At 40.1% G+C, this 72,089-nt stretch overlaps 3 protein-coding genes and 2 long non-coding RNA genes across 6 annotated transcripts; 3 read left to right on the top strand and 2 right to left on the bottom strand.

Moving 5' to 3' along the window:
• Positions 1-15,990: 15,990 nt before the first annotated feature.
• LOC126616537 (uncharacterized) lies at positions 15,991-17,235 on the top strand. 2 transcript variants are annotated; one of them, XR_007621192.1, is made up of 4 exons: positions 15,991-16,273; positions 16,428-16,489; positions 16,664-16,748; positions 16,893-17,235. It is a non-coding gene; the product is annotated as an uncharacterized LOC126616537 (long non-coding RNA). The 2 variants fall into 2 exon arrangements; XR_007621193.1 differs by having other exon boundaries at positions 16,664-16,822.
• Positions 17,236-21,292: 4,057 nt separating this feature from the next.
• LOC126617127 (uncharacterized) lies at positions 21,293-22,839 on the bottom strand. The gene is made up of 4 exons (XM_050285180.1): positions 22,676-22,839; positions 21,914-22,123; positions 21,490-21,800; positions 21,293-21,426 (listed from the first exon to the last, which is right to left on the bottom strand). Exons 1-4 carry the CDS (start codon positions 22,837-22,839, stop codon positions 21,293-21,295), a joined length of 819 nt encoding a protein of 272 aa, XP_050141137.1.
• A 5,752-nt stretch (positions 22,840-28,591) lies between these two features.
• LOC126617126 (uncharacterized) lies at positions 28,592-29,074 on the top strand. The gene is made up of 3 exons (XM_050285179.1): positions 28,592-28,709; positions 28,752-28,877; positions 28,941-29,074. The coding sequence occupies exons 1-3, from the start codon at positions 28,592-28,594 to the stop codon at positions 29,072-29,074; spliced, it is 378 nt and encodes a 125-aa protein (XP_050141136.1).
• A 3,587-nt stretch (positions 29,075-32,661) lies between these two features.
• On the top strand, positions 32,662-35,585 carry LOC126616536 (uncharacterized). The gene is made up of 2 exons (XM_050284603.1): positions 32,662-33,725; positions 33,802-35,585. The coding sequence occupies exons 1-2, from the start codon at positions 33,368-33,370 to the stop codon at positions 34,137-34,139; spliced, it is 696 nt and encodes a 231-aa protein (XP_050140560.1). The 5' UTR covers positions 32,662-33,367; the 3' UTR covers positions 34,140-35,585.
• Positions 35,586-64,874: 29,289 nt separating this feature from the next.
• Positions 64,875-66,107, bottom strand: LOC126616430 (uncharacterized). The gene is made up of 4 exons (XR_007621154.1): positions 65,864-66,107; positions 65,614-65,676; positions 65,346-65,438; positions 64,875-65,208 (listed from the first exon to the last, which is right to left on the bottom strand). It is a non-coding gene; the product is annotated as an uncharacterized LOC126616430 (long non-coding RNA).
• Positions 66,108-72,089: the final 5,982 nt, after the last annotated feature.

The following is a 72,089-nucleotide window of genomic DNA, read 5'->3' as shown; positions in this document are numbered from 1 at the left end:
GATCCCTTCATGCATAGCAAAACATTCATAAGTATCACTCATATCAATCAACATAAACATTATACATTCCAACACATTCATACATAAACATCATACATTCCAACACATTCATATATAAACATCATACATTCCAACACATCCATATATAAGCCAACTGTGCTATGTCTTCGACACTTGTTACAATGTGCCTCGACGCCTTGCCCTTATTTTCACCAACCAGGTGATGAAATGTACAACCCGTACTCTCATTCATGCCACTAACCAGGTGATGAAATGTACAACCCATACTCTAATATCATTTGGCAACTTGCCACTCATGCCACCAACCAGGTGAAGAAGGAACTCATCTTCATACCATCAACCAGGTGATAAAATGTACAACCCGTACCCTCCTTCATGCCACAAACCAGGAAATGAAATGTACAACCCGTACTCTAATATCATTTAGCAACTTGCCACTCATACCACCAACCAGGTGAAAAAGGAACTCATCTTCGTGCCACCAACCAGGTGATGAAATGATGAAATGTATAACCCGTACTCCCTTTCATGCCACCAACCAGGTGATAAAATGTACAACCCGTACTCTAATATCATTTGGCAACTTGCCACTCATGCCACCAACCAGGTAAAGAAAGAACTCATATTCATGCCACAAACCAGGTGATGAAATGTACAACCTGTACTCTCCTTCATGCCACCAACCAGGTGATGAAATGTAGAACCCGTACTCTAATATCATTTGGCAACTTGCCATTCATGCCACCAACCAGGTGAAGAAGGAACTCATCATCGTGCCACTAACCAGGTGATGAAATGTGATGAAAGGTGATGAAGGAACTCACCTTCGTACCACCAACCAAGTGATGAAAGCAACTCACCATTCATTCCACTTACCATAAGACGAGTGGTACAACTTGTACATGTGAACTCCTAGCATTCACAAATAATCAAAAACCCTCAAGCTTGACAACTCAACTAGGGGAGCACTTATGCCCAAAAAGAGTTATAGTCACCAACAAAATTTTATTGTAAGCCAACAACAACTTCAGTACACGGCATACGAAGATCAAGCTATTCAGCCATCTTGCATCTGCTTCAGACATTTCCCCTCTATAACAATGCAAACACTATAACTCGTAGAAAGCTTCACACTCTTGATTAAGACAGTGTGAAGCAAAACCAATTTATGGTGCCAACAAGAGCTTCATCAAAGTAGTTCAACCACAATTCTCAAAAGCTTCACACACTTTTGATCAAGACAATGTGAAACAAAACCAATTTATAGTGCCAACAAGAGCTTCATCAATCTTAAAAGCTTCACACACTCTTAATCAAGACAGTGTGAAGCAAAACCAATTTATGGTGCCAACAAGAGCTTCATCAATGGAGGGCAACCACAATTCTCAAAAGCTTCACACACTCTTGATCAAGACAGTGTGAAGCAAAACCAATTTATGGTGCCAATAAGAGCTTCATCAAAGTAGTTCAACCACAATTCTCAAAAGCTTCACACACTCTTGATCAAGACAGTGTGAAGCAAAACCAATTTATAGTGCCAATAAGAGCTTCATCAATCTTAAAAGTTTCATACACTCTTAATCAAGACAGTGTGAAGCAAAACCAATTTATGGTGCCAACAAGAGCTTCATCAATGGAGGGCAACCACAATTCTCAAAAGCTTCACACACTCTTGATCAAGACAGTGTGAAGCAAAACTAATTTATAGTGCCAACAAGAGCTTCATCAATGGAGGGCAACCACAATTCTCAAAAGCTTCACACACTCTTGATCAAGACAGTCTGAAGCAAAACCAATTTATGGTGCCAATAAGAGCTTCATCAAAGGAGTTCAACCACAATTCTCAAAAGCTTCACACACTCTTGATCAAGACATTGTGAAGCAAAACCAATTTATAGTGCCAATAAGAGCTTCATCGATGGAGGGCAACCACAATTCTCAACAGCTTCACACACTTTTGATCAAGATAGTGTGAAGCAAAACCAATTTATGGTGCCAACAAAAGCTTAATCAAATGAGTTCAACCACAATTCTCAAAAGCTTCAACTCCAAAGCTTAACCAACAAAAGCTTCATCAATGGAGGACAACTACAAATTCTCAAAAGCTTCACACTATCTTGATCAAGATAGTGTGAAGCAAAATCAATTCCTGGTACCCAACAAAAGCTTCAACTCCAAAGCCTCACCTACAAAGCTTCAACTCCAAAGCTTTACCTACAAAAGCTTCACCCACAATAGCTTCACACAAAAGCTTCACCCATAAAAACTTCACCCACCACAAAAGCTTCACCCACAATAGCTTCACCCATAAAAGCTTCACCTACAAAAGCTTCACCGACAATAGCTTCACCCCCCACAATAGCTTCACCTACAAAAGCTTCACCCATAAAAGCTTCATCAACAAAAGCTTCACCCACAAAAGTTTCACCCACCACAAAAGCTTCACCTACATAAAGCTTTAACTCCAAAGCTTCAACTCTAGAGCTTCACCTACAAAAGCTTCACCCACAATAGCTTCACCCATAAAAGCTTCACCCATAAAAGACAAATGCTTCACCCATAAAAGCTTCCCCACCACAAAAGCTTCACCCACAAAAGCTTCACCAACAAAAGTTTCACCCACCACAAAAGCTTCAACACCAAAGCTTCACCTACAAAGTTTAAAATATATATATATATATATATATTTTTTTTTTTTAAATTTTGAATTTTCGAATTTTCAAATTTTTGAATTTTCGAATTTCCGAGAAAAAAAAAATATTGGGCCATGAACCATGCATCAACGTTATACCATATATTGGGCCTCAACTGGGCCTTATGAAAAATACTTGGGGGACTCTAGCCCATCATTCATGTATTGATGAGCGAGCCCTTATTCTATAAAAAAGACTCATTCACCACCATTAGAGAACATCAACTCTAGCCCATATTTATGTATTGAAGAGCGAGCCCTTATTCTATAAAAGGGATTCCCTCACCATCATTAGAGAGCATCAACTCTAGCACATTATTCATGTATTGAGGAGCGAGCCCTTATTCTATAAAAGGGACTCTCTCACCATCATTAGAGAGCATCGCCGCCTACTGAGCAACCACCTCGCCGCGAGCATCAACTCTAGCCCATCATTTATGTATTGAGGAGTGAGCCCTTATTCTATAAAAGGAACTCCCCCACCTTCAAACGCCACAAGCCGAGCTAACCAAGGCAACATAAGTCACAAGCCGATCAGCCTCGCAACATGTGCTACATTTAGTTGAGCCTCATTTCACATTGAGTGCTGCCTCATCTCGAGTATTCAGCTCTAGACGACATCTGGTTACTTCGGCCCACACATGGACTGAATTTTAAGTCTCCAGCCAAAAGACTCTCTTGACTGAAGACTTGGAAGACTACTGTTTATACCATACTTAGGGCATTCGTGTTTAGATCTCGTATAAATACTTGGGGGACTTAAATGTAATTATGTAATAAAAGAAGGGGCAAATATGTAATAAGTGAGGAGCTCTTATTCTATAAAAGGACTCCTCATCCTTACAATTAAGGGAGACCATTTCTTAAGCCTTCTCACCCCTCTCACATCCCCTCTCATATTCAAAGGTTCTCTCCCTCACATCTCAGATAAATACAATATCAGTGTGGACGTAAGCCAAACCTTGGGGTTAACCACGATACGTCTTGTGTTATTTACTTTCTTGCAGGTTCATGGTCGGATTTACGTTGTTCCAAGACCTCCGGTTTTGTTCATCAACATTTGGCGCCGTCTGTGGGAAACGATATGAAAAGTTGTGTCGGTTCTCTTTCATTTTTTCACCTCCACCGTGAATCTACAGAAATCCAAGAACCAAACATCTGCACAGTCACTGCAAAACCTATGTCTTCCGCTTCAGCTCCCGGTCACGGCAGCATCAATGGAAACACAGTTACACTTACCACTAACAATGGATCATCTCGCCTCCTTCCTTCTCCTTATTTCTCTCCTATTCTCCGCCCTCACTTGTTGCATGTTAATTAACTATTACAAATCTTGGCACATAAGAGAATGTACTGCAAATCAACATTGATATAATTAAGGAAGTATTATTGAGGGACGAGTCGGTGCACGTACGAACCAGATACAAATCAAATATATAGTTACAAAGAATTCATAATCTTTTGAAATTAAGATTAAATTATTGAGCAGGGCAAGCAACATAGGTCGCAGAGGCAGCAGCAAAACATAGCAAATCAACTCCTCCACGCCGAGCACTTCTCCAGCTTCAAAGCCATGTTCGGGAAGACCTACATGACTCAGGTGGAGCACGATTACAGGTTCGGCATCTTCAAGGCCAACCTCTGCAGAGCTAAGCGACACCAGTGCTCGACCCCTCTGTAGTCCACGGTGTCACCAAGATCTCACTCTCAAGGAGTTTCACAGGAACTTTCTCGGACTCAAGCATCATTTTCGGCTTCCGACCGACGCGAACAATGCTTCGATTCTTCCCACCAATGATCTTCCAAAGGACTTTGATTAGCGCGACAAAGGTGTTGTCACTCCGATGAAAGATGCACGGATACACGGATGTGGGTACAAACAACGACGGCAAGGCGGCGGAGGTGAACATAGAGTCGGGGGAGTTGTTGTACCCAGGTCTGAGTAAAGGCGAGAACCAACTCCGATGGGGATTCATCCGCAAGGTGTACGGAATCTTGGCCTCCCAGATAGTTTTAACCACTATGATCTCCTTCGTCACCGTCCTCTACGCTCCGATCAACGATTTCCTCAAGGGTAGCCTTGGAATTCTCATTTTCTTCGCCATCCTACCCCTGTTGCTTCCCCGCTATCTCACAGCCCCTGAGAATAATAGAGAAACTGTTTTTTTTGGAAAGTGCCAAGTGGAAAAGCAACGAAGAAGATAAGTTTTCTTCAAATTCATATCCTGTTACTGGAAACCACATCATCACATTATCACATGCATCCTGTGATATTTTATTCCTATCTTTAATAATTCCAACCCAAAACTATATTGTATATAAATAAAGGGGGGACATGGTATCGTGGTTCTGGTACAAAGTAAGACAAATCTTAAAGTTTGCTACAGCAAGAAAAACCTGTGCTTTCTCAAAGCAGGGATACTGCCCTGCAGAATGCCCATCCTCTTCACTGATAGACAAAAAGGTTTATACTTTGGGTCTCTGCTCACAGTTTCACTACTAGAGCAATGATAGACGAACAGAATAATAAAAGCAGAAAGCATGGCTACCCACTACTCGATCAGTCTCGGAGATAATTGCAGAAAGCTAAGAAAAGAAGAAAAGTAAAAGATCGTCCTATTATTATGATTCCTTCTGTCTGCCAGATGAAGAGACAGAGAGAGTGCAGCAGAAAAACACAAGCAAAAGCAAGGAATAAACACCCACCCTACCAAAGTGATGTGGTTTACTTTCCTTATTTTTGAATGATGTAATTTATCTTTCTTATCTCTCGGAGACATCTGTATAAACCCCATCAGAGGGTAATAATACCAAAAAAAAAAAAAAAAAGGGCAAAGCCCAAAGTAAATGGGCTGGAATGTTGTGTGGAGGGCGAATGCCCATAAACCCAAAATAGCACCAACCAGGTGATCAAAAGTACGTCCAGTGCTACCAAAATTATTCGGCAACCTGTCGCTATTACCACCAACAGGTGATCAAAAGTACGCCCAGTACTTCAAAATTATTCGGCAACCTGCCGCTATCACCACCAACTAGGTGACCAAAAGTATGCCCAGTACTTCAAATTATACATGAGCATTACTCATGCCAATCATACATAAACATTCATGAGCATTACTCTTATACATACATTCATGAGCTTTACTCATATCAATCATACATAAACATTCATGAGCATCACTCATGTCAACATCCACGAGCATCACTCATATCAATCAACATAAACATTCATGAGCATCATTAATGTCAATCAGCTTCAAAGACTTCATTTACAAAAGCTTTAGCTTCAAAAGCTTCATTTATAGAGTTATAGCTTCAAAAGCTTCATTTACAAAAGCTCAAGCTTCAAAAGCTTCATTTACAAAGCTTCATTTACAAAAGCTCAAGTTTCAAAAGCTTCATTTACAGAGCTCTAGCTTCAAAAGCTTCATTTACAAAGCTCTAGCTTCAAAAGCTTCATTTACAGAGCTCCAGCTTCAAAGCTTCACTTGCAAAGCTTTACCTACAAAGCTTCAGTGCAGGGTATACAAATACCGTCTCCGAACAACTGCCACTTCGGCCTATACATGGATTCAATTTGAAGTCTCTAGCCAACAGACTCCATTGATCGAAGACTTGGGGGACTACATTATGTACCATATATTGGGCTTCAACTGGGCCTCATGAAAAATACTTGGGGAACTCTAGCCCATCATTTATGTATTGAGGAGCCATCCCTTATTCTATAAAAGGGACTCCCTTACCACCATTAGAGAACATCAACTCTAGCCCATATTTATGTATTAAGGAGCGACCCCTTATTCTATAAAAGAGACTCCCTCACCATCATTCGAGAGCATCAACTCTAACACATTATTCATGTATTGAAGAGCGAGCCCTTATTCTATAAAAGGGACTCTCTCACTATCATTAGAGAGCATTGCCGTCTACTGAGCAACCGTCTCGCCGCAAACATCAACTCTAGCCCATCATTTATGTATTGAGGAGCGAGCCATTATTCTATAAAAGGAACTCCCTCACCTTCAAACGCCACAAGCCAAGCTAACCAATGCAACATAAGCCACAAGCCGAGCAGCCTTGCAACATGTGCTACATCTAGTTGAGCCTCATTTCACATTGAGCGCCGCCTCATCTTGAGTATTCAGCTCTAGACGACATCTAGTTACTTCGGCTCACACATGGACTGAATTTCAAGTCTCCAGCCAAAAGACTCTCTTGACTGAAGACTTGGGGGACTACTGTTTATACCATACTTAGGGCCTCCGTATTTAGATCTTGTATAAATACTCGGGGGGACTTAAATGTAATTATGTAATAAAGGAATGGGCAAATATGTAATAAGTGAGGAGCCCTTATTCTATAAAAGGATTCCTCACCCTCACAATTAGGGGAGGCCATTTCTTAAGCCTTCTCATCCCTCTCACATCCCTTCTCATATTCAGAGGTTCTCCCCCTCACCTCTCAGATAAATACAACATCAGTGTGGACGTAGCCCAAACCTTGGGGTGAACCACGATACGTCTTGTGTTATTTACTTTCTTGTAGGTTCACGGTCGGATTTACGTTGTTCCAAGACCTCCATTTTTGTGCATCAACAGTATTATCATATAATGGTGGAACAAGTGAATAACTACGTGCTTTCACGTTACAAAATAAATAGTGATTGTTATCCATCTGTAGTATTTAAGAATGACATGCTCCCATATTACAAAATAAATTTTTAAACATGTGTTAAAATTTAGTAAACTTCACAAGTGAAGGAGTATTTAGAGTTTCGCACATTGAAAATGAAAGCCTTGCAGTGCTTAAAAAATCGTTACTTACCCTACTGATAACTAAATGATTTTATGTTAGAACTCATTGAAATACACATTTCAATTGTGCAAAAACTTTTTGTCGATTTGGATCAACATCATCTAATGCCTTGTTCCCATTTTTTTTCAGGTTAAAAACTCCGGTTTGTTGCTGCGCTTCACAACTCTTCTATTAATTTGTCAATCGTTGGGCATATTATCGGAAGCTTTGTTGTAATTGCTTTTGGCTGTATCTCTCTATTTTGTTGGCAATGAATCCATCAATCTTTTCTCAAAAAAAAAAAAAAAAGGGAGGGAAAAAACCTCACATTTTTTGGTACACAGAAGAAGGGGTTAATTTCAGTTTATTATTCTGAAATTTATTAGTTTTTAACATTTCATAAAAGGTTTTTTTCATTCGGTCTAATACCTAAAGTCATAATTATGAGACACTTTCATACATCTCTTGATTTTTCCGTTATAATCTCCGTTAACTAATGACGTGACGCCCATGTAGACAATGACTGTGTGTCACATGTCGCTTTGGCGCCACATGGACATTAAGAAATTATAAATTAAAAACTAGGGTAAATCTCAATTTATACTACTTTGAAGTTTTTTGGTTTTCTACATTTTATACATTAAGTTTTTTTCATCCCAATTTGGTACCTAAAGTGATAATTGTTAGACAGTTTTATATCTGTGAAGTTCCTGTTAAAACAGCAGTTCAATGAGTGGACACCACGTGTCCACCTAAGGCTCACGTGGAAATTAAAAAATAAAATACAAATGAAGGGATTTAAAACACCGAGTTCCCAACGAGTTTAAAACTCAGCCTGGGCAGACTCGGCCTGACCCGCCCCTGACACGTTGGCGCAAGGATCAACGCCGGGTGTCGAATTCGAAACAACGGCTCTCGGAGAGCCGCCTCCGAATCAAAGGTAACTTGTCAGCGACGGGGACATGGTGTAGTCCATGAGGCAATACGAGAAATTGTTCCCAAATAGGCGACCCAGTTGCTAGGAAAATGAGATGGGTCCTCTTATTAGGTTTGCGGTTGGAGCAGTTGAGCTAGACGAGATCGCTGTCGGTATCGGGGACGAGAAAGAAGCGATGTGGGAGGGGTGCCAATGCGGAGATCGACGAAGTATTGTCCGAAATTTCCTGTCATCTTAGTTTAAAGTAGAATATCGCTTGTAAAGAAATTCACCTGTCATCTTCTTCTTGTTCACCATCTTCTTCAAGGGCTTCTAGAGATGGTGGTGGTGTGGCATCTTCAAGAACTTCCTGGGGAGTCTGACCTTGGAACTTATCAAACTTGGCAGGAATTCTTGAAGAAGAAGAAGACTTGGTGAGTGAAATTGCAGTGCAACCATTGAACATAGAGTGAGAAGAAGATAAGGACAAATGTGTGGTGGAGGTTGTGTTGGATACTGAACAAGAAGAAGAAGAAGACAGGGAGCAGAAGTGAAACAAGCAGATCGGGGATGTGAAGGAAGCCATCATCGACCTCGGCCACCGACACCACCATTACTTGTACAAAAGTTGTAGTGATTTTATTTTTTATTAGATAAATATTATTTTTTGAGTGATTTATACACTTTAGAAATAATTATAAAATGCACTACGAATATTTGAGAAATGTAGCAACATTCTCACTTATTTTTTTTCATTTCAACTCTCTCATTTCTTTTAATATCATGTGAACTTGCTTAAGTACGTAGAGTTTAACTATTGCGGTAGTGACGTGGATCTTCATTTTAGCTTTATGGAATTGATGTAGGGGTTTCTTGAGGAACTTATCACTATTGGGGTATTTGTCTTGTTTAAGCTATGTGAATATGGTATTCATATTACTAATATTGATAATGTTGATTATATGCATCTGTCATTGCATATTGGAGCGGATGGACTTTATTGGAATATTTGAGTGGTTATGGAAATGGAATTTTATTTTGTGTGGTTGAGTTCGTCTCTCGTAGGGATCATCAAATGTGGCAAAAGTGAAATTATAGGAATGGTATAAAGTAGTGGAGACTGGCGACCGAGAGGAGAATAAGATGACAAACAAAATGGGAAATTTGGGATGATTGAGTTATGGGGGTTAGTTTAAATAATAGAGCATTCAGACCACCGCTGAAGTGGTAAAATGCATGTTATGGGACATGCAGGTCCGCGTGTTTTATTATAAATTAACGGGCTGAGTAATTGAAGTTAAGCTGCATTCATGGAATATAATGTGTTTGATAACATGTTAAAATTGATTACGTGTTGCATGACACTTGATTTAGCCTTGACAATTATCCTTGATAAGAGTTATGTTCCTACTGAGCTGTGGTTTTGTTCACACTATTTTAGACCTTGCATGCTTGGTACAAGATTAACATAGGGTAGAAGAGTTGAAGTTGTGTTAGACGAGGGATTTTAAGAGTTTTTATTATTTTTGTAAAGGCTTTTGGAGCTATTTGTATAAGAGAAGTTAGTTTTTCGTTTTTTTTTTAATTTTTTTTACTCGTGCGAGTTTTTCGTTTTTTTTTAATTTTTTTTTACTCACGCACCGGGCGTGGGGCTATTTTTTCAGGTTAAAAACTCCAGATTGTTCATGACTCTCCTATCAATTTGTTAATCGTTGGGCATTATCGAAGATTCAAAATGCACCACTTAAATTTGAGAAATGCTAACAACTTTCTCACTTATTTTTTTACTTCAACTCTCTCATTTATTTTAATGTGACGTGTGCTCTATTAGCACCCAAAGCTTTAACTTTAATTATATTAAAAATTCTACAATTTTTCTTCCTCTGTTAGTATTATTAAAAATTTAGTTTTTCAATAAAATAATAATAAGCTTTTTAGTTTGCGTGCTAGTAGAATATACTTGACATAAGTAGAAGTGAAAATGTTGAATAAGAAGGAAAGTGAGAAGGTTGCTAACATTCACCTGAAGTTCTGGAAATAATTTCTGTAAAGGGATATGGTCTTCAATCTTTATGTATAAAAAGAGTTAAAAATATCAACCATTCAAACTACTAAGAGCAAGTCCACCGGAGTGGTTTTTGCCCAGCACCCTGTCCAAATAACAAGCTAAGGATTAGGGAATTCACTCCAGCCCGTCGGGCTGCCTGGCACACAGCCCATGCCAGTCAACAGACCAGCCTATTTTTGACAGACCCAAGAGTCGGCCTATTTGGCTGGCGCGTGGACTGCATGCGCGTTTGGCAGCGAGTAGGAGACAAGCCGGCAGGCGCTGTCAGCCCATTTATGCTGTAGCAACATGGTTCGCTTAGAGCCGTTCGATTTCCAACCGCTAGTTTTTCTAGACCGTTGGATTTCCAACGGTAACAAAAATTTAAATTTTACTTTTAAACTGGACCGTTCTATCACAGATCAATGGTCCACGTTTTATCCCAAAAAAAAATGGTCTAACGGTCAGATTTATGACCATTGGCCACGTGGCAGATCCTGGGCTCTTGGATTTGAATATTTTTCAAATCCAACAGTCCAGATTAATTAACTACATTAAAATTAATTAAAAAATATAAAAAAAATAGAGAATTTTTTTTTAAATATAGTAAAATTTTAAAAAAGTTATCTTTTTTTTCTATAAATACCTAACCCTCATCTTCCACCTTACACCATATTTCAATATTTTCTACACTTTCTATACTATCTACATTTCAATATTTTCTACACTTTAAGAGAAAAAAATGTCTTCATGGAAGCTCATTGAAGATGTCATGTGGCGTGACGAGATTGGTTAAAAATCCTATCCGAAATTAAAACTATTTTATTTTTTATTCTTTTAGAAAAAATTTAAAAATATTTTAAATGGGCTGGGTGCCAGTGCATTTTGTAGGGGTGAAGATCGTTTGTACCAATGCATTTTTTTAGGGGCGGAGATGCATTGGCCTATTATTGTTTATTGGAGTCTGTTACTGTTCACTGAAGTGGATAAATGGGCTGGGTGCTGACACAAAGTCCTTAGGGGTGGACTTGCTCTAATGCGTATAATTTTGTTTATACCATACTTAGGGTCTCTGTATTTAGATCTCGTACAAATACTCGGGGGACTTAAATGTAATTATGTAATAAAGGAAGGGGCAAATATGTAATAAGTGAGGAGCCCTTATTCTATAAAAGGACTCTTCACCCTTACAATGGGGAGAGACCAATTCCTAGGCCCTCTCACCCTTAGAAGCAATCTCTCACAATCCTCTCAGAAATACAATAATCAGTGTGGACGTAGCCCAAACATTGGAGTGAATCACGATACATCTTGTGTTATTTACATTTCTTGCAGATTCACGGTCGAATTTATGTTATTCCAAAACCTCCGGTTTTGTGCATCAACATTTGGCGCCGTCTGTGGGAAATGACACGAAAAACTATGTCGGTTTTCTTTCATTTTTTCACCTCCGCCGTGAATCTGCAGAAACCAAGAATCTAAAACTTTTCCAGAAAACCCATGGAGCCACCTCCTCTCTCACTCAGTCTCTCTCTGCAATTGTAACAACCACCACCACAACCACTGCATTCAATTCTATTGTCAGTTTGTCAAATTGTCACAGTGACGGTATTGTCATGTCGCTCCACTCCGAATTTGCTGCAGCTGTTATTATTAAGCACGCACGTGCGACTTCAAATCTCCTGCGATTATCTTTATATGATAAGATAGATAGTAGAGCAGAAACTTGAAGCTTGAGGGAAGAGGCGGCGATTTTCAACTTGAAGCTTGAGCAGAAACTTGCAGCTGTCATTATCCCTCAACCGTCGACTGGAAATGAGGACCTTGCTCAGCCAACACCTCCCGTGTCGTCTTCTTGCTCGCAGGCACTTCACTTCGATGCACACCAGCTACTATGGCTTTCAGGCCCCTAAACCTGATCCTTTCTCTTCCTTGTCTCTGAGAAGTGTCTGCGTCGTTGGCCTGTTCTTACGGCGCCGTTTAGAGTGCGTCGGTAGCTCCACTTCCTCTTTTGCCTCCGGCGGTGGAAATAGTGGCTTTGGCTAAGAGAGTAGCGGCAGAGGCGGAGATGGACAAGGCGGGGAAGATTAGGTTCCAGGCGGACAACAACTCAGAGATCTCGAAGGGGTTCTGCTCGTGCCTGATTTGGATGCTTGACGGTGCAAAGGCGGGTGAGTTTTTGGCAGTGGAGACTCGGGATTTGCAGGACGTGAATGTGGGGGTTGTACGAAAAGGTGAATTCGAGAGTAAACACGTGGCACAACGTGCTGCTAGTGATGCAGAGGAAGACTCAAGCTTTGGTTACGGAGCGAAAGCAGGAGATACGGGGAATAATGAGTAATGAGATTCTCGTGGTGGCCTCATTCTACAAGTTCGCTGATTTTCCTGACCATAATTGCCTGCGGCAACCATTAAAGCAGCTCTGCGAAGAACTGCCTTGTGTACTTCCTTGGTGCCAGAGACCAGAAATAAAGCTCACTGTTCTGCACTCGCATAGGAACATAGATGATCTGGGTTAGATGTACGAGTTGTCCAGTGAGCTGAGTCTCTACCTCCGAGTCAACTTGGTAGAGTATGATTATTCGGGTTACGGACAGTCTCTGCTACCAGCTTTCGTGGCCCATCATCTCAAGATGGGGGAAAGCAAAAGCAGAAGAAAAAACAAAAGCAGAAAACAAAAGCAGAAAGCAAAAGAGAAAACAAAAGTAAGGAATAAACACCCCACCAGAATGATGTGATTTACTTTGCTTGTTTTTGTATGATGTGATTTATTTTTCTTATCTTTCGGAGACATCTGTATAAACCTCATCAGAGGGTAATAATAAAAAAAAAGGGCAAAGCCCAAAATAAATGGGCTGCAATGTTGTGTGGAGGGCAAATGCCTATAAGCCCAAAATAGCACCAACCAGGTGACCAAAAGTACGTCCAGTACTACAAAAATTATTCGGCACCTTGCCGCTATTATCACCAACCAGGTGACCAAAAGTACGCCCAGTACTACAAAAAATTATTCGGCAGTCCGCCACTATTATCGCCAACCAGGTGATCAAAAGTACGCCCAGTACTCCAAATTATTCAGCAGCCCTCCGCTATTATTGCTAACCAGGTGATCAAAAGTATGCCCAGTACTCCAAAATTATTCGGCAGCCTGCCGCTATTATCACCAACCAGGTGATCAAAAGTACGCACAGTACTTTAAATTATACATGAGCATTACACATGTCAATCATACATAAACATTCATGAGTACTCATGTCAATCATACATAAACATTCATGAGCATCACTCATGTCAACATTCGTGAGCATCACTCATGTCAACATCCATGAACATCACTCATGTCAATCAGCTTCAAAAGCTTCATTTACAAAATCTCTAGCTTCAAAAGCTTCATTTACACAGCTCCAGCTTCCAAAGCTTCATTTACAAAAGCTCTAGCTTCAAAAGCTTCATCTGCAGAGCTCCAGCTTCAAAACTTCACTTGCAAAGCTTCACTTACAAAGCTTCAGTGCAGGGTATACAAATACCGCCTCCGAACAACCGCCACTGCGGCCCACACATGGATTCAATCTAAAGTCTCCAGCCAACAAACTCTATTGATCGAAGACTTGGGAGACTACATGATGTACCATATATTGGGCCTCAACTGGGCCTAATGAAAAATACAAAATACTTGGGGGACTTAGCCCATCACTTATGCATTGAGGAACGAGCCCTTATTTTATAAAAGGGACTCCCTCACTTTCATTAGAGAGCACTCATGAAAAATACTTGGGGGACTCTAGCCCATCATTTTTGTATTGAAGAGCGATCCTTTATTCTATAAAAAGGGACTCCTTCACCATCATTAGAGAGCATCAACTTTAGCCCATCATTCATGTATTGAGGAGCGAACCCTTATTCTATAAAAGGAACTCCCTCACCTTCAACGTCACAAGCCGAGCCAACCAAGGCAACGTAAGCTACAAGCCGAGCAGCCTCGCAACATGTGCTACTTCTAGTTGAGCATCATGTCAGATTGGGCACCGCCTCATATCGAGCATCAGTTCAAGACAACATCTAGTTACTTCGGACCACACATGGACTGAATTTCAAGTCTCCAGCCAAAAGACTCTCTTGACTGAAGACTTGGGGGACTACTATTTATACCATACTTAGGGTCTCCGTATTTAGATCTCGTACAAATAATCGGGGGACTTAAATGTAATTATGTAATAAAGGAAGGGGAAAATATGTAATAAGTGAGGATCCCTTATTCTATAAAAGGACTCCTCACCCTCACAATGGGGAGATGCCAATTCCTAGGCCCTGTCACTCTCAGAAGCTCTCTCTCACAATCCTCTCAGAAATACAATAATCAGTGTGGACGTAACCTAAACATTAGGGTGAACCACGATACATCTTGTGTTATTTACATTTCTTGCAGATTCACGGTCGGATTTACGTTGTTCCAAGACCTCCGGTTTTGTACATTAACTAATTTCATAGGCTTTCGTTAATTGTTTATGTAGCATGCGTGGAGCTTATGTTTTGTATTTGAGGATACTAATGTGAGAAAATTAGAACGTTTATCGCCTTATTGGAAAGTAGAACTACACTTCAAAGTGTATATGCAATTGAGTAATACTACGTAAGAGTAAATTGGGCAATGGTCCCTTAACTTTAACTCAATTAGACAATGGTCCCTCAATTAAAAATCCATTACCATTGGTTCTTTAACTCATTAAAACGTGCAGTTACGGTCCCTCAACTAAAAATCCATCACCATTGGTCCATCAACTTTTATCAAATTTGAGAAATGGTTCTTAACTAAAAATTCATTACCATTGATCTCTCAACTTTAATCCAACTCGAGAAATGGTCCCTCAAATTTAACCCAATTGTAGCAATGGACCTTCCAACATAACTTATATTGACAAAATTATGGCGAAGTGGACGAAAAGGATTATAGCTACACGTTTTGATGAGTTGAAGGCCCCAATTATAGCAATGGTCCTTCCAATATAACTTATTTTGACAAAATTTTAACGAAGTTGACGAAAAGAACCATAGCTACACATTTTGATAAGTTGAGGAACCAATGGTAATGGATTTTTAGTTGAGAGACCATTGCTCAAATTTGATTAAAGTTGAGAGACCATTACTACAATTTACTCTACTATGTAAACCAATTTTTTAGACTAAATTTACAAATAATATAACGTGTCACCATTAAAAAATAAGTATATTAATCAACACTTAAGTAATAACATAATCATCAATAATCACTTCAAAAATATAATTTAAAAGTTGATCTTCCTAATATTATTTTTGCAATTGGTTCTACTGGTAAACGACGTGAATGTTGCATCATATTGAACGGACGACGTGAAAGTAAGCGTCGTTTTGCCTTCTCACCGACTGGGGACTATTGGCCCATTTCGAAGTGGTCCACCGATAAAATTCTTTATAGCCGTTAGAAAGAAAGAGCTTCCTTTCCATTTAAACCGACGGCTCAGTTTCACTCAATTCAAACTTGAATCCAATCAAAACACTACCCTCACAAATCCCCCCGGTCCTATAAACAAACGGTCTCTTTCTCTCTCTCTAGCTCTCTGAGATCTTCTTCGCCTAAAATTCACAACCCTCTCTCTCTCTAGAACTCGCATTCTTGCTGTGATTGTCCTCTCTCTCTATCTCTCTTCAATTATTTCTTGTTTTTTAATTTAATTTCTTGTTTTTGATTCAATTATTTCTTGTCAAACGATCCAAATATTCCCCCAAAATTGCAAAGACTTCAAGCCCTCTTCGACATCTGAAGCAGGTTCTTGTTTTCGTTTTATTTTATTCAATTTGCCCACTTTTTAATTTTTTGAATTACAAGAAAATGTTGAATTCGAGGTTCGGATTCGATTATTACTGCTTCTTATAGTTTTAATTTTGTTTTCTGATTTGATTTCATCCCTCTTTTTCTGCAGAGTTAAAAATTAAAACCCTAGGGCGATTACAACCCAGTTGGACAGTGACGTGAGCGACAAAGGTCGGTAATTTCTGCAATTCTTGGTTTTTTAATCTTTAATTTTCTAAAAGAAATTGGGAAACTTTTCAACTAAACTGTTACATTGTGAATTTCAATTGAGTAGTTGAGTTGTAAGAAAACAGAAATTTTTTGGGGGTCGTTGAAGTCATGCTCTTACTATATCATTGTTTTCAGAATGTACTCCAGATTTGCTACCAAACTCGTCGAGTGAGATTCTGATTTGATTGGTGAGAGTAGCGCGTCGAACGGACTCAACAAGGTTCTCCATGTCAGATAGTTCTTCCAGTTTTCCAGAAGATCACTGATTTGACTACCAAGTGATTGGAAGCATTTGTATATTCTTTCTGTTTTGAATCTTTCGACAAATTCACCAAGAGTTTTTGGTTTTGTTCTCATGCTCTAGGATTTGAAGAGAGAGCATACTGCCTTGTCTGATCAAGTCAAGCTCACTACGAATTCCTTTCCGGGACCTGCAGTTCTAAACACACCTTTCAGCTGCTAAGTGAGCCTTTTGTTTTAATCACTCACAATTATTTTCTAACTTTCCTTCTCTCTTTGATTGTAATTTGTTGTTTCTGGATATCCAAATCCATAAGCGTCATCGGAATTGCCCTGGTATGCTTTCTGAAAACTCACTTTATAACTGCTGTTTACTGTGACTGTGCTTAGAAACATGCATAGGAGTTAACTGCTTGTCTAATTTGACTGTCCTCTGAGTTAAATTCGATTGATTTGAACTGCTTAAATTTTCTGCAATATGATAGTCTTAGAACTGCTGTGGTTGATGTCAATGAATGAATCTGCTGCTGGTTGCAGGATCCAGTTTTTTCTTTATTTGCCTTGCACGTCTTAGAGGAAATAAGGCCGCCTTGTATGTCTTGATTGCAACCTGCAAAAGCCCAAAGTTTTTAATCAATAATCTGTTTTTATCAACTCAGTTTTTCATAATATAAGTTTCTCCAAGCAAAAATTTACTTTGAAAAGATAAGAATTTTATCCAACAAAACAAATGCTTTTTCACATTAAAAACAGACTTAGGCAAACAACAATTTAAAAACACAAAAACTAGGGGTGCTAATCTAATATAAATTGATTTAAAAACACAAAAACTAAACTTAAAGACTCTAACAAGACTACTATGACTCAAAACAGATTTGAAACACTCAAAACTGCCTAAAACAATCAAATTGACTCAAAAAGAAACTAGAACTTGATCTGGACGAATTTGAAAGTGTTTATGACTCCAAATGCTTAAAAACACAAAATAAAACAGATTTGAATGACTAAGACTCAACAAAATATGAGGGGATTGTGTTTGGACGAAATTAAATTAAATGGGCAGATTATAAAGAAAACAAATTGTAGACAAAATTGTGATGAATCAATGGATGATGGAATAGCTAAGGGGTTCTTCTCCGCACATGAAATATATGCAACGTAAATCAATTTCCAGTTATCAATTCAATAAGTTATGAACCTCAACACTCCAAGTTAATTAGTTCCGCTTAAATTAACCTTCAGATTTCCCTAGAATCATTGAATTGGATGAATATGCATCGCAAACAAATTATTCCTAACAAGTTCTCTATATGAACAGCATGATAAAGACACAAGTTAGAATCATTACGTTCGTTGGAAATCATAAGCATTGACAAGGCATTCGTAACTATGAAAAGCATGATACTCTTGCCAGGAATCTACTTAACACGATCGTGACTAGCGACCTTCACTACTTGCGAATATAAATTCATAACGATTAGGTGAAACAAACTTATATCCTAGCACCAAATTCAAGCATGCAAATTAAGCGTGCACTCTCAATCAACATACAAGAATAAGTTCTAAATCAAACGGGTAAGCAAATTGTATTCACGACTTATGCAACGATAACTGGAAGTAATCAACTTATTTCACATATATAATCATGGTTTTGAATTCCCCCCTAGCCAAGGGGGGTTTAGTTCCTCATACTCGCAAAGCAAAGATACATAAATTTAGAAATTAAAATCCAAAGAAAGAAAACACCTAGAACGCTCCAACTTGGCAGCAAGCTCATCAACGATTTCTCCTTCCTCCTTGCTGCGGCAGAGAAGTTTAGAACAGGTTTTGGGTGGTATTTATGGTGTATAATGGATGGGGAATGGTATGGAAAGGTTTAGGGTTGATGGGTGGTGCGGCAAGGGTTGATTTTTGGCAGAAATTTGGAAGAATGGTGGTGGAAGGGTGCGGCAGAGAGCAAGGATCAATTTCTGGCGTGAATTGTGAATTATGAGAGGTGGTATCAGCGGCATTGCACCACAAACCCTAGAGAAATTAGGTTAGGCAATGGGCTAGGGTTTAGGTGCGGCAAAGGGTTAAAATCCACAAGGAATTAGTTTTAAAAAGGGATTTGTATAACCCAAATCCACAAGGAAAAGGCCTAACAAGTCAGAATCCAAGAGGGATTGGGCTAGGAAGGTGCGGCCTAAGTCTAAGAGGGTAAGGATAGGTCATCTAAAAGCCCAAAGCCAAGAATAGAAACTCTTAAAAATGGAAACCTCCAAGCATAGAAACTTCCAACTTTAGAAACTTTGGTTTCCAATTCTGAATTCTTTGTTCTTCACTTTCATTTCTTCATTTCTTAAGCTTATTTGACCTTCAAACTCGTCCATTCCTTGTGCTCCATAAGCATACACTCCATTCCAGCTCAATTTTGCTCTAAAATGCTCCATTTTGCACTTCTTTGCATACTTTGTCTCTAAAACCTGAAATTGCACGAAAATGACTTTAAACACTAAAATAACTAAAGAAAAACAACATAAATGCACAAGAACAAGCCCACTAAGTCGCATAAATATGCTCCTATCAAATTCCCCCACACTTAGCTTTTGCTAGTCCTCGAGCAAAACAAAGAAACAAAACAAAACAAAAACACAATCTAAACCTTCCAACATTTGCCTCAGGGATTTCCAATGCACATGACATGTTAAAAATCATCACTCCCATATATTTTAATCATCTTCACACTTAAGCACATACTTAATCATAGTCACCACTTACTAGTTCACATTTAACCATTTAAAACGATGTTTTGAATGTAGTAACATGCCTAAGAGAATTTGCTCAATTCCTTACTAGATATGCACTCAATTTTCACACAAATTTTCTAACTACACACCCTATACTAGTTATACGTGAGAGGATTGATGTAAATATGAATACGAATGCTCACATATATGTATAACAAAGAACGCACTTTCTGGAGTTAATAAGCATGTTTATCAATATGATCTCATGAATGGAATGCTACTACTTAGATGCGAGAACCAGTGACACCATATGCTCATACCAATTTTAAACTCCACAAATTGAAACACATAACACTCAAGATTAAAGTCAAGGGTTGTAACGGGGCTTAGGGTATTGGCTAACAAAGAAGGGTAAAGGATGAACAAACGTTCTTAAAACAATAGTAAGCAAAGCAATGAAATTGACACTTAGAATTCACTTTAAAGTGCAGAAATCAACTTTAAACACAATGGGGAAAGTTCATGCAACATTTAGGATCAAATTCAATGTTTTGGACCATTTCTTCAACAACCAACAACTTAGAGCTCATTTTTATGCTCTTCCAACTCCTTTTCATACTTTTCACAACTTTTTCTTTTTTTTTCTTTCTATTTTGCACGATTTTTTTTTTCTTTGCCGTGCCCCAATATGAACTTTGGCACACACCCATATCAAGAATCCTTCCCCCACACTTGTTTTCTACAATACCATGATCAAAATGAATTCATCTTGAGTCATGCTTAACTACGCTTTAAGAACAAGGGTATGGATAATCCTAATCTAGGCTAGGTAAGGATAATGTGGGTTAATAAACAACATAGGCTAACACAAGGCTCAACGAGGTTAAACCTACAAAAACAAATGCATGGAATGAAGGCTTTTTGGCTATGGTGGTAACTACTAACTTTATCTTGAATATGTGTTATGCAATTCAATAACATGTTTTGAATGAAATTGGCATGAGTTCTAGCATTTGGAACTAAATGATGAAACGCCTTCTAAGTAGTAACCAAGCAAGGAATAATGAGATCATGCAACGACTTTAGAAAACAATAATGCACAGATTTTAACTCTCCAAATAAACGTTTAAGCTCAAGTCTCACAAGGTTGTAGCGTTTGTTTGAGTTCCTTCCTTCAAGCATGTTACAAAAATTGATTTTTCCTTTATGATTACATGTGAATTCATAAGTTATAACCACAACCAAGCATAAACCAAAGAGTAAATCAAACTTTCATCCATGTTAATCACTCTTTTTAACAGCCATGCAATTACAAACCGAATCCTCATCATTGTGTTGGAAGGTACCCTAGACACAAACACACAAAAACGACTCAAAACACTCTTTTTAGGCTCTTCAAAACACTTTTTTTTTCAAATTTTTATGTGATTTTCGGAGTTTTATGTCAACACACACTAAAACACACCAAAATTGCTTAAAAACACTTAAAAACAGCAAGGAACAACATTTGAAATTATGGGTGATAAAACCCTACGAATTTGTATCAAAACACTTTGGTTACCCCCCCACACTTAAATCAAACATTGTCCTCAATGTTTCAAGCATAAACTAACACAAATAACCAACAAACAAAGAAAACAGCAACTAAACAATCTAACATGGCAGAAATGAAATAACAACAAAGAGAAGGGTTTAGGAACGCAAATCTGGAATTGGAGTGCTCTCTAGGTCTTCCTTTGTCGAATGCATGGGTTGCCTCCCTTTAACGTCTTGTAGCCGGACGATGCCACATTGATCAACCTTTATGGGAACCCACGGCATAGTGGGTTGTCTTCTCCACATCATGTTCTACAAAGCTCTCGTAGTAAGGCTTCAAGCGATGCCCATTCACCTTGAACTCTTGACCTGTTTTGAAGCTACGAACTTGGACTGCACCATGAGGAAAAACATTAGTAATAACAAAGGGTCCCATCTAACGTGAACGTAACTTACCTGGAAATAGACGAAGACGAGAATTAAACAACAACACTTTTTGTCCAGCAGAGAATGACTTGGTGCGAATCATCTTGTCATGAAAGGCCTTCGTCTTTTCCTTGTAAAGTCGAGCATTCTCGTAAGCTTCATTCCGTATTTCCTCAAGTTCATTCAATTGAAGCTTACGATGAATTCCCGCCTCATCTACATCCATGTTGAACTTCCTCACAGCCCAATGAGCCTTGTGCTCCAACTCCACCGGTAAGTGACATGGTTTTCCATACACAAGCCGAAACGGGGACATTCTTATGGGTGTTTTGTAGGCGGTCCTATAAGCCCACAACGCATCTTCTCACATGGTTTTCCATACACAAGCCGAAACGGGGACATTCTTATGGGTGTTTTGTAGGCGGTCCTATAAGCCCACAACGCATCTTCTAACCTCAAGCTCCAATCTTTTCTTGTTGGTCCAACTGTCTTCTCAAGAATCTGTTTTATCTCCTGATTCGACACCTCGGCTTGCCCGCTTGTTTGAGGATGATAGGGTGTCGAAACCCTATGTGTAACGTTGTACTTCTTGAGCAGTGCCTCGATTGTGCGATTACAAAAATGTGAACCTCCATCACTTATAAGGACTCGAGGCATTCCAAACCTAGCAAAAATGTTAGACTTCACAAAATCTGCAACCACTTTGGAATCGTTAGTTCGGGTGGCTTTTGCTTCCACCCATTTGGAAACATAATCCACCGCCAACAAGATATAGAGAAAACCATGTGATGAAGGAAAATGACCCATAAAATCAATTCCCCACACATCAAATATTTCAACAGAAAGTATAGGGTTTTGTGGCATTTGATCCTTAACACTTATATTACCCATTCGTTGACAACGATCACATGTAAGGCAAAATGTCCTAGCATCCCTAAAAATGGTTGGCCAATAAAACCCACATTCTAAGACTTTAAGGGCAGTGCGTTGGGTGCCAAAATGTCCCCCACATGCATAAGAATGACAAAATGCTAGAATTGAATGAAAATCAGAATTTGGCACACATCTTCTAACAATCTGATCTGGGCAATATTTCCATAGATATGGATCATCCCACACATAAAATCTTGCATCATGTTTCAATTTATCACGTTGAACCTTGCTTAGAGTGTTAGGAACTTGCTTAGATACCAAGAAATTGACCAAATCGGCATACCAAGGGGTACTTACCTCAATGGACAGAAGTTGTTCATCCGGAAACATCTCGGAAATGGGGAGGGACTCTTCTTCACGCACCAATCTGCTTAGGTGGTCAGCCACCACGTTTTCACATCCTTTCTTGTCCCTAATTTCAATATCAAACTCTTGAAGTAAGAGCATCCAACGAATGAGCCTCGGTTTGGCCTCCTTTTTGGTGAAAAGATATTTCAAGGTTACATGGTCAGTGAAAACAATTACTTTAGTACCAATTAGATATGATCTAAATTTATCTAAAGCAAATACAACCGCCAAAAGTTCTTTTTTGGTTGTGGAATAATTCAATTGAGCATCATTCAAAGTGCGTGAAGCATAATAAATAACATGTGGCTGTTTATTTTTTCTTTGACCCAAAATAGCTCCAAGTGCATAATCCGATGCATCACACATCAATTCAAAGGGAATGGACCAATCCGGGGGAGTTATGATGGGTGCCGTGGTGAGGAGGTCCTTGAGATGCTTGAATGCCTTCTCACATGCCTCATTGAACTCAAATGACACATCCTTTTGTAGGAGACGGCATAGGGGTTATGCAATCTTGGAAAAATCCTTGATAAATCGTCTATAGAATCCTGCATGACCAAGAAAAGAACGAACCTCTCTCACCGAAGTAGGAGAGGGTAAGTAGCGTACAAGATCTATTTTAGACTTATCAACCTCAATTCCTCGTTCAGAAATTATATGACCCAAAACAATACCTTGTTTAACCATAAAGTGGCATTTCTCCCAATTTAACAGAAGGTTTGTTTCAACACAACGTTTCAAGATTAAAGTGAGATTATCCAAGCAATTATCAAATGAATTACCAAACACACTAAAATCATCCATGAATATCTCAATAATCTTCTCAACATAATCAGAAAAGATGCTAACCATACACCTTTGAAACGTGGCAGGGGCATTGCACAAACCGAATGGCATGCGTCGATATGCAAACGTTCCAAAGGGACAAGTAAAAGTGGTCTTTTCTTGATCATCCGGGGCAATAACAATGTGATTATAACCGGAGTATCCATCAAGAAAGCAATAAAAGGAATGACCTGCTAACCTTTCGAGATCCAATATTCAAACTCAGTTAGCTAATCTTACTTCTATTGTTTCACAGATGGCCGAGGGAATGAAGATGCAAGGACCCATGATGTGTGGCGTATGTTCTATCCAAGGACATGCCTCCGAAAAGTGTCCTTAACTCATCGAGAATGGTGGATGGGAGAGCGCTAATGCCATTGGGTTTCAGAGCCAAAATCAGCCAAGACATGATCCATACTCCAACACGTATAATCCGGGGTGGAGAGACCATCCAAACTTCAAATGGAGAGAGCCACAACAATCCCAACCACAAGGAGGCTTTAGGCAACAACCCCCGGGCTTCTACACCAAACCATACACACCCCGTCAAATCCAACCACAATCTGCCCCAAATACTTCAGGTAATGCTTTGGATAATGATACACTTGTTAAGTTACTAACCACTTTGACTCAGGGGCAAGAAAATCAAAACAAAAGGGTGGACCAACTAGAGAAACAAATGGGGCAGATTGCCGAAGTTGTTGGGCAGATTAGAAACCAAGGAAGACTTCCTAGTTCTACCATTCCAAATCCAAATGGAGGGTTTGAATCAGCCAAAGCAATCACCCTAAGAAGTGGTAAGGAGGTTGGAGCAGGTTCTTCATAAAAAACAGGTCACAAAGAGGATGAAATGTTGCAAATGGAAGAGGAGGAATCAAATCAACCCACGGCAAAGGTGGAAGTACCTTTTCCGCAAGTCTCCAATGCCCTTAAACTGTCCAATTTGTCCAATAAAGGTAAGAATATGTCAAATTTGGTTCCTACTAATGTTTTTCCTTCGAATGTTCCTTTTCCTAGTAGGTTTATGCAAACAAAGAAGGAGGAAGCTGAAAAGGACATCCTTGAGACATTTAGGAAAGTTCAAGTAAACATACCTTTGTTGGATGCAATCAAGCAAGTCCCGAGGTACGCCAAGTTTTTGAAGGAGTTGTGCACCACTAGGAAAAGGATGTCGACTAAGGAAGTGGTAAAGGTAGGTGAGAATGTGTCCGCCATCTTGCAACGCAAACTACCTCCCAAATGCAAAGATCCGGGTAGTTATACCATTCCTTGCATCATTGGTAACACTAAATTTGAATCTGCCATGCTTGATTTAGGTGCTTCTATAAATGTTATGCTATATTCCATTTATGCATCTATGAATTTAGGAGTATTGAAAAATGATGGTATTATCATACAATTGGCCGATAGATTTAATGCCTATCCAAAGGGAGTTTTGGAAGATGTTTTGGTACAAGTTAATCATTTGATATTTCCAGCGGATTTCTATGTTCTTGAGATGGATGAATCGGATCATGCACCCTCGCTGCCCATTCTCCTTGGTAGACCTTTCATGAAAACGGCTCGGACAAAGATAGATATGATCTAAATTTATCTAAAACAAATACAACCGCCAAAAGTTCTTTTTCGGTTGTGGAATAATTCAATTGAGCATCATTCAAAGTGCGTGAAGGGTCTACCAAGTTCCCCATCAAATTTGGCGGTTGTATTTGCTTTAAAATTAACAACTTCCCCATCAAATTCCATGGACAAAGTTCCATTATACACATCAATCTTTGTCCGAGCCGTTTTCATGAAAGGTCTACCAAGGAGAATGGGCAGCGAGGGTGCATGATCCGATTCATCCATCTTAAGAACATAGAAATCCGCTGGAAATATCAAATGATTAACTTGTACCAAAACATCTTCCAAAACTCCCTTTGGATAGGCATTAGATCTATCGGCCAATTGTATGATAACACCATCATTTTTCAATACTCCTAAGTTCATAGATGCATAAATGGAATATAGCATAACATTTATAGAAGCACCTAAATCAAGCATGGCAGATTCAAATTTAGTGTTACCAATGACGCAAGGAATGGTAAAACTACCCGGATCTTTGCATTTGGGAGGTAGTTTGTGTTGCAAGATGGCGGACACATTCTCACCTACCTTTACCACTTCCTTAGTCGACATCCTTTTCCTAGTGGTGCACAACTCCTTCAAAAACTTGGCGTACCTCGGGACTTGCTTGATTGCATCCAACAAAGGTATGTTTACTTGAACTTTCCTAAATGTCTCAAGGATGTCCTTTTCAGCTTTCTCCTTCTTTGTTTGCATAAACCTACTAGGAAAAGGAACATTCGAAGGAAAAACATTAGTAGGAACCGAATTTGACACATCTTACCTTTATTGGACAAATTGGACAGTTTAAGGGCATAGACTTGCGGCAAAGGTACTTCCACCTTTGCCGTGGGTTGATTTGATCCCTCCTCTTCCATTTGCAACATTTCATCCTCTTTGTGACCTGTTTTTGATGAAGAACCTGCTCCAACCTCCTTACCACTTCTTAGGGTGATTGCTTTGGCTGATTCAAACCCTCTATTTGGATTTGGAATGGTAGAACTAGGAAGCCTTCCTTGGTCTCTAATCTGCCCAACAACTTCGGCAATCTGCCCCATTTGTTTCTCTAGTTGGTCCACCCTTTTGTTTTGATTTTCTTGCCCCTGAGTCAAAGTGGTTAGTAACTTAACAAGTGTTTCATTATCCAAAGCATTACCTGAAGTATTTGGGGCAGATTGTGGTTGGATTTGAGGGGGTGCGTATGGTTTGGTGTAGAAGCCCGGGGGTTGTTGCCTAAAGCCTCCTTGTGGTTGGGATTGTTGTGGCTCTCTCCATTTGAAGTTTGGATGGTCTCTCCACCCCGGATTATACGTGTTGGAGTATGGATCATGTCTTGCCTGATTTTGGCTCTGAAACCCAATGGCATTAGCGCTCTCCCATCCACCATTCTCGATGAGTTGAGGACACTTTTCGGAGGCATGTCCTTGGATAGAACATACGCCACACACCATGGGTCCTTGCATCTTCATGCCCTCGGCCATCTGTGAAACAATAGAAGTAAGATTAGCTAACTGAGTTTGAATATTGGATCTCGAAAGGTTAGCAGGTCATTCCTTTTATTGCTTTCTTGATGGATACTCCGGTTATAATCACATTGTTATTGCCCCGGATGATCAAGAAAAGACCACTTTTACTTGTCCCTTTGGAACGTTTGCATATCGACGCATGCCATTCGGTTTGTGCAATGCCCCTGCCACGTTTCAAAGGTGTATGGTTAGCATCTTTTCTGATTATGTTGAGAAGATTATTGAGATATTCATGGATGATTTTAGTGTGTTTGGTAATTCATTTGATAATTGCTTGGATAATCTCACTTTAATCTTGAAACGTTGTGTTGAAACAAACCTTGTGTTAAATTGGGAGAAATGTCATTTTATGGTTAAACAAGGTATTGTTTTGGGTCATATAATTTCTGAACGAGGAATTGAGGTTGATAAGTCTAAAATAGATCTTGTACGCTACTTACCCTCTCCTACTTCGGTGAGAGAGGTTCGTTCTTTTCTTGGTCATGCAGGATTCTATAGACGATTTATCAAGGATTTTTCCAAGATTGCACAACCCCTATGCCATCTCCTACAAAAGGATGTGTCATTTGAGTTCAACGAGGCATGTGAGAAGGCATTCAAGCATCTCAAGGACCTCCTCACCACGGCACCCATCATAACTCCCCCGGATTGGTCCATTCCCTTTGAATTGATGTGTGATGCATCGGATTATGCACTTGGAGCTGTTTTGGGTCAAAGAAAAAATAAACAGCCACATGTTATTTATTATGCTTCACGCACTTTGAATGATGCTCAATTGAATTATTCCACAACCGAAAAAGAACTTTTGGCGGTTGTATTTGCTTTAGATAAATTTAGATCATATCTAATTGGTACTAAAGTAATTGTTTTCACTGACCATGCAACCTTGAAATATCTTTTCACCAAAAAGGAGGCCAAACCGAGGCTCATTCGTTGGATGCTCTTACTTCAAGAGTTTGATATTGAAATTAGGGACAAGAAAGGATGTGAAAACGTGGTGGCTGACCACCTAAGCAGATTGGTGCGTGAAGAAGAGTCTCTCCCCATTTCTGAGACGTTTCCGGATAAACAACTTCTGTCCATTGAGGTAAGTACCCCTTGGTATGCCGATTTGGTCAATTTCTTGGTATTTAAGCAAGGTTCAACGTGATAAATTGAAACATGATGCAAGATTTTATGTGTGGGATGATCCATATCTATGGAAATATTGCCCATATCAGATTGTTAGAAGATGTGTGCCAAATTCTGATTTTAATTCAATTCTAGCATTTTGTCATTCTTATGCATGTGGGGGACATTTTGGCACCCAACGCACTGCCCTTAAAGTCTTAGAATGTGGGTTTTATTGGCCAACCATTTTTAGGGATGCTAGGACATTTTGCCTTACATGTGATCGTTGTCAACGAATGGGTAATATAAGTGTTAAGGATCAAATGCCACAAAACCCTATACTTTCTGTTGAAATATTTGATGTGTGGGGAATTGATTTTATGGGTCAGTTTCCTTCATCACATGGTTTTCTCTATATCTTGTTGGCGGTGGATTATGTTTCCAAATGGGTGGAAGCAAAAGCCACCCGGACTAACGATTCCAAAGTGGTTGCAGATTTTGTGAAGTCTAACATTTTTGCTAGGTTTGGAATGCCTCGAGTCCTTATAAGTGATGGAGGTTAACATTTTTGTAATCGCACAATCGAGGCACTGCTCAAGAAGTACAACGTTACACATAGGGTTTCGACACCCTATCATCCTCAAACAAGCGGGCAAGTCGAGGTGTCGAATCAGGAGATAAAACAGATTCTTGAGAAGACAGTTAGACCAACAAGAAAAGATTGGAGCTTGAGGTTAGAAAATGCGTTGTGGGCTTATAGGACCGCCTACAAAACACCCATAAGAATGTCCCCGTTTTGGCTTGTGTATGGAAAACCATGTCACTTACCGCTGGAGTTGGAGCACAAGGCTCATTGGGCTGTGAGGAAGTTCAACATGGATGTAGATGAGGCGGGAATTCATCGTAAGCTTCAATTGAATTAACTTGAGGAAATACGGAATGAAGCTTACGAGAATGCTCGACTTTACAAGGAAAAGACGAAGGCCTTTCATGACAAGATGATTCGCACCAAGTCCTTCTCTGCTGGACAAAAAGTGTTGTTGTTTAATTCTCGTCTTCGTCTATTTCCAGGTAAGTTACGTTCACGTTGGATGGGACCCTTTGTTATTACTAATGTTTTTCCTCATGGTGCAGTCCAAGTTCGTAGCTTCAAAACAGGTCAAGAGTTCAAGGTGAATGGGCATCGCTTGAAGCCTTACTACGAGAGCTTTGTAGAACATGATATGGAGAAGACAACCCACTATGCCGTGGGTTCCCATGAAGGTTGATCAATGTGGCATCGTCCGGCTGCAAGACGTTAAAGAAAGCGCTACTTGGGAGGCAACCCATGCATTCGACAAAGGAAGACCTAGAGAGCACTCCAATTCCAGATTTGCGTTCCTAAACCCTTCTTTTTGTTGTTATTTCATTTCTGCCATGTTAGATTGTTTAGTTGCTGTTTTCTTTGTTTGTTGGTTATTTGTGTTAGTTTATGCTTGAAACATTGAGGACAATGTTTGATTTAAGTGTGGGGGGGGGTAACCAAAGTGTTTTGATACAAATTCGTAGGGTTTTATCAACCATAATTTCAAATGTTGTTCCTTGCTGTTTTTAAGTGTTTTTAAGCAGTTTTGGTGTGTTTTAGTGTGTGTTGACATAAAACTCCGAAAATCACATAAAAATTTGAAAAAAAAAGTGTTTTGAAAAGCCTAAAAAGTGTGTTTTGAGTCGTTTTTGTGTGTTTGTGTCTAGGGTACCTTCCAACACAATGATGAGGATTCGGTTTGTAATTGCATGGCTGTTAAAAAGAGTGATTAACATGGATGAAAGTTTGATTTACTCTTTGGTTTATGCTTGGTTGTGGTTATAACTTATGAATTCACATGTAATCATAAAGGAAAAATCAGTTTTTGTAACATGCTTGAAGGAAGGAACTCAAACAAACGCTACAACCTTGTGAGACTTGAGCTTAAACGTTTATTTGGAGAGTTAAAATATGTGCATTATTGTTTTCTAAAGTCGTTGCATGATCTCATTATTCCTTGCTTGGTTACTACTTAGAAGGCGTTTCATCATTTAGTTCCAAATGTTAGAACTCATGCCAATTTCATTCAAAACATGTTATTGAATTGCATAACACATATTTAAGATAAAGTTAGTAGTTACCACAATAGCCAAAAAGCCTTCATTCCATGCATTTGTTTTTGTAGGTTTAACCCCGTTGAGCCTTGTGTTAGCCTATGTTGTTTGTTAACCCACATTATCCTTACCTAGCCTAGATTAGGATTATCCATACCCTTGTTCTTAAAGCGTAGTTAAGCATGACTCAAGATGAATTCCTTTTGATCATGGTATTGCAGAAAACAAGTGTGGGGGAAGGATTCTTGATATGGGTGTGTGCCAAAGTTCATATTAAGGCACGGCAAAGAAAGAAAAAAAATCGTGCAAAATAGAAAGAAAAAAAAGAAAAAGTTGTGAAAAGTATGAAAAGGAGTTGGAAGAGCATAAAAATGAGCTCTAAGTTGTTGGTTGTTGAAGAAAGGGTCCAAAACATTGAATTTGATCCTAAATGTTGCATGAACTTTCCCCATTGTGTTTAAAGTTGATTTCTGCACTTTAAAGTGAATTCTAAGTGTCAATTTCATTGCTTTGCTTACTATTGTTTTAAGAACGTTTGTTCATCCTTTACCCTTCTTTGTTAGCCAATACCCTAAGCCCCGTTACAACCCTTGACTTTAATCTTGAGTGTTATGTGTTTCAATTTGTGGAGTTTAAAATTGGTATGAGCATATGGTGTCACTGGTTCTCGCATCTAAGTAGTAGCATTCCATTCATGAGATCATATTGATAAACATGCTTATTAACTCCGGAAAGTGCTTTCTTTGTTATACATATATGTGAGCATTCGTATTCATATTTACATCAATCCTCTCACGTATAACTAGTATAGGGTGTGTAGTTAGAAAATCTGTGTGAAAATTGAGTGCATATCTAGTAAGGAATTGAGCAAATTCTCCAAGGCATGTTACTACATTCAAAACATCGTTTTAAATGGTTAAATGTGAACTAGTAAGTGGTGACTATGATTAAGTATGTGCTTAAGTGTGAAGATGACTAAAATATGTGGGAGTGATGATTTTTAACATGTCATGTGCATTGGAAATCCCTGAGGCAAATGTTGGAAGGTTTAGATTGTGTTTTTGTTTTGTTTTGTTTCTTTGTTTTGCTCGAGGACTAGCAAAAGCTAAGTGTGGGGGAATTTGATATGAGCATATTTATGCGACTTAGTGGGCTTGTTCTTGTGCATTTATGTTGTTTTTCTTTAGTTATTTTAGTGTTTAAAGTCATTTTCGTGCAATTTCAGGTTTTAGAGACAAAGTATGCAAAGAAGTGCAAAATGGAGCATTTTAGAGCAAAATTGAGCTGGAATGGAGTGTATGCTTTTGGAGCACAAGGAATGGACGAGTTTGAAGGTCAAATGAGCTTAAGAAATGAAGAAATGAAAGTGAAGAACAAAGAATTCAGAATTGGAAACCAAAGTTTCTAAAGTTGGAAGTTTCTATGCTTGGAGGTTTCCATTTTTAAGAGTTTCTATTCTTGGCTTTGGGCTTTTAGATGACCTATCCTTACCCTTTTAGACTTAGGCCGCACCTTCCTAGCCCAATCCCTCTTGGATTCTGACTTGTTAGGCCCTTTCCTTGTGGATTTGGGTTATACAAATCCCTTTCTAAAACTAAGTGGGCCAAAACCCTAATTCCTTGTGGATTTTCACCCTTTGCCGCACCTAAACCCTAGCCCATTGCCTAACCTGATTTCTCTAGGGTTTGTGGTGCCTATATATATGTGTTTTCATTCTATGCCACTGATACCACCTTTCACAATTCACGCCAGAAATTGATCCTTGCTCTCTGCCGCACCCTTCCACCACCATTCTTCCAAATTTCTGCCAAAAATCAACCCTTGCCGCACCACCCATCAACCCTAAACCTTTCCATACCATTCCCCATCCATTCTACACCATAAATACCACCCAAAACCTGTTCTAAACTTCTCTGCCGCAGCAAGGAGGAAGGAGAAATCGTTGATGAGCTTGCTGCCAAGTTGGAGCGTTCTAGGTGTTTTCTTTCTTTGGATTTTAATTTCTAAATTTATGTATCTTTGCTTTGCGAGTATGAGGAACTAAACCCCCCTTGGCTAGGGGGAATTCAAAACCATGATTATATATGTGAAATAAGTTGATTACTTCCAGTTATCGTTGCATAAGTCGTGAATACAATTTGCTTAACCGTTTGATTTATAACTTATTCTTGTATGTTGATTGAGAGTGCACGCTTAATTTGCATGCTTGAATTTGGTGCTAGGATATAAGTTTGTTTCACCTAGTCGCTAGTCACGATCGTGTTAAGTAGATTCCTGGCAAGAGTATCATGCTTTTCATAGTTACGAATGCCTTGTCAATGCTTATGATTTCCAACGAACGTAATGATTCTAACTTGTGTCTTTATCATGCTGTTCATATAGAGAACTTGTTAGGAATAATTTGTTTGCGATGCATATTCATCCAATTCAATGATTCTAGGGAAATCTGAAGGTTAATTTAAGCGGACCTAATTAACTTGGAGTGTTGAGGTTCATAACTTATTGAATTGATAACTGGAAATTGATTTACGTTGCATATATTTCATGTGTGGAGAAGAACCCCTTAGCTATTCCATCATCCATTGATTCATCACAATTTTGTCTACAATCTGTTTTCTTTATAATCTGCCCATTTAATTTAATTTCGTCCAAACACAATCCCCTCATATTTTGTTGAGTCTTAGTCATTCAAATCTGTTTTATTTTGTGTTTTTTAAGCATTTGGAGTCATAAACACTTTCAAATTCGTCCAAATCAAGTTCTAGTTTCTTTTTGAGTCAATTTGATTGTTTTAGGCAGTTTTGAGTGTTTCAAATCTGTTTTGAGTCATAGTAGTCTTGTTAGAGTCTTTAAGTTTAGTTTTTGTGTTTTTAAATCAATTTATATTAGATTAGCACCCCTAGTTAATCCCCGGTTAGAACGATCCCTACTTACATCATTACTACAATTGTCACAAATAGGGTTTAATTTGTGTGTCAACATAATTTTCACATCAGTCGAGAACATGCCAGTAGCGGAAGCCCTGGCTAGTGGCCATTCTTTAGCACTCAGCCTCGCCATCCTCGCCAACCTTCTTCGTTGCTTGGCTGAAACGACCCTCAATAAGATTGACCCGCACCAAAATGGACCCCTATGTGTGTTCCAACTCTGGTTGCAGGTTTATTTCTCCGCGCTTCGGCTAGAAGTCTCTAACCTCCAGTCTACTGTAGCGCTCAACCTTCAATTGGCCTCTCGACCAGTGCCCCCTCACCGAGCCAAAGAAGTCTTCAAACACCTATTCGGCCTGGATGTCATTTCTGATGATGAATTTTTGATATGTCGTCGTTAAGAATATCCTTGCTCTACCAGGCTTCCCACATCGACTTGGAGTGACAGTGAGGATGCCGTTTTTCGTCAAAACTGGGGGTCGTTCGTGTTAACTCGCGACCTTCCCTTTGGTTGTGATGCTCATCGGGGCGAGTTGGGAAGTCTATCACCCCCACTTTGTCGTCCTGCAGCTCGGTTACCTCCAAGGTTGCCCATTGCCTTTACTTTCTTCTCACTCCTTTCTGACCTTAGGGCGCGTCTTTGGTTTTTTAGAAAGGGAGTGTAGAGACGTCGAGAAAGAATTTCAGGAACGATGTAGGAAATTTCGTCTTCGACCAAATTCTCCTGAATCTCTTGGCACTGATATCTTCGACGACTGGTGGGAGGAATATACACACTACTTTTTTGGCACTTCGGTCGAGGAAGTAGTCAACAAAATTTTTGGTGACCGACCCAAGAAACTCTCCGCCTCTCAATCTAAAGAGGCACCCCAAGGTATACCCCTATTTCTACCTATATTTTTTCTTTTAGACATTTGGGTAATTTTACTAATGGGACTTTGATTTCTTAGGTGGTCGGGTACTAAAACAGACGGATGTGGTCGCCCCAATAATGGTCAAGAAAAAGTTGGCCTTTTCCTTCAAGATGACCACCGCAAAAATCTTACCGAGCAAACGACTTCACTCGATTACCAAGACGACAGGCGAAACTCCCCGTCCCCCAAAATGCGTCAAGAAATTGGCGAAGAAGGAGCTCGGGAGATTCATGTCATCTCCATCCATACCACTGGGACGACATCCCCAAGTGCCTCTCCTCCCGCTCTTGTTGCTCAGACTTCGACGGATAATCAGCCTTCTCCGGCCGGCCTGGCATCCCAAGCTCAACCAACACCTGAGGTCCTCGGGGTAGTGGTTGAGCTAGTTGCTGCACCCTCGGTTGACTTACATGCAGCTCTAGGGTCAATAGGAGTACCTGTTCTGGGGGAAACGACTCATTCCATTATAAATGATCTCTCCAGGAATCCGAAGCATTCGGTGGTCATCTTAGAAGAAGTATGATTACGCTGTTAACTCCCTTTGCTTATTAAGTATCAAACAATTATTAACACTTTTGTTTAAGGATGATGGGAGCGACGAGACTCCGTTGGTGAGTCACTCTTGACCAATCCTGGCTTCTTCCGTTGATCTTCCCCTAGTGGTTGAGGTGGCCGATCAGGTTGATCCTCCGACGGTCGATCGCGGAAAGAAACCTATGGTCAAGCCTGAAGTGACTTCAGAAACTCCACTTCACCCTCAGGATGAAGACCTCGGCATCCCTCCTCAAGAAGTGACCTCGACTTTTGTAAGGCTCGATTACTTTCTATTGTCAATTTGTTATAACATGTCTAAACCGAGAAAATATTAAATGTCAGGTGCCCACCCATTATTTTCATCGAAAATTCTACGCGCCGAAGGGTGTTATCTATATTTCTTGGCCGTCTTAGTGGCCGTCAAACGTAGATAACTTCCATTAGCCGCGTGAACTGAGAAGTAGTTTAAGACATTGGGCTTGGCCATTAAGTTCTTTAGGTTCGAGCAACGAACCCGAAGACATGGCCGAAGTCTCCTATCGGCAGGTTTAAAACAAAAACCTTCTTGCTATATGCTTTCGTGATTTCCTTGTGCTTAAAATGATTTTTATGTGCAGCCTTCATAGGAAGTCGAGTTTAATGCTCTCTTGTCAAGCATTTCTGGAGCGGCTGGTCCTTCGGCCACTACAATTGTTCCTGCCGATTCAGCTGCTCTGGTTTGGTTGCAAGAAGTTTTATCTCTCTCAGCGTCACAAGTCTTTGAGCACAAAGGTCTCGATTCGTTGGGTGCATGCCTAAACGACCTTTGAGCAGATGGTCAAATGAGCATCGAAGCTATCGTTCATTCATCGTCTGCCTTGGAGCGAGTTCGGGAATCCTTTAGTGTTTTCGAGAACGCTCTTCGGGCTGATAATGACTTGAAAGCTGCCATGGCTGTCCAAGACACTCTTTGTTCGAAGATCGATGCTTTGAAGGCGCAAGGGGAAGCCTTGGCCGACCTCGACCGTCAAATGGCCAAACTGGTAAAACGAAGGTCGGCCATTACTTCTGAGCTTGCGAGGGACTTTGAGTCGGGCGGTAAATCTTGTTTAACTGAATATACGGCAAATGCGAAGTGAGTCGAGCAGCTGAAGATGGACAAGAAGAACCGGCAGGCCGAGGTCATAATGGGCGAGGTGAGGTGGTTGGAGCTGAAGGCCCTTATTGGAACTCTTCTTCCTTCATTGCCCTAGAATGATTTGACTGTAAAACGATTTATCAATGAAATGAAATGCGCTTTTATTCTTGCATCTCCCATGTGACTGGGTAGTATTTTTTTAAGAACTCTCCATTAATTGGCAACATGTGAATAAACAGGTTCAATTTCTAAGATGGTATGCCCCATTGCCGATGACTTTATGGACGATGAACGGTCTTTCCCAATTCGACGACCATTTGCCAAACCTGAGGTCTTTAATTCCCACGGGTAGCACAGTTTGCCAAACTAACTCCCTTTCACCGAACGTTTTTTGTTTGACTCTTTGATTATACGCTCCCTCGGTAATTTTCTTTTGTGCCACTAGCAAGTTGTAAGCGTCAAGCCGATCTTCTTCCAAATCTTCTAACTCTTGTAACATGGCCTAGTTGTATTCGGCGTTGGACAAACTACTCTGCTCGATCACGCGTAAAGAATTTACACTTAGCTTGACCGATACCATCACGTCATGTCCATAGGTTAACGCAAATAAGGTGGTCCCCGTTGTCGACCAGGGTGAAGTCCAGTATGCCCACAAGGCTTCATTCAATTTTAAATGCCACATGCCAGGTCTTTCTTTTATCATTTTTTCGAGAATGCCGATCAAAACCTTATTACTCGCTTCGGCTTGTCCATTCGCTTGTGGATAGTATGGTGTGGACTGCTCAAGCTGAATTTTTAAGTTCGCCGTATACTCTTTGAACCTTTCGGCTGTGAAGATTGTGCCATTATCATTCATGATTGTTCTTGGTATGCCGAATCTGGTCACAATATGTTCCTCCACAAAATCGCAAACCTCTTTGGAGGTTAATTCGGCGTATAATTTTGCTTTGACCCATTTAGTGAAATAATCAGATGCCACGAGTATCCATGCATGCTGCTCCAGAAGATGGCGTAATTTTACCGATCACGTCCATTGCCCATCCTTTGAATGACCAAGGTTTGGTGACCGAATGAAGTAATTCGACCGGGGCTCTTTGGATGGGTCCATGAATTTGACACTGGATGCATCCTCGTGCATACTCAATACAATCTTTTAATATGATTGGCCAGAAGTAACCGTGCCGGCGAAGTAGCCAACGCATCCTGCGTCCTGATTGATGGGCTCCGTAAATTCTTTCGTGTACCTCTATGATTGCTTGGGCGGCTTCTTGCGGGCCGAGGCATAACAGTAATAAACCGCCCTCGCCTTTTCGATACTACTCATTCTGGTACGAGATAGTTTGTGGCATGGACCCTTGTCTTTCGATCGTGTTTGCCTCTAAGATCATCAAGGTATTGCATAATTGGCCTTCTCCAGTCGTTTGGTAGCGTCTCGACTGCGCAAACATATACAGGATCCTCCTATTCGACCAACGAAGGTAAGGACATTACTCGTGTACGAATGACTTGGTCGCGCTGAATGACTTGTTGATTAACCAAAGCCGGATACGATTGCCGTAAAACGGGTATCATTGGTCCATACTTGCCCCTCATGAGTTATTCCGGAGGCTATCTAAGCGAGTTCGTCTGCGACGGTGTTCCGACCACGGGAAATATGATTGAACGTGATACCGTCGAATGACTTAGCTAAGTAACTGGCAACCATGTGATAGGGCACCAGAGTGCAACTCATGCATTGAAAAGTGCCATTGAGTTGGTTAATCACAAGCTCTGAATCGTCGAAAACGAGGACACGAGTAGCGTGCAAATCATGAAGTACGCTAAGGCCGATCACAATAGCTTCATATGCAGCCTGATTGTTGGTACAATCGAAATCTAACTTGAGGGAAAAGAACCAGCAGTGTTGGTGTGGAGACTGGAGTACGATCCCCACGCCGACTGATGTCGACGTACTAGAACCATCGAAATACATTGTCCAATAATTGTCACGTGCTCCCACCATTCCGATTTCAACATCGTTGCCTCCGAACCCATATGGAGAAGGGTGATGGGCTAAGAAATCAACAAGCACTTGTCATTTGACGGCTTTTTCTGGGACGTACTGCAAACTAAACTCGGATAGTGCCAGTGTCCATTTCCCGATTCGGCCTTTGATTATTGGTCGAGTAAGCATATATCGAATGACATTTGTCTGGGTGATGACCACTATAACGGATAGGAACATATCGTGTGGAGTTTGGAGGCGACGACAAATAAAGCCAAGCAAAGCGTTCGACGATTTTTCGATTTGACCACGACGTCATCAATATACACTTCTATGGTAGTGCCGATCAGGTCATGAAAAATGGTATTCATCACGCGTTGATATGTGGCACCAGCGTTTTTGAGATCAAACGGCATGACTACCAACTCGTAGGTTCCAAGTACCCCCAGGCAGCGGAAAACAGTTTTATAAACATCAGCCTCGGTAATAAATATCTGGTTATAACCGGCATGTCCATCTATGAATGACAGCATGTCATGATTAACCATGGCGTCGATTAGCAAATCTGAAATTGGCATGGGATATGCATCCTTGGGTGTTGCCAGATTCAAATTTCGAAAATCAATGCAAATACGTAGGGCCCTATTTTTCTTGAGCACCGGTATGATATTTGCAAACCTCTCGACGTATCGAGCAGTTCGGATAAACCTAGCATTTAACAGTCAAACAATTTCATCTTTTATGTCGAACTGTACTTCGGTCGAAAATCATCGAGGAGGTTGTTGAAAAGGCTTACAACTAGGTTTGATACGTAATCTATGTTCGACAAGGGTCCGATCGAGACCCGGCATCTCATGATAACTCCAAGCAAAACAATCTTTAAACTCGTGAAGTAATTGATGGAGTTTAACTTTCATGGCATGGGGTAATAATGCACTAATAAATAATGGTCGAGGATCGTTGGTCGTTCCAACATTTATTTCCTCTAGAGGATTCGTAACTTGGGGTCGGCTATCGTCGAGCTTGGCTGGTACGGCCTGAACTTTATCCAACGATAGTACCGGGCCGTTATCCTCTTCGGCCAAAAATTCGATTAAGTGGATACCCGAATGTGGGTGCTTGGAAATAGCATACCAATGGGCCAACAGATGTTCCATCATGGATGAAACCACGGCTGGACGCTTCTCGCTTTTGATGACAATCATCAGTGGTGGGGAGTAAATTGGCCAAACCAAGTCTTGCCGAATCCTGGTGGACAATCTTGGTGCCTACCTCGATGGCCTTCTGGACTGAGATCCGAGTCGGTCGTCCATCTTCAATAAAACCCTGTAGGGTAATATAGCCGACGTGATCATTATAATAGCGGGTCTGAATCATGTTGGTTCCAAACGGTTGAGTATCGGCCGGGTGGACCACAACTGATTTACCATCCCAAAAAAATAAGAACTTGATCTAAAGAAGAAGGAATGCAATTCGTTTGATGAATTCAATCCCTACCAAGCAGAGCATTATATTCGATCTTGGAGTCAACGATAAAAAATGCGGTCATGTGATTGCGACCTGCAATGTGGACCTCTAGAGGGAGTACTTCTTTGGTCTGAGACTTGTCACCGACAAAGCTACTCATGTTTATTCTTGAAGGAATGAGTTCGTCGTTGGATTATCGTAATGCTTTCATGACAAATATAGGCATGATATTGATTGTTGTTCCGTAATCGACGAAAACCTTAAAGATTGGGTAGCCTTTAATATGGGCCGTGACGTACAACGATTTTAAATGCTGAAGATCAGTTGAGGAAGAATAGGGAAACAAGATGTCCAAGGCTGTTTTAAGTTTATTGTCGTCGTTTGGTGACTTGTCTTCAGTAGTAGTGACGAAATCAACTTGTGTTGCTTCCTCGGTGACCACGTCACCGTCCAAGGAACTTGGTTGGTGTGCAGTCAGCTGAAATTCGGCAGGTAGAACATGGACCATGTTGATTTCCATATTTTCAAGGACTGAAGGGCCTATTGGATCCTGGTCATCATCTTTCGGGGTGGTGAGGACTATAACATCATGTATTAGAGCATTCACGGTCGGATCACTGTGTGTCTCAACATATTCGTGCGCTTATGCCACACAATCCGACTCTGTGTCCTTTTGACTGTCATCTTCGGGCTTGTAAGCATTTGGTGTCGGACTCTGCTCCTACCGTATTTTTCGAGCTCGTTCCTCATAGGCGATCCGGGCATTCCTTGTGTCCAGGTAAGCGTCCAGACGTGCCACCCACTCTTTCTCATTGGCCGTTAAACCGAATAAGGATACGGTCAAAAAAACTTCGAAGTGATATCGAAGGTGTTGAAGGTCTTCAAGAGAAAAGGGGAGTTCGGCTATGTCAATGTCTGTATATGGTTCGACCTCGAAGTCGAGAACCCTAGCCTCTCGAATGTGCTGGAATCTGGCTTTCATTGCTGGATCAGTGGTTTTTTGGATGATTTGCTCAGCATTGGGGCAAGTTAATGCCAGGTCAAGAGTTTCTTGGTAAGCATTGGGCAACCCATACAAGTCGTTGGCGAAATATTTCTTGTGAAATTCTTTCATATATTCTAATGATTCACCAAGGAATGGGGGGTGCAGATTCCACCGAACTCTGATTAGTGGTTCTTTTAAAGGTAACGGGGGCAATTGGCTTTCGGCCTCTTTCTTAAATTGCTTGAAATGAGCTTTCATTCCCCCAGGCCGAAGAAGAAGTTTGATGCGTTTCTCATATGCTTCAATGGTAGTTTCAAAGTCACGATTGGTTTCCTTCTGCCATTGTAATTCAACCATGATTGTTGGGGTTGGCCAATCATCTTAGCTTCTTGTCGTCTCTTTCAGCTGCCATTTAGTGGCCGAAACAGGCTGGGCTGCTTGCCGTCGAGCCAAACAATCTATACGCTGACATCGACGTTTCTGAGATTTGGAAAGCGCGGTATACATGCCAGTGGGAGAATTGTAGCTATACCAACGTTGGTCACGTGGTTTAGGTAGCCCGAAGGTTTTTGGATTTGCTGATAAGCTTAAGCTACTGGAATTGCGTGAATAATCATCCTCATAAAATGGTGCGTCAAAATCAAAGCACGGTCTAACCAATGTAGGACCATCTGTTTGTTTCCTTGGGTCGAGCATGTCGAATACTTTCTGGCGCTGGCCTTTACTAGGTTCATTTGAAAGTTTCACCGTAATCGCCGATTGGTGTTGCGGTGTTGGCATCTGCATCGGAGGCAGTTGCCTCTTGGGCTCGGTTAATACGACGCATGCCTTACAATTTCTACACAGAACTATTGGTCCACCATTTTCATCGTCACTGGAGTCTGACATGAACACGACTATGGCCAGTCCTGAGAGTTTAGTGGGTGGTGCATTGGAAAACAGGTCGATCTTGAGTCGAGGTTGGGAACCTTTCTTTAGGATATGTGATACTATTGGCCCGCCATTTTCTTCGTCGTTGTAGTTTGACATGGGTTCAACTATGGCTGGTCCTGATAGCTCGGTGGGTGGCGCATTGGAAAATAGGTCGATCTTGAGTCGAGGCTGGGAGCTTTGCTTTAGGATGTGTTGTACTGGGGCAAATTCAACGTTTTCTTTTCCTTTGCAATTGGGCAAACGGGCGTCTACCAAGCCAACTGTCACCGAATGGAATGGATCTGTATCAATCGTCATGCGTTTTTCAGGAAATTTTAACTTGCCTTTGTCAATCTAGCTCTGGATATCATCACGAAATATGACACAATTGTTTGTTGCATGTTTTGTCGAGTTATGGTATTTGCAATATGTCTTCCCTTTAAGCTCTTCAGCCTTGGGAATATTATGCCCTGGCCGAAGTCTGATGATCTTTGCTGATAGCAATTGATCGAAAATTGCTTCGACCTTTGTAATATCAAAAGTGTAGACTTTCGATGTCTTCGCTGTTTCTTCCATGGCCAAGCGAGTTTAGCTTCCTTAGAATTAATCTGAGTCAATGCCTTGCAAATATATGGTTTATCTATTATTATCTCAGCTGCGTCCACGCTGACGTATTGAGACTCATCACATTCGATCGATGCATAACTGACCGTGGGGTTTTTGTAAATCGTCCATCGGGATGGGGGTTTCGAGATCTTCTCGTCTCGGAGCAAATGATCATATTGCTCGACATGTTAGGCTAGTTCATACATATCTCGAAAGTTTGCCCCCAAGAATTTCTTTTTGTATTCCACGTCGAGGTCGTTCAGAGCAAGTCTAACAAATTCGACTTCGGGTAGAGGCATTCGGCACCAATTCCTGACCGATTTGAATCTGGTAAGATAATCCATTGGTGACTCATCAGATGCTTGAGTCATCCTCACTAATGGAGAAACTGACATTTCCATTCCTGGCCAATAAAACTGCTCGTGAAATTTCTCGACCAACTCCTCCCAACTTTGGATAGAATTAAGTGGGAGGTTGATATACCAGGAAAATGCTGAGCCGGTCAACGAAAAGTTGAACAGCCGTAGCTTATGAAAGTCACCATTAACATCTCCACATTGCGCGGTGAAACGAGCCACATGTTAACGAAGATAAGGACGATTCCCTAGCGAAAAGGCTAAAATCTGGAATTTTTAAACCTTTAGGGTATTCGAATGTTTCTACCTAAGATGGATACGGATGGATAAATTTAGGGAACTTCGACCCCTTTTTCATGGCCGAATCGATCATCCGCTGGACCTCGGTCATATCAACGGGTATTGTTTCCACTCTCTGGTCGGATCCATCTGACCTACTATTTGATCCTCCTCTTGTTTCTAAGTTAATTGGTTTGAGCCGAGTAGGGATTGGCTCGACCTGTACTATTAGGAATAGATTATTTCTTGACAGTAATTGCTAGGAAAAATCGAAGGACTTGTCGTCGCCGACCTTACTAACCAGCACTTCAAGTAATCTGGTTTGTGTCTCACTAGTACTGCGTATTACGTCGTGCAGTTTATCGATTCCTCGACTAAATGTCTGTTTAACCATCTGGGACTGTTCATCAAGTCGTCTTCGAAGAAACGATCTTGTTGGTGGATCAGAGCCTTCACCACCGTCCTCATCACAATCATCCACTATCCATTCATTGAGAACGCAGGTGTTTTTGTTATAGATTTATATACTGCGAAGCTGACTGCCGAGACTAACTTTCTTTTCTCGGCGAGTCGCGCTTGTGGACTCAGGTGTCACAGCACTAAGAGGATTCTGTGCCTGTGATACACTTTGTCCTATGTTCTGAATTGGCAAATCGATTGTTGATTTTCCCATAGCTGTTTTCTTTTTAATCGATCGTGTCTTAATTGGCATGAACTTCGTAATTTTAGCACTGGTCCCATCGGGCGTGCCAAAATATTGATCTCAAAAACTACCAAGCCTACGTGGTGCGCATGCCGAGTAATCTATAAGCTAACTACGTCATTCGATTAAATGCGGGGCGTGCCAACTCGTCGGCCGAGCTCGGTTGAGGAGTAAAATATGCTGATGTTGTGTTAAGTGCATGGCCGACTTTTGCGTCTTGCGATTACGACCGAGGAAGGAACATGTCTCGGCCTCTTAGGTTCTCGAACCTGAAGACAAGGCTACTATTCTTACGAAGTTCACAAATCGTCGTCGTCGAGTTCGATCACAGTGATAGTAATCATCAGAGTAAACTCACGTCGAATCGACACCAAAGTGTAAGGGCACAAATACTCAAAGCGAATATAAGTCTTGACAATAAACATGGTTCGGCCGTTGGAATGCCGAACTCAAAATCTCACCTGTGAGTATCCAATCATAAAATAACTCAGCGTGCAATGTGTCGAGCCTAATAAACTGTGACACCTCACTTCGCCGAGAAGGCTGATGAGATGACCTCGACCAACAAGGACTTGGAAATCCTTCTTGATCAAGACTTAGTTAGATAACCAGTCGCCCTTGATGCAGTGTTGTTTATGCCAACTGAAGATGCTGCGAGGTCGGCTGATTCTACGACGACAATGTTATCTATGCCGACTGAAGATATCACCGGTTGCCTTCGCAGTGCTGTTTATCCAAATTGAAGGTGTGTCGGCGAAAAGAGAAAAGGAAAAAATCTCGAGGTTGTTGAGAGAATTTGCGCAGGGCAATTGTGTGTTGGATTGAATGGGACTTGTTTCGACGTCTTCCCTCCCTATTTATAGCAGCCAGCTTGTATTAAATCCTAATCACTATCGGATTAAAACTCCTTCTCATTATCCAATTTCATTTCGGCCAATCCTATTCCTACGAGGACTCCGAACATAACTCGTTATCAGACCGTATTCAATCTTAGCATCCTGATCACGTTGAGACTCCCTCTCACAATAGGATTCGTCCACATTCCACTTTCCGATAGGATATGGCCAATTTCGGTCGTACGGTCCATGGGCTAAATATCTCATATTGACACCTGTACACGACTTCTGGGCCGATAGAGGATTTGAACCCGGCATATCCAACACTTAACTCCCAAACAATATTTTGGGTAGAAACAAATACATAATGTTAGAAAATTAGGCTGCCAAGAATAAACGATTTAGTTAGTCTACAACCAGACGTAGCAGAAGTTCGATGTTCAAACCACTGGTTTCTTCAGAGTCATTGACTCACATGTGACATCGTAGGGTGACTCAATGTATGGTTTCAGCTTGTGGATACATTGAATATGTGACCACTTTACTCATTATTAATGTTAACAACCCCATGAGGATAAACCTTAGTAACCCAATGTTGTCTGGTCCAGCGAGACTTCAACTTCAACCTGGAAACAACAACACTTTCTGCCCTAGTTGAAACTCTTTTCTAAATTTGATTGTCATGAAACCCCTTGGTTTTCTCCTTGTAGATCTTCGCAGTTTCATATGCCTCATTACGAATTTCATCTAGCTTGTTGGGTTGCAATTTACTCTTATCACCAACAAAATCATAGGCAAAATTTAGATGTTTGATAGCCTGGTACGCCTTATGCTCTAGCTCCATAGGTAGATGACACATTTTCCTATAGATGAGCTGAAATGAGGACATCCCAATAAAAGTTTTATACATCTATGGGAAACACATGCGATTTGGTTGCGTTTTTTGCCCAGTTATCTTTGCTCAATAGTTTGAAGTTCACCAAGCAAGATGACGAGCAGTTTCGAGCCGACACTCTTGAGGAAGAAGATGAGAAAAGAGGTCCAAACTCGCCACCTATGAGAAAAAGATTAATGACAAACCTGCTGGTGTCAGAGAGATAAATGAGGTAGGGAACCTCCTCCACGCCAAAAACACCCTACTCTAGGAAAAGCATGACAACCTCCTAGAATAAATTAACAAAATGAACAAGAAAATCGCCAGCATATCCAAGGGAAGAGTTCAGAAGCGGGGGCGAAGATGCATGTAAAGTCATAAACAAGAAGCTCAAAGAAGAGGATGACGTTTGGGACGAAGGGGCGAGAATCGTCGAGCATAAGCTAGGTTGCTTGATGGGAACTCTACGAAACCCCCTCGACCTCAGCTTGGAGACATTGACCGATCGTCCAAACCAAAAAACCGTGATTATTTTGGGGATGAGGTGTCACTGCCATTCTCTAATAAGCTACTCGATGAGCCTAAGAGCGGGACACTCGAGCATTCAATATGCAAAGTTATGAGGGGCTTACTAATCTGTATGACCATCTCGATGGGTTCATATATGCTACTGACCGACTTTACCTTCATGAAATAGGGTTCAAATGAATCCCTGAGTGATTATATATCCAGATTCAACGAGTACGCCAAATGCATATGATGTAATGAAACGACGACACATAATGCCCTCATGGAACGATTTGTTGGAAACGATTTCACTTTTATTTGACTTGGAATCCCCCGAGACCTTTAAGGATTTGCTCCATGAACCACTGAACAAGATAAGGATATAGAGGCAACAAGGATTAGTCAGCCGAGCACGTCAACTAAAGCCAAGCAAGAAGTTATGTGCGACCGCTCGCCTAAAAATAAAAGGTAGAAGAATTACTAGCCCCACGCAGAGTCACCTTGAACAATATGTCAGGTACAAATCTTATGGCCCCAATGAATATGCCTCGGGGGGAGATGTTCCCTTTTGTGTAGAGTTAACTTCTCACCACTCGAACGAAATGTGCAACCCGATTTTCACGGGTGGAGAGATTAGGGTATTGTCAGTATCACAGAGACCACAACCACCTTACCGCCGACTGCATGGATCTTAAGGTCGACATATAACCACTTATTCTGCGAGTGCAACTTGTGAAATACATAGTTGATGGATCGTTGACCCAACCGAGCTCCCTAGATGTCGGGTTCCCCTGCAAATTGTGGTTCGGTTGAAAGCAAGGTGATTTACACTTTGTCTAGAAGATTTTTACTATCGAGGAATTCTAACCAATTTAGGAAGGCTTATGCTTGGGCATCATGACAGCCAGTTTCGTGTGTCTACTCAGTTGTAAAAGATGCTAACAATGAAGTTCCCGACCTCTGCGGAGGTAGGAATGGTCAGATACGATCATGCGTTGGCAAAAGTATGATACACGGCAGCAGCAAAAGTGAAGACCAAGGTGGCAACAGAGCAGTTTCTACGAATGATCTGAAGGTTGCCTGCACCAGATCACAATACTTGTTAAATGGCCCGACCACTCGTTTGAGCATAAGGGTAACACGTTAATGAAATTCTACAAGTTCAAGAAGATAAGGACATAATAGCAGGTTAAGGAAGACCCAGTCTGAGGCATTTATTCCGAGCAACAGATAACACTTTATAAGCAAGACTCTTTTAGCCTACCTATGGAAGATAACACCTGAGCATGAAGAATACGTCTTCAATTGATACAATAGAAGGAAGAGTTTCGCAACGACCACAACGTAGGGTCAAGCGCTGGGAGCTAGAGGTAGGTAGGCCAAAAAAAAAGAGATAATATGATAAAATACCATAACGAAAAACAGTATAGGACTTTACCCGGATAGAGAGTTTGTTTCTACTTAGTATAAATTGAAAAACAAACTTTCCATATTGGTCCCCTTTACACTAAAAAACTTGCACACACACATCTGCCCGACCACTAATTACTCAAAAATTTAAACCAATCATCACTATCGTGACTAAGAATAATCCACGTCCTATCAAACGCCCAAACCACTTTAAAGGATAAAGGAAAACACACTTTATACAAATATTTAAAATGACCCCTAATAGGCCTTATTCAACAAAAAAAAAAAATCACAAACTTAAAGTTGTTCGTTTTGTTACAAAAAAACTTAAAATTAAAAGCACAATAATAATGTTAAAGGGTGGCTAGTTTGGTCTGGGCGATTGTTGCTGCATAGTCGGTGGCTATGGAGTCTGCGGATGCTAAGTGTAGAGCTGTTAGGTTGCTTAATTGGCAGGAACACCCAACGAGTTAGACAAAAGCACAAGAGTTCACTCGGTAGGAAGAGGACTAAAGGGCTCAGCTACTTACTCGACGACATGTACCAAGGTTTTGAGAAAGGTAAACTCAATGAAGGTTTCTCTAGCTTTAATTTTTTCCTCCACTTACCTTAAATGCGTAGTTTGTTGGTAAGCTGTTTATATTTCGACTGCATATCTGAAAGAAGTTATCCAAGGTCCTCTTCTGTTGCTCGTTCTTATCCCTTAAAGCTCAAGCAATATCTTTAGCCTCACCATCAGTTCCAAAGTGGCCTAAAGTTTCTTTGTGGTAGCTTCGCTCACTTGTCTACACAGGCGCTCGTTCCTTTGCTCTAGTTGAGCTCTTTTTTTACTATCTCGACGGTCCTCCTGGTGACCCCAACCTCCGTCTCCTTAGCTGCCAAGCCATCCTAAAGACTTTTAGGTCTCGATCGAGTTAAACATGTGCTTCTTTTCAGAGAAGAGGGTTAAAGCCCATGATACTGAGCAAAGAGAGCCTGCATAGGAAAAAGATTGTGAAATTTAGCCAAGGAAAAGATGTTTTGTAAGCATAAGGAAGTGAAATAGGAAAAAGAACTTACTCTAGCCTGCAGATCAAATGCAAAATACCAAAGTTTCCATAGTCTTTTTTTCGTGTCTCTTAGCTCAATGCCAAAGGTTATGTCATCTAAAAATAAGCACAGTGTTCAACTCGACTGAGACCTAAGAGGCTTCAAGATGCCTTGATAGTTAAAGAGACGGAGCTTGGCGCCGCAATGAGGATCGTTGAGACGGTAAAAAAAGAGTGCTCAGCTAAAGCAAATGAACAAGCATTTGGGGAGGCAAGTACAAAGAAACTTCAAGCTTCTAGAGCTAGGGGCGAGGCTAAAGATGTTGCTTGGGCCTTGAGGGAGGAGAACAAGCAGCAGAAGAGGGCCTTGGATGAATCCTTTCAAATCTGCAGTAATGATATAGACCTCCAATCGTCAGCAAGCCAAAAGCTTACCAAAAAACTTTATTTCCAGTGCTATGTGAAGTTTTACAAGAAGGTGAAGATAACTCATCCTGACTATGATCTAGATGTCAGGGATGATAAAGACAGTGTTGAGAAGGGCGGGGATAAGGAAGATGGAGTCAGAGAAACCCCCATCGACTAAACTGGACCAGCCGTAGACTCTTTGGTTACCGACCCAGCAAACAAGACCAGACCAGCCTCCTCAACATAATTTTTACAATAATTTTTTCTTTTTATTTGACAAGGTCTTTTAGGGGTCATTTTAAATAATTTTATGAAGCATCTTTTTCTTTATCCTTTAATGTGGTTTGGGCGATTGATTTTGGATTATTCTTAACATTGATGATTGGTTTAAACTTTTTAGTGTAAGGGGGACTAATTTGGAAAGTTGTTTTTCAACAAACTCCTTTCTCTTTTATACTAACTAGAAAAAAAAAATCTCCACGTGATACCCTTAACACCATCCTTAGGGGGATCAAGGAATGACTCTATTTAGTGGTTTCGATGTTCCTACCACTTTGATATGACTCAGCCAACATGATGCCTCTAGACCATTTAGCTAGCTTCTGATCCGAAATTCCAATTTCTTTCAAAGCAAGTTCTTCCAAAAAAAATCTCCTGCTAACATTCCTTTGAGTGGCCTTGATGACTGGTTCTGGGTTAAGTGTTGTACCGTTTGTTGTTCTGGTATTCTATCATCTTTTTCTTCGTTTTCCTAGCATGCCTGCTTTAGCTTTGAGTGTTTGGCCCCACATTGCAAAACTTTTCCTTTTACTATATCCTTCGAAGATTTATTCTTCTTACTCAAGTCTTGCTTATAGTGTTACCTGTTGCTCAGAGTTCAAATTGGGTGTTCATCACTGCTTTAAAAATTGGTCCTGGCTGTGCTAAGCGGTGGAGGACCGATACAATTTAGACCAACATAGAAAGAAAAATCAAGTAGGAGCTAGAAGGCAGCCTAGGCAAGTTAGGCGGGCTAGGCCGTGTCTAGGCGGTTCTATTGTTTTTAATTATTTTTTAATAAACTTAAATGGTTTCTAACCTACTAAAAAGAGAATTTTGGATTTTGGATTTCCGTTTTCCATTTTTCTTATTTTTATAGTATTAGTTTGTGATGATGGCAATGTCATGAAGACCTAAGTTTTAACTTTTAACTTTCTCAAATTCTCAATATAAATATAAGTTTTAACTATACCCCAGCCCGCCGTCCAACTAGCGCCTAGTGTTTTTTAGAACATTGGTCCTTATCTTCATTAACTTGTTGAATTTACTTAACATGTTACATTTTTTCTTGAACGAGCGGTCGGGCCGTTTAACAAGTATTAGGATTTGGTGTGGGCGACCCTCCGAGCATTTGTACTTTTACTTCTGATGCATAACACACTTTTGCCAACATCTGATCATCTCTAACCATTCCTACCTCGCAAGGGTCGGGATCATCATCACTAGCATCCTCTCCGACCCAATAGGTATGCGAAACTGCCTGTCATGACGCTCGGGCATATAAGCCTTAAGATAATACGTAGATCACCTCATTCCTACTTGATCACAATTTGCAGTGGCACTCGACGTCAATGAAGCTCAGTTGGGCCAACGGTCTAACGGGTAGGTATTTCGCGAGTTGTCCTCACTGAACGAGCGCTTCTATGTCGTCCTTGAGATCCATGTGGTCGTTTGTAAGGTGGTTATGGTTTCTATGATACAGGAGATATCTGGTATCATCTCTCCGTCCGTAAAAATCGGGTTGCACCATTTGAGTGGTAGGCAGTTAATGCTCCACAAGAAGGAACATCTTGATCTGAGACATATTCATAGGGGCATAAGATTCGTACCTGTCATATCGCTCGGGGTGACTTTCGGTGTTGGTCTAGTAATTTTCATACCTTTTTCTAGGCAGGCGATACACAACTTCCTACTTGGCTTTAGCCGACGTGTTCGACCAATCAATCTTTCCTACATTTGTAACCTCGTCTTGTTTAGTTGTTTGGCTTAGCAATAACTCGTTGCCTCACACAACAAATCTTTGAAGGCATTAAGAGGATTTCGAGTAAGATAAAAGTATAAATTGCCACCAGCAAATCCCTCCATGAAGGCATTATGTGTCGTCACCTCATCACATCCTATGCATTTAGTGTACTTATTGTTGAATCTAGATATATAATAGCTTAAGGATTCGTTCAGATTCTATTTCACAGAGGCAAAGCCGTTCGGTGTGTACTGGCTTTTAAAGATGATTGTACAAGTTTCAAGGAAAACATGCCTCAGTTCAAGAAAGGCATATGGACCTTGAGACTATTTTCTTAAACCAATCCCGAGTAGTTATCTTAAGGATAGTCAAAAATAGCCTACACCCTCGATGACGTATATGAACCCATCGAGATAGTCATACAGATCAGTAAGCCATTCGTAGCTTTGCATCTTGAACACTCGAGTGTAGTGACACCTCATCCTCATAATAATTAGGGTTCTTTAGTTTAGGCGATCACTCAATGTCTCTAAGTCAATCCAACACGCTTATTATTCTATTACCCATTACTTCTTTCAAGGTGCTTCTCATGTTGGGGTGCCAACTAGGGTTCCCATCCAGCCTTCCAATGCTTGCTCGACGGCTCTCGCCCATTTGTCCCGAACGTCCAATGTCCTCCTCTGCTTTGAGATTCTTGCTAATGACTTCTGTTGGATTATGTGGCCAAGTGGCCATATACTTTAGATTAAACAAACCAAAGGTGGACAACACCTTTCCTTGTTTTGGGGAGGAAAATAGGGAAAAGGTTTTTTGTCTTGGTCCATGGGAAGTCACGGTTGAGGTTTTGAATAATAAGTTTTGGTTGTAATGAGAAGTAAGAGTGGGATAGAAGAGAAGAAAATAGAGTGCAGAAAATTGAGAGAGCCGAAGAGAAGAGAGGGAGAGAAAGAAGGTACTGCTACAGTACCATTTTCAGAGAAGGGGTTGTTGTTCCTTTCATTGGATAATTCTCACTCCATCAAAGTGTTATTGTTGTAATAGCTTTGAGCTTTGTATAGAGAAGAAATTAATCACTATATTTCTTTCTCTATTTGTTTCTTTAGAGTGTGAGTTATTGGGTTATTTGGGTTGTGAGATTGCCAACACTTTGTAAACTCCCATTTGGTTGATAGTGGATTCTTGGGTGAGCTCCTACTGCTCCGAGGACGTACTCCAGTTACACTGACTGTTGAGGAACCTCGTTAAAATCTTGGTGTCTTTAATATTTTGTTCTTGCATTTTATTTGATATATTTCCTGTGGGTTAGCTTGAGTTGGTTCCACAAGGGTTTGGTGCTATCCTAGCACAACAATTGGTATCAGAGCACTGGTTGCTCTTGGGTACTGTCTAGTTGCCAAAGATGTCAGACGGGCAAGATGAAAATCCTTTTGGAAGCAGCTCCGGGTTTGCAAGAACGACGGTGCAAACTGCAAAGTTCGAAGTGGAAAAGTTTGATGGCACAAACAACTTCGGGATGTGGCAATGTGAGGTCAAAGATGTGTTGGCTCAACAAGATCTACTTGCCGCGTTGGGAGAGAAGCCGGAAACTATGTCGAAGCCGGAATGGGAAAAATTAAATTTGTGGGCTTGCTCTTCAATTCGGTTGTGCCTTGCAAAAACTCAGAAGTATTTTGTGATGCGGGAGACGGTAGCAAGTGTGTTGTGGCAAAAATTGGAAGACAAGTATATGACAAAGAGTGCAGAGAACCGACTACACTTGAAGAAAAAGCTCTACCGCTTCCAATACAAAGAAGGTACAAAAATGATTAGACACCTTGATGCTTTTAATAAGTTGATTGCCGACTTGTTAAATTTAGATGAGGATATTAAGGATGAAGATAAGGCCTTAATATTGTTGAATTCCTTGCCGGACTCTTATGAGCATTTTGTTACAACTATTATGCATGGTAAAGAAACTGTGAAATTTGAAGATGTGTCAAATGCCTTGATGAATTATGAAATGAGGCATAGAGATAAAAATCATGATAGTACCTCTGAAGCTTTATTTGTTAGAGGTAGATCATCGGAGAGGAAGTCATCTTCTAGCAGGAAAAAATCACAGTCTCGACCTAGAGGAAACTCTAAAGGTAGAAAACCTTTGGAAAGGGATGAATGTGCCTTTTGTCGTAATAAGGGCCATTGGAAGAAAGATTGTCCCAAATTGAAGACCAAAGGAAAAGAAAGTTCTGAAGCTAATGTTGCTGAGGTTGAAACAGATTTTTCTGATTTTGCTTTAACCACTTCCTCATCATTTGATTGTGCTACTAAGTGGGTGTTGGATACGGGTTGTACTCATCATATGACTCCTCACAAGGATTGGTTTTCAAGCTTGAAAGAGTTTGATGGTGGCGTTGTGTTCATGGGAGATGACAATCCTTGCACAACAAAAGGGATTGGTACAGTTCGTTTGAAGTTGCATGATGGCATGGTTAAAGAGTTGACAGGTGTTCGGTATGTACCGAATTTGAAGAAAAATCTTATTTCTTTGGGTACTTTGGAATCTAAGGGTTTCAGGTTTCATTCAGATGGACAGACATTGAAAGTTACTTATGGTGCACTTGTTGTGATGAAAGCTCCTAGATGTGGCCATTTGTATTTATTGCAGGGAAGCACTGTGACAGGTGAAGCATCTGTAGTCTCTGAAAATATGGGCACATCTGATTCAGATACTACTAGATTGTGGCATATGAGATTAGGCCATGCCGGTGAGAAAGCTCTACAAGGGCTTGTGAAAAAAGGTCTTCTAAAAGGTGCCACGACTTGTAAGCTTGATTTCTGCGAGCATTGTGTCTTGGGAAAGCAAACTAGAGTGAAGTTTGGTACTGCTGTACATCAGACGAAGGGCATTCTTGATTATGTGCATTCGGATGTTTGGGGTCCTACAAAGACTCCCTCTTTGAGTGGTAGACATTGGTTCGTGACCTTTGTTGATGATTATTCAAGAAGGTCTTGGGTCTACACTATGAAGCATAAGAGTGAGGTGTTAAGCATTTTCTTGGGTTGGAAGAAAATGGTTGAGAACCAGACTGGGAGAAAGATTAAGATTTTGAGATCGGATAATGGTGGTGAATACACATCCGATCCTTTCTTTAAAGTTTGCAAAGAGGAAGGAATTGTGAGACATTTCAGTGTTCGGGGAACTCCACAACAAAATGGAGTTGCAGAAAGATTGAATCGAACCTTGCTTGAGAAGGTTAGATGTATGTTGTCTCAGTCGGGTTTAAGCAAGTCATTTTGGGCAGAGGCAGTTAATTATGCATGTCACATCATCAACCGGTTACCCTCAGCTGCTATTCAGGGTAAGACACCAATGGAGGTATGGACTGGAAAACCTTCTTCTGATTATGATCATATTCGTATTTTTGGTTCACCTGCTTATTTTCATGTAACTGAAAATAAACTTGATCCTAGAGCCAAAAAGGCTATCTTTCTTGGTTTTAGTAGTGGTGTCAAAGGTTACAGGTTGTGGTGTCCAGAGATGAAGAAACTGGTAATTAGTAGAGATGTGACATTTGACGAAGAAAGTATGTACAAAGTCTCTGAGAAGAATGTGAAAGATGTCCAACAGGTGGAGCTTGAGAAAGTTGCTTCTGGTACTTCAAATCCTATTTCCGCTGATGTCGAAGCCACTACAAGTGAAGAAGTTGGAGACCATGAGGATGTTGAAGAAGTTGAACTTGAAGATTCTATTCAAGTTGAAGAGCAAGTTTCACCTCAAGAGTCTATTGCCAAGAACAGAGGAAAGAGACAAATTACTAAGCCAGCTCGGTATAGTGATTATGTTGCTTTTGCTCTTCCTATTATCACTGAAGAGATTCCATCCAATTTTGAGGAAGCTATTGAGAGTGAGGAGAAGAATAGGTGGTGCAATGCCATGGGTGATGAGATGAATTCTCTCTTGAAGAACAAGACTTGGGAGTTAGCTAAATTGCCTAAGGGCAAGAAAGCTATTGGTTGCAAATGGGTGTATGCCAAGAAGGAAGATGCTGATGAGAAAAGCAATGTGAGATTTAAAGCAAGATTAGTTGCTAAAGGGTATGCACAAAAGGAGGGCATTGACTACAATGAAATCTTTTCTCCGGTTGTGAAGCACTCCTCAATTCGCATTATGTTAGCTCTTGTTGCACAGTATGATCTTGAGCTTGTGCAACTTGATGTAAAAACGGCTTTCCTACATGGTGATTTGAATGAAGAGATTTATATGTGTCAACCAGATGGGTATATAGTGAAAGGGAAGGAGAATTTGTTTTGCAAATTGAAGAAATCACTTTATGGTTTGAAGCAATCTCCAAGGCAATGGTATTTGAGGTTTGATAAATTTATGAGAGGCCAAAATTATTCTAGAAGTCAATATGATCATTGTGTGTACTTCAAGAAGTTGCAAGATGGGTCTTTCATTTATTTATTGATATATGTTGATGATATGTTGATTGCCTCAAAGAATGTCGAAGAGATTGAGAAATTGAAGAAGCAAATGAAGAATGAGTTTGAGATGAAGGATCTTGGTGAAGCGAAGAAGATCCTTGGCATGGAGATCACTAGAGATAGAGCAAAGGGTTTCGTCAGTTTGAATCAAAAACAATACCTTGAGAAGTTGATTCGGAAGTTTGGAGTTCATGATTCAACCAAACCGGTTAGTACCCCTTTGGCTCCTCATTTTAAATTGAGTTCTCTACAATGTCCTAAAACTGATAAAGAGAAACTGCAAATGAAAAATATACCATATGCAAATTTGGTTGGTAGTTTGATGTATGCAATGGTATGCTCTAGACCGGATATTGCTCATGCAGTTGGCATGGTGAGTCGATATATGCATAATCCAGGTAAAGAGCATTGGCAAGCAGCTAAGTGGATATTGAGGTGATCTGGATGGAAGGAAGTCTACTACAGGCTATGTGTTTACTATGGCTAAAGGGCCAGTTTGTTGGAGGTCCATTTTGCAGTCGTCTGTTGCCTTGTCTACTACAGAGGCTGAATATATGGCAGTTGCTGAAGCTATAAAGGAGGCCATTTGGATACATGGGCTTATTAGAGATTTGGGGGTTGATCAGAAGCAGGTGGAGGTACATTGTGATAGTCAGAGTGCCATTTATTTGGCTAAGTATCAGGTTCATCATGCGAGGACCAAGCACATAGATGTGCGTTATCACTTTGTTCGTGAAATTGTTGGTGAAGGGGAAATCATTCTCCAGAAGATTCCAACTAAAGACAACCCCGCTGATATGTTGACTAAGGTTGTTGGTGTAGCCAAGTTTGTTCACTGTTTGAACTTGGCTCACATTTTGCCTATATAAAGAAGGCGTTGAGTAGTAGGAGTTTTGGAGCATTTGGCTCAGCATGAGTTGTTCTCTTGCTAGTGTTTGGGAGTGATGTTGTGTGCTAATTGTGTTGGTTGGCTTATCATGGCGTTTTCGGAACTTGGCCAAGGTGGAGATTGTTGGATTATGTGGCCAAGTGGCCATATACTTTAGATTAAACAAACCAAAGGTGGACAACACCTTTCCTTGTTTTGGGGAGGAAAATAGGGAAAAGGTTTTTTGTCTTGGTCCATGGGAAGTCACGGTTGAGGTTTTGAATAATAAGTTTTGGTTGTAATGAGAAGTAAGAGTGGGATAGAAGAGAAGAAAATAGAGTGCAGAAAATTGAGAGAGCCGAAGAGAAGAGAGGGAGAGAAAGAAGGTACTGCTACAGTACCATTTTCAGAGAAGGGGTTGTTGTTCCTTTCATTGGATAATTCTCACTCCATCAAAGTGTTATTGTTGTAATAGCTTTGAGCTTTGTATAGAGAAGAAATTAATCACTATATTTCTTTCTCTATTTGTTTCTTTAGAGTGTGAGTTATTGGGTTATTTGGGTTGTGAGATTGCCAACACTTTGTAAACTCCCATTTGGTTGATAGTGGATTCTTGGGTGAGCTCCTACTGCTCCGAGGACGTACTCCAGTTACACTGACTGTTGAGGAACCTCGTTAAAATCTTGGTGTCTTTAATATTTTGTTCTTGCATTTTATTTGATATATTTCCTGTGGGTTAGCTTGAGTTGGTTCCACAAGGGTTTGGTGCTATCCTAGCACAACAACTTCATGGGCATCTTTTCCCCCGTTGTTGACATCCCTAAGGGGGCTTGTGGAGCCACACGCCCCTTCCTTGGATATGCTATCAATCTTCTCGTTCGTTTGGTTGATTTGTTCTAGGAGGTCATCATGCTTCTTCTGGAGTAGGGTGTCTTGGGTGTGGAAAAGGTTATGTACCATCTATCAAAAACCAACAAGTATGCATTCATCTTCTCCTTATAGATGGCGAGCCTAGTACTCTCTTCTCGTCGTCTTCTTCGAAGTGTCGGCTAAGGTTTGCTGGTCATCTTACTTAGTGGACTACAAACTATGGAGCAAAAATAATAGGGCAGAAAATGCAACCAAATCGTATGTGTTCCCAATAGATGGTGCCAAAGCTTATGCTTGCTCGTTGTCTTGTATGCCAACAACTTGTACTAACTTACTAACACCTTTCCACCTATTCGGCCAAGCTCTCGTAAGTGAAATGACATTTTTACAGTCAAGGTGGCACACCTTTTTAGGTCTAAGGGAGCCGAGTGTCCCACTCGAACCTTGGTTACTCTACCTCGTCTCGTCGAGCATTGTCCCAACTACCTTTACGTTTCATATTAGGTCTTTGTTACTAACTACGAGCTGCCACATAATCTAAATGGCACTTGAGTAGTTTTGCCCTTGGAGACTTTTGCTATAAAGCTATCAGTTTGCTTCCGTATTCCATGCGATCAGGGGCAACACCTTTTTTATCTCAGTTGGCTCAAGTGCTCGGGGTGACCTTCTATGAACCCCTTGAGTCGGCTCTTAGGTCTTTCCTTGGGCATGTGCCATTGTGTGGGCCTAAAAATGCACAACGTTAACACTATACTTGTACAAGTATTGCCCATATCAGATCATTCGACAATGTATTCCAGTCTTCCAGAAAAGGAGCAGGAAAATATTTTCATATTTGCCCATCATTATGTGTTTGGAGGACACTTTGGGGCCAAAGAGGACAACAACTAAGAATTTGCAAAATTGGTTGTTTTGGCTTTCATTTTTCAAGGATGCAAATAATTGGTGTCAAGTTTGTGATCGTTGTCCACGAGTGGCCAATCAGTCTATGCAGAATAAGATGTCGCAGTAGAGTATTCTAGTTGTTGAATTATTTGATGTTTGAGGCATTGATTTCATGAGAACATTCCCATCATCCCATGAGAACCAACACATTCTTGTGGTTATAGAATATGTTTCTAAGTGGGTTGAGACAATTACAGCACCTAATAACAAAGGGTCAGTGGTCCTAAATTTCCTCCAAGGTATGATTTATCCGATTTTTTCTATTCCGAGAGCTACTATTAGCGATGAAGGTAAGCACTTCTTGAATAAGCCTTTTGCTGCACTATTTACGAAATATGGGATCACCCATTGTGTAGCCAATGCGTATCATCCTCAAACATCAGGCTAGGTTGAAAACTCCAACAGAGATAAAACGTATCCTAGAGAAAGCAATCAGCTCTACTCGCAAGGACTGGAGTTTGAAATTAAACAATGCTCTCTCGGCGTATAGAACAATGTATAAAACTCTAATTGGAATGTCCCCCTTTCAGCTCGTTTATGGGAAAGCATGTCATCTACCTATGGAGCTAGAGCATAAGGTGTATTGGTTATCAAACATCTAAATTTTGCCTTTGATTTTGCTGATGATAAGCGTAAATTGCAACTCAACAAGTTAGATGAAATTCGTAATGAGGCATATGAAACTACGAAGATCTACAAGGAGAAAACTAAGGGGTTTCATGACAATCAAATTTAGAAAAGAGTTTCAACTAAGGCAGAAAGTGTTGTTGTTTAATTCAAGGTTGAAGTTGTTTCCAGGGAAGTTGAAGAGCCATTGGGACAGACAACACTAGGTTACTAAGGTTTATCCTCATAGGCTTGCCAACATTATTAATGAGTAAAGTGGTAACATATTCAAGGTGTCCACAAGCTGAAACTATACATGGAGTCACCCTACGATGCCATATGCGAGAAGAAACCAGTGATTTGACCATCGGACTTCTGGTACGTCTAGCTGTAGACTAACTAACTACAGCATTTATTGAGAGGCATCCTAATTTTCTAACACTAACTTGAAAAACAATCAAAAAAATACTTTTTGCTTTTAGTTTTGTTTTCTTTCAGTAATACTAGATTAAAATTTTGTATTTTAAAGTATTTTTTTCGTGTGTACAAATTGTTAGCTGTGAAAATCCTTGTTTTAATAAAATTGTTGTTGGCCTGAGTGTTTTTAATTTGAAGAAGCATTTGTTTTGTTAGATAAAATTCTTATCTTTTCAAAGTAAATTTTTGCTTGGAGAAACTTATATTATGAAAACACGCATTTGAAAAAAAAAATTCTCTCCTCCGTGAGAGTCCTTCATTTGTGTGGGTTTCATCTGCGATCATGAGGTTACTGAGCCCTAATCTCTTCTTAATCAGCTTATCCACCAGGTTTATACTTTTCTCAATCTCATTAATACACAAGATTCATGAACCCAAAACCCAGATCTTCTCTTAATCAACCTACCCACCAAATCCATATCTTTCTCTGTCTCATTAATACATAAACCTACCCTTTATTTTGGCTTTCTCTCTCCGTATTTAAACCCACACCTTTGAAATTAACTTCAAATCTTTCTGCTCAACCCCAACCTCCAACTCTGTACTTCCTTTTAATCTGTCTTTACTTCTTCCTTCCTTATTCCTTCTTTATTGGGTCAGATATAGAGCTGCGGGTCTGTTTTGCAGGGATGACAGGACGGTGAGAAATCAGATCTCCACCCACCAGACATAAAGGGATATATATTTTTTAGAATGATAACAGAACAATCCCGGGGCATTGTGGGTACATCAATAAGTACAACCCACCATATCCAAGCAAGAGAGTAAAGTCTCGGTATCCGCGACAATGATCTACACAAACAATCAAAGCCAACCACCTAAAAAGTTATAATGAGGGTATTTATGAAGAGGTCAGTCTTAATAAATCGGGTAGTGTGCTTGTGGGTCTGTTGTGCCTCCATTTATCTTCAACAAATTCGAAAGGCAAAGAGGGAGATACAATAAAACAAAGGACTAATCTAGGTAAAAAATCAAAAGTATACTTGTGGCTTTCTATGATTCTGATAGTCTGTAAAGCTTCTTAATCGTCGCGTCAAATGGCTGGAGCGGAGGTGGAGGAATTAGTGGTCCATTTGGAGAAAAGTATGGACTTATCTAACATGGAACAAGGAATCAAGCTCGTGGGCACTATTCTGGCCAAGAAAATCCTTAACAAATGGGGCACTTGCAACATCCTTACAGCTTCCTCGAAAAAGATGGGTGAGGTTGACATCTAGTGGGTCAAAGATAATACTTTCATTATCACTGTAAATGATGAAAGTACAGCTACCATGATCACTGACCAGGTCCCATGGGCAGTTATGAAGAAAATTTTCTCTGTTAAAATATGGCCACATAAGTTAGCCTTGGAGGAAATTAATATGAATGTAATCTCATTCTGGGTGCAAATTAGGGGTGTCCCGCCTTATCTAAGCTCAGAAAAGAATCTTAGGTGTTTGGCGTCAAAAATTGGGAAAGTTGAAACTATAGAAGACCCATCGAAGGCAAGGGGCCTTTTGAAAGTCAAAGTAGATGTGGATATTTTGACACCTTTAAGCATATGGTGTTGGCTCCCGAGAGTCAACAATAATGAATCATGGATTATGTTCAGGTACGAAAGGCTACAGGACTTTTGTTATTGATGTGGGAGAATCAGACATTCAAACATCGAGTGTACGTTTGAGTCAGTGAAAGGTGGTATGGCAGAATATGGAGAGTGGACCAAAACGGCACCTGTGAAAGACTTCGTTGAACCTCCAAAACCTCTGGCTATTACCATGGCGGAACGTAGACATGCTGGAGCAACTCGAGTGGGAACAAGGATCTCAAAATAACAGTGAGAGAAACAAGGCTTAGGGGACCTGAGTGAGGTAGAAGTAACTGTTGGGGATGACCATATGCATACTATGTAGCAACAAAAGAAAGGGAAAAACTTGAAAACGTGGAGTAGAATGTCAAGAACTGGGGATGGACTGACTTTCAACCATGCCCAATGGATCATGGAAGGAAATGGGCTGATGGCTCTCCATCGTCTGGTCATAAGTTTCAAGCCCTTAGAGAGTCAAACTGAGCATGGAAGAATCCAATCAGTCCTGATTGAAGAGATCCAGGAACGGATCCACTTCTAAATCGACCAGCCAACCCAGGTACAACCTTCAAGCATGGAAAATTTAGAAGAAATAGGCTACACAGAATCGTGTGCTGAATGATCTAAAAGTACAAACAAGAGGGTGTTGGAAGCATCGACCAAGGAGGTGGGCCACTTATCTCTGAAAAAATAAAAAACTATTGAGGAGAAGAGAAGGGTAAAGGAAAAAAAAGATAGGGCAGCAGAATGGCTTAGGGGAATAACCAAAAAAGATTACACGTGAGGAGACCTCTGAGGATGGGAGAAATGCCTTGAGGGCCAAGATAGTGGGATCTTCTTCCCAAGGTGGTGGTGGCTGGCCTTCAACAGCCGCAGGAGCGCCATGATACACCTGTTCTGGAACTACCGTGGTCTAGGGTCTGACACGGTAGTTCGAGCCCTACATGGGCAAATTAAAGAACACAGACCCTCATGATTTTTCTTTCGGAAACAAAAATGAAAAATCATAGAATTGCAGGGGTGAGAAGAAGGATGGGTTATTTTAATGGTTTTGACGTTGCTCTGATTGGTAGAGCAGGTGGCCTCAGCTTATGATGGGGTGATTCAATACAGGTGGAGGTTATTGAATCGTCTAAGCATTTCATTAATGCCCGGGGCTATCTTATTGACTCGGCGGTGGTGTTTAGGTTTACGGTACGTCTTACAAGGCGGAAAATGAGGTGTTCTGGAGGGGAATGATACAGAAATTTGGGCCGGAGTGCATTATATGGATTTATGGTGGCGATTTCAATGAATTCCTGTGGGATCATGAGAAATTGAGGGGAGCTGAAGTGCAATACAACTGGCCAAGGTACTTGGAGGAATTTATGGATAAATTGGAGGTTGTGGATTTGGATTCTAATGGCTAAATGTTTACCTGGAGAGGAACTCGAAATGGGCAATTAGTGGAAGCCCGCTTAGACAAGGGTCTGGTAAATGAATAATGGTATCTCAATGGCTAAACCCATCGGTTACAAATGGCACGACTCTGGGATCTGATCACTATCCTGTTTTGGTGCAAAGTGAGCCGAAGTCTGAAAGGACAAAGAAGTTGTTCCGCTTCGAGGCGTTTTGGGCTAAGGATGGTGAATGTAATGACATCGTGAAATATGCATAGGAATTAAGCAGAGCGGGAAATCCTTTACAGAGATGGAATGAAAAAATTCATGAATGCCGTAATTCCCTTTCAAAATGGAGTGTAATGTTAAATTTAAACAAAGGATATGGTAGATCAAAGATATGATGGGTCAATTGGGTCGGCTTCAACAAAACTTGGGTAGGAACTCTGCGGAGATTCAAGCTTTATCCAAAGAAGTGGATTTTTTATGGAGCCAGGAAGAGTGCTACTGGCAGCAGAGATCGAGGGTTCAGTGGCTTAAGGAGAGACGCTAATAGGAAATTTTTTTCATCAATCTACTATGCACAAAAGAAGAAGAAATAAGGCGGTCTCCTTAAAAATAGTAGTGGTAATTGGGTTGAGAACCAAAGGTAGGTTCGGCGCATGTTTAATGAGTACTTCATGGAATTATTCACATTGTAGGGACATCGGGAATGGGGTGAGATTTTAGACTGTGTTATCCCAAGGGTTTATGATGAGAAGAACGCTGCTTTTTCGAAATTGGTTTCGAGTGAAGAGGTAAAAAATTGTTGTTATGCAGATGGGGAGTTTGAAGGCCCCAGGCCCTGACAATTTTCCTGGCATTTTCTACCAGGCTCATTGGGAGATTATTACAGCGGATGTGAATGAAATAATTAAGGAATTGATGCATAGAACTGAAAACCCTCGGCACATCAATGCTACTAACTTGGTGTTGATTCCAAAGGTTCAAAATCCAGTGTCTGTGTCACAATTTCGCCTCATTAGTTTATGCAATTATTCTTATCAGGTGTTTTCCAAGGTGTTTTCCAAGGTGTTGGCCAACCGCCTCAAGCAGCCGGACTTGATCTCTCCTACCCAAAATGCTTTCGTAATAGGTAGGCAAATTCAAGATAATATTGGTATTGCGCATGAGCTCTTCCACTTCCTAAAAATGAGAAAAGCGAAATGCAAATTTGAGTTGGGAATCAAGTTAGATATGCACAAGGCCTACGATAGAGTGGAATGGGATTTCTTAATGGCAGTTACAGAGAAATTGGGCTTCAATAACAGTTGGAGAAAGTTGATAATGGGCTGTATTTCTTCGCTGAACTTTGCCATCTTGCTCAATGGTCACCTGGGTTCAAAGTTCGCGCCTTCTCGTGGTCTTAAGCAAGGTGACCCATTATCCCCTTACCTTTTCCACTTGGTCAATGAAGTCTTATTGCTCCTCATTCAACAGGTTTGCGATAAAAAAAGGATAAGGGGGGTGCAGATGAATCTGTCGGGTCCAAATATTTCCCACATTCTTTTTGCAGATGATACTCTCATCTTTCTCGAGGCGGAGGAAATGAATTGTAGGCACCTTATTCAGTTGATTGATGACTTTTGTGCGGCTTCTGACAACAAGTCAATAAGTCGAAATCCAATGTATGCTTCGGCTCCAATGTGCTTGTGAAGGTCACACAACATCTGGGGAACATTCTCGGTATGGAGAAGGTCGGGATCCGAGAATTTACCTTAGGGTTCCGGCTATATGGGGCCGATCAAAGAAAGTCGGTCTTGCCTATGTAAAATGGGGGCTACTAGAAAAGCTTAAAGGTTGGAAAAAGTCTACTTTGTTTAAGTTTCCCACATCTTTTTGTAACAAAATGGATGCCATGATTTTGAAGTTTTAATGGGGACAAAAACAGGGTGAAAACTGGATACACTGGGTTTCTCGCGAGAAACTAGGACGCTCAAAGGAGGAAGGAGGTCTTGGTTTGAGAAGCTTTTCGATGTACAATGATGCCCTCTTAGCCAAGCAGTGTTAGAGGTTGATTGTGGAGCCAAACTCTATATGGGCATTGGTGCTTAAGGCCCGGTACTTTCCGAATTCCTCTTTCCTCGAGGCTAAACGGGGTGGGAGAACATCTTAGATTTGGTTTAGCCTCCTTGTTGGAAGGGAGATCATGGGCGACGGGGCTCACTGGCAGATTATGGATGGTAATGATACTTGGGTCTGGGTGGATAGGTGGCTCCCTTCTATTCCCCCTAGGTAGACCTGCCCCTTTGGGGACGGTGCCGATATCAAAAAATCTAATGGTGAAGTCCTTAATTTGCCAGGACAGTGGGGAATGGGACATTGATTTCTTAAAGCCGTTCTTGGCGAAGGTGGATTTTGAGGCTATCTTGGGGACACAAAATGGTGACCTGGCGCTTAGAGACAGGCTGGTATGGCCCTATAAGAAGAAGGGGTCCTATTCCATCAAATCTGGTTATTATTGGAACTTGAATCATAATACTGGAAAGATCCCTTCACCTATCATGACGACCAATTGCCTCGGTGCTTTATGGAAGATCATTTGGAAGCTGGAGGCACCGCTGAAAATTAGAAACTTCATGTGGAGAACTATGCATGAGGCTATTGTTACTATGGCGAACTTATATCAACGTCAATCCTCTCCTTCTCTGTTGTGCCCCATTTGTAAGTCACATGATGAGTCAATAGAACATATGTTTCTTAAATGCCCTTGGATAGATGGTGTTTGGTTCGGAGGTACGTTGAATATTAGAGCGAATCGGCTGCAGGATTCAAACTGGGTAGATTGGCTTCTTCAGATGTTTAAATCGACTATTGGGTCAAAGGAGGTACATATTATGCTCTTATCTTACATAGCTTTTACTTGCTGGCATATTTGGAAATCAAGATATGACTTCCTGTTTAACAATCTGATTCTCAACCCAAGGAGGGTTTTAGTTGCTATTTCCCTCTCTGTCTCGGCTTTTAAAGAATCTATTCCATCACCAGGCGTAGAGTGAGGATAATGTAGTCCAATGGTCCCCACCGACTCCGGGCGCTATTAAGATTAATGTTGACGCAAGTTGGGTGGCAAGTGATGGGATGGGTTTCACGGGGGTGGTGGCAAGGAATGAGGAGGGTCGTTTCCTGGCAGCTTGTAGGTATTGTATAAAGGCTAATGGTGTTGCAATGGCGAAGGCTTTAGCTATTTTGCATGGGTGCAAGCTAGGGGCTAGTAGAGGGCGGGACTCGATAATTGTGGAATCGGACTCACTCGAATCAATTTCTTGCCTTAGAGATTTGGCAAGGAATGGTAGTTAGGATGCTTTTCCCATTCTTAGGAAGTGTTCCAATTTGCGACTGGTCTTCCAAGATTGTCGTTGGTCTTGGATCTTAAGACTGGCCAACTCGGCTGCGGATTTCTTGGCATCGTAGCATTGTTTGGAAGCATGTGACTTAATCTGGGTCGATAGAACCCCATCTTCCTTGGTTCATGTTTTGTGTAAAGATGGGATTTCTTGGCGTCATGATTTTCTTTCTACCTTCTTGTACTACTATTTCTGTAGCTGGTGTTTGTGCTTGTTTGCCTCGTTGTAGGCATTCTTATAATCTTTTGGCATCTTTACCCGGATATTGCATTTCCAGTTTACCAAAAAAAAAAAAAAAAAAAAAAAAACTTATATTATGAAAAACTGAGTTGATAAAAACAGATTATTGATTGAAAAACTTTGGGCTTTTGCAGGTTGCAATCAAGACGTGCAAGGCAAATAAAGAAAAAACTGGATCCTACATCCAGCAGCAGATTCATTCATTGACGTCAACCACAGCAGTTCTAAGACTATCATATTGCAGAAAATTTAAGCAGTTCAAAGCAATCGAATTTCACTCAGAGGACAGTCCAAGCAGATATGGGTTCCTAGTCTTTCATTGAATTGCTAGGTCTCTAAAATCATTCTTAATCTTGTTTGTCTAGCAGTTAACTCCAAATTTCACTCAGAGCACAGTCACAACAAACAGCAGTTATAAAGTGAGTTTACAGAAAGCATACCAGGGCAATTCCGATGAAGCTTATGGATTTGGATATCCAGAAACAACAAATTACAATCAAAGAGAGAAGGGAAGTTAGAAAATAATTGTGAGTGATTAAAACAAAAGGCTCACTTAGCAACTGAATGGTGTTTAGAACTGCAGGGTCCGGTAAGAAATTCATCAGACAAGGCAGTATGCTCTCTCTTCAAATCCTAAAGCATGAGAACAAAACCAAAAACGTTTAGTGAATTTGTCGAAAGATTAAAAACAGAAAGAATATACAAATGCTTCCAATCACTTTCTGAGCTTTCCTCAAAGCGACGTTAACAAATCAGAATCAGAATCTCACCAATCACTTTCTGAGTTCCGTTCGACGTGCTACTCTCACCAATCAAATCAGAATCTCACTCGACAAGTTTGGTAGCAATATCTGGAGTACATTCTGAAAATAATGATATAATCAGAGAATGACTTCAACGACCCCCCAAAAGTTTTCCATTTTCTTACAACTCAACTACTCAATTGAAATTCACAACGCAACAGCTTAGTTGAAAAGTTTCCCAATTTCTTTTAGAAAATTAAAGATTAAAAAACCAAGAATTGCAGAAATTACCCACCTTTGTCGCTCACGTCACTGTTCCAACTTTGTTGTAATCGCTCTAGGGTTTTCAGTTTTAACTCTGCAGACAAAGAGGGATGAAATCGAATCAGAAAATTCCCCGATTCTACATTTTCTTGTGCCGGAAAACAAAATTAAAACTATAAGAAGCTGTAATAATCGAATCCAAACCTCAAATTCAACATTTTCTTGTAATTCAAACAATTAAAAAGTGGGCAAATTGAATAAAATAAAACAAAAACAAGAACCTGCTTCAGAGGTTGAAGAGGGCTTGGAGTCGTGATTTGGAACGAAGTCTCTGTAGTTTTGGGGCAATATTCCCACCATTTGACACCTCTCGCTCCACGATTTAACAAGAAATTAAATAAAAAACAAGAAATAATTGAAGAGAGAGAGAGGGGGGTTGTGAATTTTAGGCGAAGATCTCGGAGAGCTAGAGAGAGAGAAAGAGACCGTTCGTTTATGGGACCGGAGGGATTTGTGAGGGTTAGTGTTTTGATCGCATTCAAGTTTGAATCGAGTGAATCTGAGCCGTCGGTTTAAATGGAAGGGAAGCTCTTTCTTTCTAACGGCTATAAAGAATTTTCTCGGTGGACGAAATGGCCCAACAGGCCCCAGTCGGTGAGAAGGCAAAACGACGCTTAGTTTCACGTTGTCCGTTTAATAGGATGCAACATTCACGTCGTTTACCAGTAGACCTAATTGCAAAAGATAATAGTAGGAACATCAACATTTAAATTATATTTTTGACGTGATTATTGATGATTATGTTATTACTTAAGTATTGATTAATATACTTATTTTTTAATAGTGACACATTATATTATTTGTAAATTTAATCTAAAAAATTGGTTTACGTAGTAGAATAAATTGCAACAATTGTCCATCAACTTTAATCAAATTGAAGTAATGGTCTTTCAACTAAAAATTCATTACCATTGGTCCCTCAACTCATCAAAATGTGTAACTATGGTCATTTTCGTCAACTTTGTCAAAATTTTGTCAAAGTTAAAGGACTATTTCTCCAGTTGGATTAAGGTTGATGGACTATTTCTCCAGTTGGATTAAGGTTGATAGACTATTTCTAAAGTTGAGGACTAGTGGTAATGAATTTTTCTGCACGTTTTGATAAGTTCAGGGACCAATGGTAATGGATTTTTAGTTGAGAGACCATTGCCAAATTGAGTTAAAGTTAATGGATCATTGTTACAATTTACTCTTACGTAGTATTACTCAATTGCATATACACTTTGATGTGTAGTTCTACTTTCCAATAAAGCGATAGACGTTCTAATTTTCTCACATTAGTATCCTCAAATACAAAACGTAAGCTCCACACATGCTACATAAACGATTAACAAAAGCCTATGAAATTATACGCATTAGTAGTTTGAATGGTTGATATTTTTAACACTTTTACGATTAATACATAAAGATTAAAAGATCATATCCCTTTACGGAAATTATTTCCAGACGGTGAATGTTAGCAACCTTTTCACTTTCTTTCTTATTCAACATTTTCACTTCAACTTATGTCAAGTATATTCTACTAGCACGCAAACTAAAAGGCTAATTATTTTGTTTATTGAAAAACTAAAATTTTAATTATACTAACAGAGGAAGAAAAATTGTAGAATTTTTAATATAATTAAAATTAAAGCTTTGGATGCTAATGGAGCACACGTGACATTAAAGAAAATGAGAGAATTTAAGTGAAAAAATAAGTGAGAAAGTTGCTAGTATTTCTCAAATTTAAGTGGTGCATTTTGAATCTTCAATAACAAATTGATAGAAGAGTCGTGAACAATCTGGAGTTTTTAACCTGAAAACATAGGAACGAGGGATTAGATGATGTTGAACCAAATCGACAAGAAGTTTTTGCTCAATTGAAATGTGTATTCCAATATGAGTTCTAACATAAAATCATTTACTTGTCGGTAGAGTAAGTAATGATTTTTTAAGCACTTCAAGACTTCCATCTTCAGTGTATGAAACTCTCAACACTCCTTTAGTTGTCAAGTCTTGTCACACTTTGGACTCAGGGTTGGTGGGAAAATACGATCTCGTGCTTGGCACGTGAGTAAAAAAGAAAAGAAAAACCGAAAAACTAACTTCTCTTATACAAATAGCTCCAAAATCCGTTACAAATATAATAAAAACTCTTAAAATCCCTTGTCTAACACAACCTCAGCTCTTCTACCCTCTGTTAATCTTGAGCCCTAATTGAATAAAAGCTATATCTTACATAAAAGAAGCTTTGCTTTCCTTTACAATATGAAGAAAGAAAGAAATAAGGGTCGAATCGGATTTCACAAAAAATTCAAATCAGGAATTTTTCTGCCTATTCAACTACAAATTTTCTTCTGGTTTGCTACTTAGATTATTGGATTGGACCAGTCTTGTACCAAGCCTGCAAGGTCTAAAATAGTGTGAGCAAAACCACAACTCAATAGGAACATAACTCTTATCAAGGATAATTGTCAACGCTAAACTAAGTGTCATGCAACACGTAATCAATTTTAACATGTTATCAAACACATTATATTTCATGAATGCAACTTAACTTCAATTACTCAGCCCGTTAATTTATAATAAAACACGCGGACCTGCATGTCTCATACCATGCATTTTACCACTTCAGCGGTGACCTGAATGCTCTATTATTTAAACTAACCCCCATAACTCAATCATCCCAAAATTCCCATTTTGTTTGTCATCTTGTTCTCCTCTAGGTTGCCAGGGTCTCCACTACTTTGTATCATTCCTATAATTTCACTTCTACCACCCTTGCTGGTCCCTACAAGAGTCAAACTCAACCACACAAAATATAATTCCATTTTCATAACCACTCAAATATTACAATAAAGTCCATCCACTCCAATATGCAATGACATATGCATATAATCAACATTATCAATATTAGAAATATGAATATCATATTCCAAAATACACACTTACATCAATTGTTGAGATAGATCAAGTATAACACATATTTCACAAAGCTTAAACAAGACAAATACCCCAATAGTGATAAGTTCCCCAAGAAACCCCTACATCAATTCCATAAAACTAAAACGAAGATCCACGTTACTACCGCAATAGTTAAACTCCACGTAGTTAAGCAACTTTTTGATCACTCCTAACACCATGTATTTCTTCCACTCTTTTCTTTCCTAATCCCTCTCTAACATATATATGAACATCAGACCTTAGCTTGCATGCAAACTAGCCCTCTGCACGATATTAAACAGGAGCATTTGCTCCTATTTGTAGTACAAGAATAACGGCAAACAAACCATCCTAATGGATGAATCGGTAGCAAGCACACCTGTCATCTCAATGTGGATGAATGTTTACGTGATATCCACAGCTCATGCTATGACTCACCTACATATCCCATTGCATGTAACTTTATTGACACCTCCTAACTTAATCGGCCAGCAAGCTCAGCACATAGCTTAGTCATCTCTAAGCAGCACACATAGTGCTAATCTCTAAATAATACAGAAAATATGGATCTCACAAGTCTACTAAATTTAACACATGTTAACATTTTATTATGTAATATGGGAGCATGTTATTCTTAAGTACAACAAATAGATAACCATCACTAACAATTTTGTAACGTGAAAGTGAAAGCACTTGGTTGTTCACTTGTTCCATCATTATATGAGAATATACCAAACACTAAAATAATGAAAACCCAAACTTGGCTAACTCTCTTTTGGATTGAATTTCCAAATCAAATGGATTTGGACCATATAGTTGTGAAGGATAAAATTCGATTATAAGTAGACCGGATGAAAGATACACTAAATGGAATTCACGTCCAATGGAAGACCTTATCACTGCCTAACCAGTTAGTTGCTTAAATTGTTATGCTGATAAATCAAGTGATCACAATGTGGAAGAAAGAACAAATTTAGGAATACCAGTACTAGCAGCCGTCAAATCTCACCCACTAAGGCGTGGAGCGCTCTGTTCAATACGAATGTATGTTCTCATTCCTGTTTGAGATTAGGATGCATCTTATATCATTTTAAGTTAAGTTAGTTCAGATTTTCATAATAATTTTTAAGAGGACAAAATCTATGGTTGATTAGCTAGATCAATAGTCGCACTCATTTTAAACTGATCTAATCCGATTGTCTTTGATGTCATATGTTGACAGTCGAATATAAGATTGCGTTGAAGCTTACATTTTTTGTTCGACTAATACCAAGTTGAGAAATAATTAGACTCAATCAACAAGATGTGCATATGTCGCCACTCAAACATTTTGATTAATTCAACATATATAAATAAGCAATCCCGATTTGTTTCATAATGTATGATTTATTATTCAGTTTAATCATGCAGGAGAACACTCCAAGTAATCCAAAGATTATGGGACACCGTACAACGCGCAAACTTGAAGACCATGATTGTTATACAAGTTTTCTGGTCAATCAGTTCATTGGAATATGCAGCCGCCCAAGCATTTAGAAATCTTTATTTATTTTAATGCTTAGGTTATTGGATTAGGGTTCGAGTTGGCATTTAAAAAAGAACAAACACTTGCCAACACTAAAAGACAAATATTGGGGATCGAATCTACACACCAGAGTTAGGTCATGAAAATAGATACAAAAGTTCATTTATCAATTGTTTTTTTTTTTTTATTATTATTTTTTTATTTATAAAAGGTAGCTTTTATGGGTTAAATTGTTAGTTGTTAAGAGAAAAAGAGAGATCAGTAGGATTGACCCACACCAGGATACGTCGGCATCATTGCTTTCCTTTACTGCAATAAAGTGTCTTATGCAAAGTTCATTCATCAATCAGTAAATATAAAAGGCTATATATAGTCTACAACGTTCAAGCATCCTAAAATTGTATAAACTTTAATACACCATTTAATTGATGAACTTTTTATTCAAAAAACGTGGCTTACATGACAATCACATCATCAATTTTATGCAAGATCAAACAATCAATTAGGACTAACAATCAATTACGTCGAAAGCATAACTTCATACTATTTCAATACCTTATGATGTAATATAAAAAAATTTAAAACTTTGTGGCCCATTTAAAAAACTAAAACAAACTTAAAGGTGTGAAACGTAATTAGCATTATATCAAAAAATGATTGAGGAATTATATAGCAATATCTTTTTCTTTGTGACAAAAAGAAAAATATTCATAGTTTGACAATACAGACGGCTTAATTAAACCTAACTTTGTTGATGCATAAAACCGGAGGTCTTGGAACAACGTAAATCCGACCGTGAACTTGCATGAAATGTAAATAACACAAGATGTATCGTGGTTCACCCCAAGGTTTGGGCTATGTCCACACTGATTATGTATTTCTGAGGGAGAGAGAACCTCTGTAATGTGAGAGAGGATGTGAGAGGATGAGAGCTTAAGGCCTAAGAATTAGCATCCCCCAATTGTGAGGGTGATGAGTCATTTAATAGAATAAGGGCTCCTCACTTATTACATATTTGCCCTTTCCTTTATTACATAATTACATTTAAGTCCCCTGAGTATTTGTACGAGGTCTAAATACGGAGACCCTAAATATGGTATAAACAGTAGTCCCCTAAGTCTTCAGTCAAGAGAGTCTTTTGGCTGGAGACTTGAAATTTAGTCCATGTGTGGGCCGAAGTAACTAGATGTTGTCTTGAACTGATGCTCGATATGAGGCGGTGCTCAATCTGAAATGATGCTCAATTAGAAGTAGCACATGCTGCTCGGCTGCTTGGCTCGTGGCTTATGTTGCCTTGGTTGACACGACTTGTGGCGTTTGGAGGTGAGGGAGTCCCTTTTATAGAATAAGGGCTCACTCATCAATACATGATTGATGGGCTAGAGTTGATGCTCTCTAATGATGGTGAGGGAGTCCCTTTTATAGAATAAGGGCGCGCTCTTTAATACATAAATGATGGGTTAGGAGTGATGCTCGTGGCGAGACGGTTGCTCAGCTGACGATGATGCTCTCTAACGAAGGTGAAGGAGTCCCTTTTATAAAATAAGGGCTCGCTCCTTAGTATATGAATAATGGGCTAGGAGTGATGCTCGTGGCGAGGCAGTTGCTCAGCTGGCAGCGATGCTCTCTAACGAAGGTGAGGGAGTCCCTTTTATAAAATAAAAGTTTGCTCCTCAATACATAAGTGATGGGCTAAGTCCCCCAAGTATTTTTCATGAGTGCTCTCTAATGAAAGTGAAGGAGTCCCTTTTATAGAATAAGGGCTCGCTCCTAAGTACATAGATAATGGGCTAAGTCCCCCAAGTATTTTCATGAGGCCTAGTTGAGGCCTAATATATGGTACATAATATAGTCCCCTAAGTCTTCGGTCAATAAAGTCTGTTAGCTGGAGACTTCAAATTGAATCCATGTATGGGCCGAAATGTCGGTTTGTTCGGAGGCGGTTTTTGTATACCCTGCATTGAAACTTTGTAGGTGAATCTTTGCAAATGAAGCTTTGA

The sequence above is a fragment of the Malus sylvestris genome, chromosome 3 (genome assembly GCF_916048215.2).
Source record: "Malus sylvestris chromosome 3, drMalSylv7.2, whole genome shotgun sequence".
Classification (NCBI taxonomy): Eukaryota; Viridiplantae; Streptophyta; class Magnoliopsida; order Rosales; family Rosaceae; genus Malus; species Malus sylvestris.
The sequence above is the reverse complement of the archived record's forward strand: the minus strand, read 5'-3'. Positions and strand labels throughout refer to the sequence as shown.

Excerpts from the sequence above, each read along its gene's own strand:
- LOC126617127 (XM_050285180.1), bottom strand. The coding sequence starts at position 22,839 with ATGCTCTTACTTCAAGAGTTTGATATTGAAATTAGGGACAAGAAAGGA. Across the intron at positions 22,124-22,675 it reads ATTGAGGTAAGTACCCCTTG|GTTTGGAATGCCTCGAGTCC; the intron begins GTATGCCGATTT and ends CATTTTTGCTAG. Across the intron at positions 21,801-21,913 it reads AGAAAAGATTGGAGCTTGAG|GACCGCCTACAAAACACCCA; the intron begins GTTAGAAGATGC and ends GTGGGCTTATAG.
- LOC126617126 (XM_050285179.1), top strand. The coding sequence starts at position 28,592 with ATGTCCCCGTTTTGGCTTGTGTATGGAAAACCATGTCACTTACCGCTG. Across the intron at positions 28,710-28,751 it reads AGATGAGGCGGGAATTCATC|CTTACGAGAATGCTCGACTT; the intron begins GTAAGCTTCAAT and ends TACGGAATGAAG. Across the intron at positions 28,878-28,940 it reads TCGTCTTCGTCTATTTCCAG|TCCAAGTTCGTAGCTTCAAA; the intron begins GTAAGTTACGTT and ends CTCATGGTGCAG.
- LOC126616536 (XM_050284603.1), top strand. The coding sequence starts at position 33,368 with ATGCTCATCGGGGCGAGTTGGGAAGTCTATCACCCCCACTTTGTCGTC. Across the intron at positions 33,726-33,801 it reads ATCTAAAGAGGCACCCCAAG|GTGGTCGGGTACTAAAACAG; the intron begins GTATACCCCTAT and ends TTGATTTCTTAG.